The sequence below is a fragment of the Hermetia illucens genome, chromosome 1 (genome assembly GCF_905115235.1).
Source record: "Hermetia illucens chromosome 1, iHerIll2.2.curated.20191125, whole genome shotgun sequence".
NCBI classification, from domain to species: Eukaryota; Metazoa; Arthropoda; class Insecta; order Diptera; family Stratiomyidae; genus Hermetia; species Hermetia illucens.
The window spans coordinates 109,909,857-109,979,105 of record NC_051849.1 but is presented as its reverse complement, the minus strand read 5'-3'; the positions used below and the strand labels follow the sequence as shown (position 1 = coordinate 109,979,105).

The 69,249-nt window shown below is 38.9% G+C and overlaps 3 protein-coding genes across 4 annotated transcripts in view; 1 reads left to right on the top strand and 2 right to left on the bottom strand.

The window, feature by feature from the left end:
• Positions 1 to 8,561: 8,561 nt before the first annotated feature.
• LOC119650312 (syndetin) lies at positions 8,562 to 27,785 on the bottom strand. Of its 2 annotated transcripts, XM_038052970.1 has the most exons (12): positions 27,676 to 27,785; positions 27,411 to 27,617; positions 19,316 to 19,633; positions 19,068 to 19,256; positions 18,930 to 19,016; positions 17,912 to 18,852; positions 17,685 to 17,850; positions 10,059 to 10,073; positions 9,888 to 9,998; positions 9,487 to 9,810; positions 9,296 to 9,408; positions 8,562 to 9,236 (listed from the first exon to the last, which is right to left on the bottom strand). In XM_038052970.1, exons 1-12 carry the CDS (start codon positions 27,718 to 27,720, stop codon positions 8,927 to 8,929), a joined length of 2,826 nt encoding a protein of 941 aa, XP_037908898.1. In that variant the 5' UTR covers positions 27,721 to 27,785; the 3' UTR covers positions 8,562 to 8,926. The 2 variants fall into 2 exon arrangements, with proteins under 2 accessions (XP_037908898.1, XP_037908904.1); XM_038052976.1 differs by lacking the exon at positions 10,059 to 10,073.
• Positions 27,514 to 53,477, top strand: LOC119658724 (broad-complex core protein isoforms 1/2/3/4/5). Its single transcript, XM_038066418.1, is given in 9 exon segments — positions 27,514 to 27,650; positions 27,972 to 28,368; positions 28,370 to 28,615; positions 28,670 to 29,016; positions 42,434 to 42,462; positions 42,625 to 42,701; positions 42,704 to 42,890; positions 43,901 to 43,966; positions 53,108 to 53,477. Coding segments are annotated over 8 exon segments (1,212 nt in total). The 5' UTR covers positions 27,514 to 27,650; positions 27,972 to 28,344; the 3' UTR covers positions 53,344 to 53,477.
• A 14,244-nt stretch (positions 53,478 to 67,721) lies between these two features.
• The window catches only part of LOC119655240 (serine hydroxymethyltransferase, cytosolic), a 9,212-nt gene continuing 7,684 nt past the window's right edge, over positions 67,722 to 69,249 (bottom strand). Inside the window, 4 exon segments of the mRNA XM_038061028.1 lie at positions 67,722 to 68,035; positions 68,037 to 68,072; positions 68,074 to 69,019; positions 69,080 to 69,249. The exon segment at positions 69,080 to 69,249 is cut by the window's right edge and continues 30 nt beyond it. Coding sequence (XP_037916956.1) covers positions 67,814 to 68,035; positions 68,037 to 68,072; positions 68,074 to 69,019; positions 69,080 to 69,249 — 1,374 coding nt within the window. The 3' untranslated portion in view covers positions 67,722 to 67,813.

The window sequence follows — 69,249 nt, the reverse complement described above, 5'->3', positions numbered from 1 at the left end:
ACATTCCTGAATGATTTTTGAAGTGATGATCAAAATATTACTCAACGCCCTCAATTCAGCTTGACTAATTTCTACAGATTGCGTTGCGCCTGCCGTTTAAACACTCATCTAGGTTGCCGTCCTTAGGATCGCACACACTTCAGCCTGAAAGACCGTTGTGTTTTGTCCCAAGGAAAAAGCCCACTTCTCGGTTTTATTTGAGAAGCTACTTCCTACTCCAGAACCATTTTCTGTTTTTAAGTCATCGGTGTAGAAGACGCCAGTATATCCTGAGACGCATTCTTCTGATTCGTCCCCACATAGCATAGGCCCCATAACACCAGCATACATAATACCAGTCCTTATGCGCGGAATTTTGCTCGCACAACTTCCGTCGCGGTTGAAAGGGTGCAAGACTTTTTCGTCTTTATAAAATTTCAAAGAATGTACTGGGAGTTGCATTTCCTATGTATGGTCCTCTTGGTGTAGATAGTGGTATAGTTACAGGTTACATGGAAACCTTCGGTACTACTGCGCGCGTTTCTATCTCTTTGCGTTCTCACGCTTCCATATCTGGATACTGCGGCCAACATTTTAGCTTTTTCTTATTTTTTGTTACTATGGCATTTTCATTCTAAGGATTTCATAAAAAAAAATATATAACACTTTTAAAATGAGCAGTGTCTACGCGTTTAACTACCGGAATAATTCTTAAGTTGCGAATGGCTTGTAGATTAGAGCACTAGGCTGTCGCAATAGAAGTTTGCAGAGCAAATCGCACTAGCGACGGAGAAATATTGGATGCTGACTATATGTTGAATATCAATCAGCTACGAACTATCTGAGGCAAATTAGGATGATTTTCGCGGACGAGTACCTGGTGTACCGATATGGTGTTGAAGAGAAACGCTCCCACAAGATTCGAGCCCAAGATCCGAATTGGATTGTTACGAAATCAACTACAGTAACCGCATACCATTAGGCAGTCGCAAAGTACATAACGACGAGCGCGGTGTCCCATGTGCTTGCGAGCGTTTCGTGCGCACTTCTAAATGGAATGGTTGCGAGTGTTTAACAGTCATGGGGTGTATAAAATGTTCTCAATAAGCTCAATTAATTGCAGTAGAAAGTTGGGATTCCCTGAAATTACAATTACTTCTATGATTTCGTCTCTCTCAGAGCTACGCAGCGCGGAATTTTCATTCAATACTTTTTTCCACTGGCAAGAGGACTGTTAAATTGATATATCAGCAGGCGCGGCTAAACCCAGTTGCTAAACAGAACGGCACGGGCTGCTTCGCGACCGCTTTACAGTAAGCAGCGTGGGTTAAAGCTTTATTATTATTATTCTGTTAAGGGAAAGTCGCACCGCGTCCTTGAAGAACTATTGTGCCCATTTTTACTGGTTATAGTGTACCTATTAATCATAGTATCTCAAGCAGGCCTATAACCGTTAGGAACTTTAGTATGTTCCCTACTTCCAGATGTTTCAGCTTTGCATCTGGTATTAAGTGTTCTCCCAGATGCATCGACCTACTTTGCACAAGTGCCGGACACTGTCCCAGGACGTGTATAGAGGTTTCGTCATCCTCCTCACAAAACCTGCAAACAGTGTCCATAGATATCCCTAGCTTCCCTAGGTGATAGTTCAGCTGACAATGACCAGTGAGAATTCCCACTCTGATTCGGAGGTTCTTTTTGGTGAGGTTTAAGCAATCCTTTGTGCGTATGGGTTCGTATCCCCTAATAAGCACCCTGGACTGCTGCCATCCCTGGTAGACCCGCCCAATATAGTTCCCCCAACCGTTTCTCTTCATTTCGTAGATTCATAGCCATGAAACCGTTTCCGATTCCACAGAAGGATTCTGGCCCGTGTAAAGGCGTCCCTGCTCCCTTCGTGGCTAGTTCGTCCACTGCCTCGTTGCCTTCCAACCCAGCATGGCCTAGAATCCAAAGTATCCAGACCTTGTTGGACCTAAGTGCCTTAATCGCTGTTTGGCTATCGGTAAGAATAGTTATGTTCTGCACATTTGGCACATTTGTCTATGGCGTATATTTCCGCCTAGAATATGCTAGTGTACCTGCCCATTGGCTCAAAGTACATTTTCCTTGGACCAATGACACCGGCACCCACTCTCTCTGCTGTGAGAGATCCGTCAGTGTACCAAGTAATCAGTTGCTGGTTTAAGCCACATGTCGCAGCCACACTCTCCCAGTTTGCCTTGTTACTCCAACGTGTTTCAAACTTTTTATCGAAGTGAAACCTCATTGTCATGTTATCCCTTGGTATTAGTAATTCGGGATACCGCCTACAAAGAATATCAATTTTCCTTGGATTTAGGCAGCTCCCCGCTTCACTCATATTACCGGCCATCCTGAATATTGCCCTCCTTGCCTACATCTGTATGTGCAGATGGAGAGGGGTTGCAGAGACCTCCAGGGATGCCGTTGGGCATGTCCTCATTGCCCCACTGATACACACGCCAACCAGCCTTTGGAGCTTATGTAATTCCCTGGCTTGTGTGCTGAGTTCGGTTCTTTCTGCCCAGATTATCGCTCCATAGGAAATCATTGGTCTTACTATTGCAGTATATATCCAAAGTAGTCTCTTCGGGCTGCAACCCCATTTCTTTCCTGCTATGGATCTGCAAGTCATCAGAGCCCTCGTGGCTTTCCGACATGCGTCTTCCAGAGTAATTTTCGGTCTAGCGTAATTCCCAAATATTTAACCTCTGTTTCTCGTTTCACCTCCATATTATGTAATGTTATGGCTTTTAGGTGATCCGAACTTACGCCTCCTAGTGAATGGTACTATGGTGGTTTTGGTTGGGTTGATCCGCAGTCCCACCTTCCTGCACCAGGCACTAGTAACCCTTAATACAGTTTGGATTCTATCACATAGGGTATCTTCATATTTGCCCCTACTGATTAAAATAATGTCGTCCGCGTAACCCTGGACTTGTATTCCAGTATTTGTTAACACGTCCAGGAGTTTATCCACTACCATACTCCACAACAGCGGCGATAGTATCCCACCCCGTGTACAGCCTTGAGTGGTGTTCATGATAATAGAATTTGTACCTGTCGGTACCTCTATTTGCCCGCTTTCTAGCATTTTGCCCATCTAGAATGCCAGGGTGTTTCCCACTCCTTTGCGGCTCAGGGCATCCTGTATCTCTGTGTGCGATGTGTTGTCGAATGCTCCGTCGATATCCAAAAACGCGCACAGTGCAATTTCTATTGTTTCTATGGCGTCCCGTAGTACCTCTGTCAGTTGATACAGAGCAGTTTCAGTTGACCGTCCTGCCCGGTAAGCGTGCTGACAGTGATGTAGGGGATTACGCTTTAGAACGTTAGTTCTAATATAGTTGTCTATGACCTTCTCCACCGTTTTGAGTACGAAAGATGTTAGGCAAATTGGTCTGAAAGATTTAGGGTGAAAAGGATCCTTTTACCCGCTTTCGGAATAAAGACCACTTTTGCCAGTCCCCATGCCCTTAGTATCCCAGTGCTGGGGTGTCAGGCAAAATGTTGTCGCCTGCCACCGTGGGGTAAGACCCCGGGAAATGAGTTCTGAGAAGCAGGTGTACCGTGTCCTCCTCATTCTCGATAAATGTCCCATCTTCCTTTTTCAAGCAAACAAGCATGTCGAATCTGATTATCCTGTGATCAGACATAGAGGGGTCATCCGACACCCTCGAATTCCTGACCATTTCGTTCATCAGGGTATTTCCTAGAGTTATATATAGTACCTCCTGTCTGATGCTGGTCACAAATGTTGGAGTGTTCCCTACGTTGTATATTTCTAACTTATTGCTAAGAATAAATTCAAGAAGGTACTCACCTCTACGATTGGTGTCGCTGCTTCCTCAGACTTCGTGGTTGGCGTTGGCATCGCAGCCGAGAAGAAATGGTAACGCCCTCTTCTCACAATACTTTGTCAGTTTTGCGACTTGTTCCGGTGGAGCCCGGATTTCGTCTCCTGGGAAGTATCCCGATGCCACAAATGCCTCTCGAGTGCTCCTCCCGGCTTCCAATGAGATTTGGATAGCCACAAGGTCCCCGGTTAAGAACTCTAAAAGACATATGTATTTTAAATTACGTTTAAGAATTATGCAGGCTCTTGGTTTTTCACAAGAGGAGTCCCAAATTACCTACATGCTTCCTCCTTGAAGACCGCGAATCTGCCCCCGGTACACCTAGGGCTCCTGGGCCAGCACTATTCCAATGTTCTCCTTGGAACTTACCCTTGCAATCACTGCAGATGCAGCTCTCGCATGGTGGAGATTTATCTGGATTATCTTAGTGCTAGCTATTGGCTCCGTTATTGTTTCTAGCTTTTCTCCACTGTCGGAGTGTCACCCTCCTCTGACATGGGGTTTTCTGGGTATTGCTGTTCACCCTGAGCATTACGAGTCCTAGGTCTAGGTCGTCCAGCTTTTCTGCTCTTCACTGGGCAGCAGGTCTATTTCCCTGGTTGATCCAGTCCTTTCCGCCTCTATGGCTTTCGAGACTTTTACAGGGACCTCGGTATGTTTTTCACCCGGTGCCTCCTCCGAGCTATCTTTCCTTGGCTTTCCCCTGTGCACACGCACGGGTTGTTGCCAAATCGGTAGTTGATATGGCAACTCCGACGTTTAATTTCCGGAGGAGCGGTCATCTACCCCGATCGTTAGGAGTTTACCCTTGCCCTCAACCTTGCTTCTGAAGACTCTCCATGGTCGGGTATGGAGATCTTCATTCTGAGCGATTAAGAGGCTCATAAGGTCTTCCGTTTCTATTGCCGCGGCTTTTGGCAGAAAAACTGTCACCATGTGGGCTCCTGGTGTATCATCCCCAGCACATGTTGACAGTTCCACCCCTTCCCAGCCTGGCAATCAAGGAACTATGGTTCTAACCCATTCTGCGGTGTCTTCCGTCGCGCAGTCCACCAGTATAAGGCCTGGTCGAAAGCGTATCCCGGTGATCAGCTGCCTGACGACAAGGTCCTCAATGATTTTCTGCTCCTCACGAGTGAGTATTTGCTCGGGAAACATTTTTGGCAGTATGGCCAGTCGAATTCCCTTGGCCGCACTAGCATAGCTAATGCAGGCTTCCTGGGTCCTGCCTTCACTACTGACCTGCCCGGGTTTTTTTTCCTCCTTGGGTTCAGATTTGGATTTTTTTGGGAGTATTCCCTTCATGCGGGCTGATCTCTGCTGCTCCCCGCTTTCTCGGCTCCGGTAAAGATGGCTTAGGTCTGTACTGAGCCTTCTTAAGGTCCTCTTCTGGTTTCAGGCCTTCCTTTAGATAGCGCAGGGACCAGTTAACACCGGCGCCACTGAGACCTGTCTCCTTCCTGACGTCTGTTATACTTATCTCAGACGTGTTTTTGCTGGTCCCTGCTCTTTGAGCAGTGGTGTTCGATGGCTGTTGTCCACGCAGTATACCAATGTTAACCTTGGATCCACTGCTTGACGTCCCAACTTCTCCCTTCTTGGGTGTAATCACCTGGCTCTCAGTAATTCGGAGATGTGCATCCGCCTGATTAACCAGTTTTTGTGCGGTACGGGGCCCCGCTTGTTTGGTTTTCGTTTTCTTTTTTTGTACTCATTTGATTCCCACGAGTATGGGGGTTAAGAGGTCCGCCATGCCATAGCCCCCCGTAGCACGGTAAGGGCTAACTTACTCACTGAGGCGACCAAGTATCAGTGAGGCTCTGTTCGAATACAGGCACGGTCCGCAGTAACACCCTGGATTGGGGGAGGTGTTTTTCGACTTCCCAGTCTAGATCCGCAGCGTTTTGTTAATAGTAGGGTCACCTCGTACAGGGTGTGGCTATCACCACTCACTAACGGTCTTGGTAGACGAGAGGCTTGGCCCCTGAAAAGCTACGCACCGTCCCAGAGGAGAGACAGCTCATCCTCAGAGAGAGATAGATTGGCCCCCGGTTAAAGCTTTACTTTTCGTATAAATTTACTGAACCCTTGGACATCATATTCTCAGTGGCGTGAGTTGAGAACAAAGGGAAGCTGCGTTTTAATTTATAGGGCTAAGCCCCCTTGTTGTCATACTAAAAAAATAAAAAATATATATAAATTAATATTCATATAGTTACCAAATTGTTTACCCCACGCACCCATTACCATCATCTACGAAAGAGCCTACGTCTGCACAAGCATATGCAACAATTCATCAAATGTAAACATAGAACATGATACTACTCTCCATAAACCGTACACGCAGCATCACACCACCGGATGGATATTAAAATCACAAAACATTTAAATTACATACGCAGCATAAACTATCGAACAATTCTGATAACGCATTAGATATTCAAATTCAATTTTTGAGAGTAAAGTTCAGTCTCGTTCCAAAGATTGTTAAAGACGGAGATTTCAAAGAATAACGTTGCTCGTGAGGAGAAAAAATTCCGTTTTATTAAACTTTATTACTATATATATGTAAGAAATAAATATTTCCTTAATAAAGTAAAGCAAAAAAAAATTTACAAAACCAACAAAAAATTTATGTTAAAGAATAATGGTTCAATAGTTCTCTAATAAAAAACAAAAACAAAAAATTCTTCGTTCGCATATTTGCACTCGTGACCAAATAAATGTTACAGAGCAGCTTATACCATGTAATCGTCATTTTTTTGGTTGTTTTTTCTGTGTATGGGCTTCCTTGAGTAATTATTTTTTTCCAAAAATGTATTCGCATTAAATTTATGTTTTTTTCTTTAATTTTTTATTAAAACACTTCTTTTTCAGATTTTGTCTGATGTCGTACATATTTAGACACACTTTATTACAACTTAAAAACAATTAATTTAATAATGAAGTGAACGTAAACAAATATTTCAGGTTGAGGATAAATATAAATATTAACAGTAACATTTATTGCGCCCACCCCCTCCTTTCAATACTGTCTTGATTCTATCTGGCATTAACTCAAACAATTTCCTGTAGTAAGCAAGCGAAACATCATTATTCCAGCTTTTTTTATTGGATTTTGTTTTGAGGGATTTGCCATTCATTCATTCATCCATATTTTTTTTTAAAGCACAGCACAGCAGTTCCCAACTGGATTTAAATCTACACTATTTCTGAGCCAAGTCGGAAGCTGCATTTGTCTCAAATATACCTTTGCCTAGTAAACGATAATCACCACGGTAATCAATCAAAAAAGCAATGTTACCTCCTTTGCCCCATGGTATGGCGCAGGGTCACCTCGAAAAATTGAATCAATCGCAAGAGGAATTAGCCTGCCAATAGATGCCTCCAAATTATTTCTTATTATGCTTATGTAGCCATCTGCATTGAGTAAAACTTCAATCGATGCCACATTACTACAACCATAATATGGAATTCCCCCATGCAACCTTCAGAGAACTTGTTTCTGGAAACCGCTTTGCTTGGATGCAACTCCATCGGGCTGGTAGAGGTTTATTTTTTTATTTGCCTCCAATCTGTCTGAGAACAAAATTGATATTATTTTGCAAATTTTAAGCGAACAGTACGCATTTTAGCGCGTTATCGCAGGCTTTTTTTCGTTGTCGCCATGTTTGAAGACCGTATTTCTTGTAAGTGTCTAAGTACAGTTAGATCTGATATCTATTTGGTGCCATTGCTGAATTTCACTGCTTATTTGTTTCGATGGAAGAAATGGATTTTTAGGCAAATTTCCTTTAAAACACGATCTTCCTGCGCCGCCGATATTCAGTCCGCTTTCCCGCTTCCAGAAACTCTCTCTTAAGATTTACTGTCTTCATATGTGCCTAAAAACCTCAAAAACCGCTTACTACATTCTACTTCCTTCCCAATCGCGGTCAGTGACAGACTCGTTTCTTAGCTTCAAAATCGCAAATTCCTGCTCATTAGTTATCCTCCGCATTTTCACTATTTAACACTCCTGTCCCACTGGCAATCACTTCACGCGCATTTTCTTCCAAATTTTGTTCAATTTCAATAACGGGACTTCTAAACACATCCAGCTCCACAGTAGTGATCTTAAAAATATTGTGAAAAATTCCGATAAATTGAAAATATTCCCCTCTTACTAGCAAATTAACGCAAACCAAATCATCGGTTATATAAAAACGCATACCTTCATCTTCTACCATGTAATTTCTCCACTTCCACTTTGACAACATATTCAAAACTTCTTTCTAGCTTCTAACTACAAACCGCATCCAATCAGGTGTAAATCTACCAACGAGCAAAATTAGTGCTCACTACACAACAAATCACATTCAACCGCTTGAAATTTACACTGAAAAACTGAAGAGATTCATCAGCCCCAAATTATATTGCTCCAGAAATCAATCTAAACACAATTTATGAATTCGCGATGAATGCTCGACAATGAAATGAATTTTTCAATACAGGCATATATTAAAGTGCCTTTTAAGGAAAGTTTATCATGATTGGCAAGGCAATAACGTAATTTATTCATTGTCTGTCCGTTGAATTTCAGATACTTCTCTTCATAAAAAATGTATATAACTCAGTATCAATCCTCGTGCTATTCAGATACGTGACTGTTTTGTTTTCTGACAGAAGACGTTGACTAATTTTTTATAAAAAATTCAAACAACATTTATCAAATAAGGAAAAAACAATAAAATATATTATAAACTTTGTTCATGTTAACAAATTTTGCTTCGCGGAGATCGTTAGTCACAACATAGGGATAGAATATTCGTATTTAAAAAACACAAAAATAATACAATAAATTAGGAATGTTTAAGTAGAGGAGATTCTGTCAAGTCTATTCGTATTCTCCTTAGCTTTGCTTCTGAAAAGTTTACAGAGATTCAATGTTCCCATATCAATATGTAAACGCAAATCAAAAGGAATGGAAATAACAGCATTATAATCTAATAAAATACATCTTTGTCGCGCTATAAAATACAATATTTAAGGGCTTTGCACATTTCTTCTCCATCGCTTGTATTTCTATTTTAACTATTTTCATTAACGTTCCCTAAAAATCCCAATATTTTTTGTTTCATTCGTTTATCACTGGAGCAAACGCAATTTATCAGACTTGATAATTGTTTGCTCGAATATTCATTGCGTTCAGATTGCTCTTGTATCCAGCCCTCCAACAATTCAGATGGGAAATAATATGCTTTAACATATGAATCCACATAATTTCGATACTGTGGAAATTTCATTCCTGACAGTAACTCGAGGATAGACATAAAATGTGTGAAATCCAATTGCATCAGGGCTCGCCCTCCTGGGGAACATTTTTTGGTATTGGAGAAACTGAAAATTGGATATTAATTGATGAAAACTGATAAAACCCTCTACACGATATTATTTACCCTTCCACCAGAAGATGTGTTGTTACATGTGCTAGACTGTTCCACACGCATTCGAATGGTACAGGTACAATTTTAGAGATTTCCTCCATTCTCATTGCAAACGTTTGAACGCTCTGAAAAATTTCAGATAACATAGATCAAACATAGATTGGATTTGTCATACAAATTCAAAGCAGACTTTCACTACTCACTCGATTCATTGTATCAATGTACGGACTGTGCTGAACACTGACGTGGTTCACATCCCACTTAACTTTCCCCATAGTCGAAAGAATGCCGTGGAGATCACAAGCGCGAGAAGTCACACACATGTAGATAGGTTTTGAAACGTCGTAGATATAATCAATATTTTGATAATAGTCGTAGAGAATCTGATGATCGCTTGCCGGAAGTAAATGTTCCAAATATTTATGTAATTGTTGCAGTTGTTTTGCCATACAGATACCACTCTCAATCCCAACTATCCGCTGGGAGAGACCATATAGCGTTTCTGGGTTACTAAGCTCATTGTTTATCTGAAAAATGTGGTTGAGAACAAGAAAAGTTTGAACACCATATTCTTTAAGAGGAAGGAAGAAGGTATAGAACTTACCAAAGATGAAAAATTTAGGGGCCATCCTTTAATTTTCACAATAATTTGATCGGAAATATATTTCAATTTAACAAGCAATCTCTCTGTGTATAAATTTTCCATTGGCACCGGCTATATTAAGGGGAAAAGAAAATTATTATAACCAAACTCATTAATTCTGGATGGAATTACCCTTTTATGGCCATCCTATTCATAGTTAAGTCATGAAAGAAAAAAATTGTATGTATACATGCTTGCTAACAAAATAAAAATAAACATATCAATTTGAAACGAAGACTTAATCCTCTACAGTATGCTCCACAAGATATCCGAAAATTTCCACAGAAACGCTTAGAACAGGTACGTAAAGAAAGGAATGGAACTTTTCTCGTTGATCATTATATCATCATTACATTTCTATGGCTTAACACGCGTAAAGTTGCACGAAATTAATTACTTTGCCCTTTAATAACTTCACTAAGGGGGACATTTACACTAAACTATTATGCGATGTACTGTTGTTTACGTTACCGTAAAATTTGGCCCTGGTAGGATGCACCTATGGTATGTTTTCCGGTTAATTTAGAAAACTTGGTAACATACTAACACTATTCGGGTAGATATCGGAATAGAATGTATTTTGAGGCCTACATTACACACAGATTTTTCGGTTGGGTAGTTTCCAAAATTGCGTCTTGTCTGATTTTAACTTTGTATTTTTTGACTCCTTACTCGCTTATCTTGTAATGCAACTTATGGTTATAAGTTTATGAAAGTACTAATTAAGACCTTTCATTTGATACCCGCCGTGAATACATTAAGAGAAAAAGATGTTACACTCCTGTTGCTCATTAAACGTAATGAAAAATTCGTATCTAGTATTTCCCAAAAAAAATTAAGTAATTAAGTCTATTTTGCTTCCAAATTCAATTAAACGGCATATGCAGGCAAAATTATATACATTCGAAAAAATCGACAAATGTACGACCGATCATTCACCTCAAAAATTGCACGATTGCCGATTGCATTAAATCAGGAAAAAAATTTCTAAGGACAATAACTGTGTGACTGATCATTCATATCAAAATTGCATAATTCTATTTTGCGCTTTTATGTGAATTCCGATCACACCGTGAAGAAGTGGATATCATTACTTTTGTGCATTACGAATTATCTTATCTATTGGCTAACAATTTTGTAGATTGGTTGCAATGAACTGAGAAGCTATCAATTGGTTTGACTGTTAGTCGAAATTAAGTTTTTGTGCAAATTTACAACAGAAAAAGAAATGACTGTACTTATTTCAGACATTAGACAGGCAATGTTTGCGTCAGGCATCAAACAGACAAATGTCCGTCTCAACTAAATTTCGATTTCCGGCAAAGTCTGTGTCTGTCCCAGATAAATGTTTGTATCTGTATCAAACATCAGACAGGCAAATGTCTGTGGCTGTCTAATCACAGAATTAGTGACAGCTATAGACCTGCAAACCTGAACCATGAAAATTAAAAAAAAAAACATACTGAAATTTGCATCATAACAAAGAAATTGATTTTCAATGGACAAAAAGACAATGGATATTTTGATGGATGTTCGAAGTAACCACCCTCCATTGTTAAAAAATAGGCAGGGTTTTTTAGGGAAATTAGGTGTTACTCACTCTGGTCGATATCTTTCCAGCAGGATTGAAAGGTTTTCACCTATTTTATGTCTTGGGTATTTTATGTTCTTTTTTTCAGTGAGTGGGTTTCCATTTAACCGCTTATAACTATCACGAATTGAGTACTTAGTAAAAATGTTGTTTGGCTCATCCAAAATTTTGCTGATCAACCCAATTTTTCTGGAATTTCAACATACATAATGTACAAACTTATTTTGCGCGAAATAAATCTTTCCTTTACTGCGATAAAATTTTGTTAACATAACTTTATCCTAAATACACAATTTGTGGGTGTTATAGTAGATTGCATTTATTCTACTACTACTATTTATCCACTCATTGAAAAAAGCATCAAATATCCGAAAAGACATAAAATAATTAGGATGAAATAAAAAAGCGATTCGTTTTTTGCAAAGTGTACGTTAAAATTCGAGAAAAGTTGGGTTAAACTGCCAAATTTTGGGGGAGAAAAATATCATTTTTTCATTACCTATGCTATGCTATATATGGCTTACTTTACTTTGACATATTATTTCATATGTTTGACGTAAGTCAAATTGCCCTGAAGGCGTAGTAGTCCTCTTTGATCATTTCGAAAATCGTCCAGGAATATAGAAACCGATTTAAGAGGGCTTTCCAATTTGACGCTCGATATTTCAACCGGTTTTTAAATTTGCCTTTTTCTTTTGGCAATAAGAATAAATGTAATTTTTTCAATCTTTTTATATGTTATTATTGGGGTCTTGACATTACAATGCAAAATTGGTGAATGATAATCGTTTGTATTTGTTTTTTTACGGTCAAAATGGGCGCTTCTGAAAATAGACTGGTGGGAACCACATCTCCATTTGTAGTAATGTGAAACCAAAATTTCAAGCGTTTTCTTATTCTCTATACTTGCCTCTACCATCCGAACCGTTATTATGATTTTACCTTGTTAAATATTAAACTGACGGAGATATTACGAAAAATAAATATTAAATAAATAAATAAATAAACGAAATTGTAGTCGAAAATACTTAATCATAGTTGGAACGAGAACTACATATGTGTAAAATAACGTACGAAAATGTTGGCAAGATCGGTTCGACAGAACTTTAGTTGCGCTTCCCACCAGTTGGAAACAGTTTCAAGAAAAACGCGTTCAAAGTTTTCGGTTTGTATGCATACCAACATAGCGTGTGCTCTTCTGTTTGTCGTAACTTGGCAGATATTTTGAATTTCGGTATACAATTTCTTCATTATACTGCAAAAATATTCTGCTTTCAAAATATATTTCCATTTCTGGAAACCTGGTCAATGGGGTGTAGAGGGAAATTAAATCTCGGATGCCTTAGTAAACGCGCGCCCGATTTCTCTCATGCCCGGACCGGAACCAGCAAAATCAGTGTTAGAAACATCTCATAAGGACAATCTAAATGCTCCTAAACACATCAAACTGTTCCTGTCAGATCCAAACAAATAAACTGCATAGTTTACCCCGTCGAAAAGCAGAAAGACTTGCAGAAATATTGTGACCATTCTGTCTGGGGCGTATGTTCAGAATACCAATTATCCAAGAAGATAAGTGTCCATTCTATAGTTAGGAAAGCATCACACCAGATCTTTGGTGTTGATATGCTTCAGTTGCCGACGACAGAGTTGAGTACAATGGACCACTACGGGTTGAGTACTCAGAGGCTATGCCTCTCCCCTACCTCACACACATACATGCGGCGAAATCTTTGATGTTTGTAAAAAAAAATCGACAACGTACACACCCCGGGACTTTGTTTAACCTTATTAAAATCATTGCAACCTTACTAAAACAATTCAACTTCTGCCTGCCTGTCCGCCACACTCAATGTCCAGCTGTTGTCATGGATTTTGATAACAATGTGTGACACTTTTACATGCAGTGAGGGGCGCGATTTTGTGTTGAATTTAAGAGGAGGAGAGTGCTATTTCTTCCACACAATATGGTCATAGTCATAAAATGTAACAAATCTAATCTCAAGAACCTATCTAATTTAAAAAAACCTACATCAAATACAGGTATCAAAACATATCCTATTCTGATATCTATTTATATAAAGATATTTAATTTTAGAATTTTAGAAATTTTACAGTACACCCTAAAAACATTTGGCATGAGTGTAAATGATAATATAAGTACTACTTTGATTGACAAACTTATAGTAAGTGAGTTTTCTACTTGGTACAAATGAACTGCTTCCCGAATACATATACTAAAAGCCCATATATACCATTTTCAAAACAAATTTTGGTTTTTTCAACACAAATTCACGATTTATCAAATTAAGTTAACTTAAACATACCAAATTAACGGTGTATCAAATGGAATTAACTGTGTTCCAGAACAAATTACTCATTTTTCAAGAAAGGCCAACGATCTACTGACTAAATTCTCGGTTTGTCAAATGATTTCCATTTCACTAATAAAATACTAATTCATCATTATATGAATGAGATTGGCATTCCCGTAAATATAAAAAAAGATAATATAAAATGAAAATAACGCTTCTTCCTATCATATTGCTTCTAAGTCCAGGAATGCTTAGCCTTTGTGGTTATCTTTATGCAGTATAATTGCATTGAAGATCATTTTGGAATGAATACACAACATGTCGGGAAATCGGAGCTAGGCGCTCAGGTGTAAGAGGCTTTTGTGTTTCCCTATGTGAGCAACGAAGAGTGCATGACAGTTCCGTGTGTACATAGTTGAAAATTCAATTGAGCTATATTTTTTAAAGAACACGCACACACACACACACACGCAGAAATAATTTGATCTGGAAAGCACTGTATTGATAATAGTCAAATTCATAGGTTTCACAGTAGGAGTTCAGCATTATAAGCAAATGTGAAGAAGTTCGTGTAAAACACATACCAACAAGTCGGGATACTTGAAGCTCGCCGTCTCGGATATAAAGGTTTTCTGTTCATCCTGAAAGGAAATCTATGCAGGTTTTTCCATTCGTACATAGCTAAGAATGCAAAATATTCCTTCATATATTGCAAAACTCCATGCATACATATTGTGCTCATCCTAAATAAATAAACTTTGTCTAGTACTGCATGCTGATGGATACATGTATATATACGGAAATAATATACCACTGGTACTAACACACACACGTGTTTATCCTATTGGATACTACCAGGAGATACTCGCTTTATGTCCTTACGAAATCTGATAGCGTTTTGTATATATTGTCCTTATAAATACTTGGCATCAGTCCCTTCATAATTAAGGGTAATAAATGTCTTCATATCCGAAAGAGGATTATTCAACAATTTTTTTGACGCATTTTTCCCAAAATTACATTTTTCACAGTTGCCGGAATTCTAGCTCAAAAAGCAATAAATCGATCATTATGGAATTTGTAGGTATGATTCTTTATAAAATTACCAAGAAAATGAACCAACATTTGGGATGTAATCATATTTTTAAGGGTGTCTTTTGAACGTAATTCGTGAGAAAAAATGCTGAAACCCAAAATATTTTTGTTTGAACATCTGCAAATTTTTGATTTTGATTATTTTAAACTGCATTGAGGTTCTTATACTTAAAAAATAAATTGGTGATGTAAAATTAAAAGCTTTTGGTTTCAGATAAAATTTGGAGTCTCTACACATCCCGCAGTTGGAGAACTCCCGTTCCCCCCTTCAATGAGCATAGTATTTATGTCTTCAATATGTAACTCTATCTTGAAATTTGGAAATTTTCGAAGAAATATTTTGAATTTTCAGCTGTGAAAAAACAGGAGTCAAAGTTCCTCATATGACAGTGGTACGAATGAAGGGGTAGAGTCTCTTAATCTCGTTGTTCTGGGTTTGAATCCCAGTCGTCATGGATGTCTATGCTTTTACTCCTGAAGAGTTACTAAAGCGATTAGTATATTGATTGTGGATTATAATACAAAAATGTCTTATAGCAAAATCTTGAAAACATACACATACATTACAGGTACCCTTGTAAACCCTCGTAAGGTTTTAGCCACTGTTAAATTACAGCAAATAGAAGAGCACGTGGCATGTTTACGTGCATACAAAACCAAAACTTCAAACGCGTTTTTCTCGAAACCACGTTTGTTCAACTGATGGGAAGCAAAACTAAAATTCTGTTCAAACGATCGAGCTGAATTTTTTACACAATCATCTACACATCTACTCCGAACCACGATTATGTATTTTAATTAATAATTCCTTATTTTTATTTTGGATTTAAAAAAAAAAATTAGCCCGTTTCTTAAAAGAATTTACTTTACAGCTCCGGCATTTTAATAGATAATAAGGTAATTACGCGTGGTTCAGACAATAGAGGCTAGTATACAAAATAAGAATACATTTCAATTTTTTATCCAGATTACTAAAAATGGAGATGTGCTTTTTCTGAGCAGCCCATGTTAACCGTAAAATATAAATACAAACGATTATCAAATTCGTTAATGAAAATGATCATAATTCAAGATTCCAATAATAACATATGAAAAGATTGAAAAAATTACATTTATTTTTATTACCCACAAAAAAATTCTAAAAAAAGGTTGAAATATCGAATGTCACATAGGAAGACCGACCCCTTAACACAGAGAGAATAAGCACTAAGCTTTCTTTTCCTTAACATAAAGTCGATTTGACAGTAAGCACTAAGTTATATTATACTAAATCAGCCAATGATTGTTTCGCACAGGTCCGAACGACTTAGATGTTCGAGTATTAGCGGCAGTTCCAGCTAGTCATCGGTAGTGCTCCAAGTGCAAAGAACATTTATCTTTAAGGAAGTTTGTCTAAACCATAGTAACGCCTAGGAAAAACGGCATCCAACGGAAACAAAGCCAAGGAATAACATCTTTATTTGACAGACTTTCCTTCACTAGATTGCTATTTGCTTGGGTGTCTACAGCATAACATTCTCTAATAAAACATTCTATTCCCTCACAGATATGCATAAGGCCTTCGAGATAAATCTTGTTTTACATTTACCAAAGTTCAGCAGGTCGATGTTAATAATTATGGCTCAAAAATAAAAGCTCCAATGAATAATAACTTCTTATAACAGTTGACTATTTATGAGTAGCTATAATTATCATATAATATCATGGCAAAATGCACAATGTTTTGAGAACATTCAAATATCGCCGAAAGTTGAAATGCATAAACCAACTGGTATGCATAAGTATCTTAATGGGGTTATTCTGTATGATTTTTTTCCCCTCCATTTCCGTTTGTGTATAAACACAACGTGGAAATATTTTTAAAATTAGTTTTCTTGGAGTCTGGAAGAGCAAAATACGCCTGTGGAGGGGCAGTTGCATGAGCCTGCGATAATAGAATGAAGATAAACAACATATAATATGTTTTCGAAAAGAAATAGCGTTTTTAAACTTCAGGCACGTTTTTTCCGAAACCGTGTTTTAGAAATCGCTTAGCAGTAGAACTCAAAGAGTAACTGTAAATTTTCATTTGGTTATCTAGTGAAGTACACACGATTTAAAATCGTGTGATGAAGAATTTTTTTTCAATAAAAAATGTAAGTCAATCTTCTCCTCAAAGCCATTCTACGAAAAAAAATATATTGTAATTGTGTGTACTTCACTGGCTAAACGCATGCAGTTCACCAAATAAAACATTTTTATGTTGCCAGATAGGTAATCCAAGGGAATTCTAGCGCTTGACGCTATTTTGCAACAAATTGTCAAAAATTATTTTTTTTTCTTACTTCTGAAAAAGTTCTCAATCGATTGGTACATCGGTTGTGGATTATAATTTGAATACTCACAGGAAAAGCTTGAAAAAAACCTTTTTTGAGAGGCTCCGAACAGATATAGTTACTTAAAATCCGAGCCTGGAATGATTGTTTGTTTTTTCGAGGAGAATCATTTGGTCAAGGGGTGAACACCATCCAATGACATGGGTAAAACAAAACAAATGCAGCATATTTCTCGACAATATTTCAATGATGGTAACTTTTTTAATAGAGTTTATGGTCGAACGCTCAATGCTTAAATACAAATGAATAACACCCGCACAAAAATCGAAATTGACGAATAATCTTGTGTCACAAAAAAATTATCAGTAAAAAGCAAGCAAAAACGCCACATATATATGAGAACATGATATTTCAATATGAATGTTGTAAACGCTATACTTACAGAGTCCTTCCCAAACAATTCATGTACAGCGAACATATAAAAATCTATCAGTTCGAAAATAGAACATATGATTTGCGGGGATATTGAGTGAAGTAGTTTGCACATTTGCAAATATCTTCCAATGCACCGAAGGACATTAAGCGATGTATTATTAGCGAATAATTGTCTACGATAGAATATCTACTATTGTTACCGTTGGCATAAATATATTCCAAAATTTTACTTACACATTACTATCGCTATCATCATCGCTTTTCGACAAAAAGCTATTCTTCACATCGTCATCTTCACTCTCTTCAGAAAAGTAACATGATGCTTCATCTACAATCCCTGACAAGATGTCTTCTTCTAACATTGCGGCATCTAATCCACCGTCAAATGGAGAACTTTTCTCAGAAAAACGTAAAAAATATCCACAGGACTCATATATCGAGCTTCCATCTTGAGAATGTACTGAAACAAGTTCATCGCTGTTGTGGTTTTTCCCATTCACCGCTCCATTATCGTCAGTTGTAAGCACAGCAACTTTTTGGTCTATAGTTGGCGATTTCCGGCGTTGTAATGAATGTCGAACTGAACGGAACTCTTGTAATTGCAAAATGTTTGTAAATGAATCCACCGGGACCCAGGCTTCGTGATCAAGAAATAGACAAATCTCTTCCAAGCAGGATACGTGATAGCGGTAGAAAAATTCTGTGCTTTGGAGACGCATCGTTTCCAGAAGTTTGTTGGAAGTTTCACCGCAAAATTCAACTCCAACTTTCTTTAGTCGTTGTATAATAGAGAGTACTTGAATAAATTGCTCGTATTTCAAGGTGCGTAGCTTTTGACTTGATAAATAAGTACATAATTTTGATTGGATATCATTCCATACTCGCGATTGACCTTTTTTCAACTTCTCCTGTATGTAGGAATCTTGACATTCGGCAGAATCCGATGGAAATAGTTTATAGTTCTGGTGCCATAGGACAATTTGGTAATATGAAACTAGAATTGTCCAAAATGATTTGCACAAATTTATCAGACATTGAATGTATTTATCAGCAGCAACCCCTTCGCATAATTGTTCGAAGAGTTGTTTCTGTTTGTCGTCCGAACTTGGTTCGTTATATGAACGTAGCACAACATTGACGGTGGAGTGTATGGCAGAAATGAAATTTATGTGAAGCTGATTGGAAAAAGGAAAATTATATATTTATCTGGTGTCAAATAACATAATATAATCTACATAAGTGTCTTATTTACCTGATCCATTGCGATTAGTGACTTATTCAATAGTTTGTATGCTTCCTGTAACTTTCCATATTTCTTGGCATCGAAATTCTGAGTCATCTGATAAGGAAATGGTTAGTCCACGCTTAAGTTCTGGACGAAAACACTTACTTCATTTAGGACGTTATCCAGCTGGAATTCCGTTAGCATCAGCGTTTCCTGGAGTTTCTGATTTAGAGATTCGACACATTTGTACTGGGTGTATTCTGAAGCTGTTGCTTTGCATTCTAACAATAGAGATATCGCCCCCGAATAATTGCTGTCGTGGAGAAGCTTTTGCAATTCGGTATCAGTTGTTTTCTAACAGAAATATATTTTCATTGAGTGACCATTTGATATTTTCTAGATATAATCATTACCAAAATTTTGATTGCGTTCAAAGATTTTAGTAAATCCAATAGGATTTCTCTTTTTCTATAGGTCGCTAGTATTTCGAGGCTCGTAGTGGTTAAATGTTTCTTTGCATAACTTAAATAAGAGCGAGCTTTTCGGCAAACCCAAAGTGCTTCTTCAAGTTCTTTTTCGGCATCACCAATTCTCTGGAACTCCTCATTGCAAGAACTGCGTTGCTCTAAAATATGTTGGAGTACCTTTTTCGAAATTACTTTTTGTTGCTGCTTCAGAACTATCATTGATTCCTGAACTTTTTCACATGTTAGTTCGTTTTGTTCAAATTTCTGGAACCCAAATAGATAGATAAATGGTTAATGTTAACAGATAAATGGTTAAAAAATCAACTTCTTATACTTCCACACATACAAAGCCTGCGCAACATTACACATTCTTCAAAATTTCTTATTCCTGAACCTTTAAACACAAACATTTCAAAATTTTGGTTTAATGTTGAAATATTACCGCCTGTGCGGTTGAGAGTAATACTATTTCTTTTTTACAATGTTATTAAAGTACCAAGAAATCCTTACTTAAGGAAAAATTGTAGACGGAGATCGACGACGAACTGTGCCAATTGGCTCTCCAGGTTTGGGTTTGTAAGTGAGGAACCCATGTCCGAGTTGCCAATTTGAAGCATGTTCTGCTGTCCGAATTCTTGCGACGTGCGAAGCTGGTACTGGGACCGTATCACGTAAGTAAAAATAAAATAAACGGACTAAATATATTCGCTATCCCTTCACTGCCGTATGCATTCAGGCAAAAACCGATCTAGAAAACGTCCCACGACCGATACGGAATATTATATCTAAATTCCGAATGCATCATCCAAATTCTGTGAATGGAGTGGATGACACCGCCAGCACAACAGCACTGTCAAGTCGGCTCAACACGCCCTCATTTTTATAGCAAGGTGCAAGCGGCTGTTTGCAAGGAAAATTTCGGGCTGACTCTACTTAATTTGAAGGAACGATATTTCAATCTTCTGAGCGGGTGAAGTCAGACCAAGAGCGGATCGATTAATTGTTTTAGCATCTCATTTCTGACTTCATTGGTATGTTGTCGGTGTAATACATGGGCTGGTGTCATGAGAGGGTAGCTGTAGTTCCCATAATACAACCAGTTACAAGTATTGTGATGTACTGGGACTCTCACACAGTTTGGTTCAAATCATGCAGAAATACCCTATTCTGCACGGAGTTTGTAACGGAATCTCCCACTGTCCACCCGAACCCCTTTATATTGTAAGTAGATAAGATCGTCTGAGCTCAAATGCTTGGCACTTAGTGCTAGTATTGAGTAAAAATAATATACAAGTCGGAATGTGGTTTCATAGAAAGTTATTGCTTTGTAAGGCGTGTATGACGTCATCACCACATACAGTGAACACATATAAACGGGGGGTTCCATGAGGAGATTTTAGTTTCTCTTTCTTAGCTTTTTTTAGTTATTTGTATATCAGTATCAATTGGGAGACATACATGTGTATATATATGTGCCAATGAAGTTTGCGGGTGGGGTGCACAATAAGATAGACATGTGTGTACGTAAGTACAAGCCGAATTTAATTTGCACACATATTTGTATGCTTTTGAACACGGGATAAAGTGTGGATATATGTTAGATCAGTTTAGATGCGTACATATATATGAATGCATCAGTATACGGTAATAGGCAATGCTTGTTTGTTTAGATCAGCACAATAATTACGTCTTTAATATGTATGAATATATTTATATCTTGGAGTTCCATAATATATTTGCATATTAAATAAAATTTAATAATTTTTGTGCTAATCTTGAATAAAGGAACATTGCCTATTACCGCATACTGGCCCAAATTTATCGAACACATCTGAATATCTCCGCTTTACTCGATGTACAAAAGCATACATACACATGTGTATCTCTATGCAAATTGAATACCGCCGATACTTACATAGATACATATCCATCTTAATTAGATACAAAATTCATAAACATATACATGCATATATATACAAATGACTGTCTCGGGTAGTTAATGTTACAAATAATTAAAAGAGAGCTAAAAGAGGAGAACTAAAACACTTGGCGACCGTAAAGACAATTGTCGGAGGTTAGTGGATTTCTTTGTCCGAGCACATCATAAGGTAATGTATAGATGTACTATTGTGTTTTTCAAAGTTTTGGATTGGATAAGTTATGAGAACGAGACCTGTTACTTTTTCAGGCCCAAATTTAAAAAAACTCACCCTAGCCAGACCCAAGACCTGCAAATGGAGGAAAGGTGGAGTGCTTGATTTCATTCTTACTCACTGAAGAACATCTGGAAGTTAAATATAAAATGAACATCCATTAAATAAGAAGAAGGACCTTGAGATCCAGTGAGGAACATTTGACTTGATGGTTGGGTCGGGTGTTTATAATTGACAGTACGGGGTCGAAACCCTTAAATAAATCATCATTAAAGCTCACAAATAATAGATGCCGATATGTGGTTGCCGTTTACTTCTGGCGCGCAGCCACCTCTATGCGCTATCGCTCGCGGTTACTTGCTGGGCCTTAGCTCCGCTATGACTTCCAGAGACGCCCGCTCTCCTCCACCGTTCTACGCCAAGTGTCCAAGGGACGACCCACTCGTCGGTCATCTTGGGAGAGTGGATTCTACTCTATGACGTAACCATCAGTGCATATGGGTGTCGGGCCTGGGCGTTGACCCAAATCTTCGTTTGTAATTCTGTCAGGCCAGCGTATTCCGATGAACATCCCAGAAACATGTTGCCGAAGGCTTGGAGCGTTTGAATGAGCTCCATTTAAAAGAGATACCGATGCTTCGAAATAATCTATGATGACAGAAAATTCACGTAGGCAGACAGGGGAAAAACCTTTTTATCATCCGCTTCTGCTATAAAATCACAACGAGGAATTAGATACAACCTCATGTCGTAGCTCGTTGCACTAAAAATTCGCCAAAAAATTTCCCGCAGGGCTCACACGTACACAGCGAGATCAATACCGCTTTATCACCCGATGCAATACAATCCCTAAAGCAGAAGCGGTAGTACAAAAGGCTATTGGAGCCGAAGTGGCGGCATCAACAACGCCGTACGACGTTTAGTTGCTATATTGTTTAAGGCAAGACTTTTGGTAGCGTCGCCTGCATATCGAAAACTACGTAGTCAAGTTTTTGTGGACAGTTATGGAACCAACGCATACCACTTTGTCAGTGCTTTCATCTGAGGATAACAACACCTTAGATCCATTTGTATACAGAAAGGCATTTTCTAATTTTTTTGAGTCTCATCTGGTTTTGTATGGCACTAAACTTTTTTCATGCCTACTGAATGTAAATCGAGGGCACGGTTACGCACCTAGTTATGGTCTACGTATCGCAGAATTTCCGTTACCCGATGTGACGCTACCCAGTGCAAATGGAGTCTGGAAGTCTGATGCGTCCACAGTCGTGGTACTTATTTAAGAAATGTTCTGTGGATTCCGCTTCGTCATTACATTCTGAACATATGCTGAGGCACTGAATTATGACCAGTCAGAATGCCCATAATACTTCTGCACATCTTCCTGCTTTTCCACAGGATAAATTTTGCAGTATGTTTGTTTGGTTCTAACAGGAAAAAATTGGTATGTCTTGCAGCACTTATGCTCTGCCACTTGTCCTTATTCACTGCAAGCTATAGCTGGTTTTCGATAGCAGCATTAGCTAACACACTCCAATTGTTGGTTCCGATCCCTGCATTAGGTTAAGCGATTTCTGTATTTCTGGATGATTTTTAGGTGCTCAAAAAATGCTCAATGCTTAATCCTTCAACCGCTTGTCAATCATCCTGATCGATGCTCTTGGAAACGCATACATTTCAGCCTGAAAGAACGGCGCATATTGTCCCAAAAAAGGCTCACTTCTCCTTTTTATCCAGGAAATAGGTTTTGAGCCATCGAAGACCTCAGTATATTCCGCCATGTATTTTTCTGATTGGTCACATTTTTTTTCTACGTTTGAGGATAACTTCATATCAACGTACATAACGCCTCGACACGAACGATTCAACACCGCTCGCTTCGACGCGAAACATTCCGTCACGAACACTTTTCGACGCCACTATTTTTTTTTTCAAACTGTATCTGTTATGTGAGTCCTTATCGTTTTGATGATGCGCAGTTTATCATCAGCATAGTGGTGGGGGTGTATTTTAACGTGTATAAGCACTAGTGGAATCCGGCGTGCTCCACTACGCACGAATACTAATATTAGATCAAATACATTAGGTTTTTTAGTCCAATTCAATACATTAGTGTATACAACATTTTTTGTTTGATTTTGTGATGCATGAATAATAGTATAATAGCAGTATAATTCCCCATGAGAAAAGCATGGTTCATACGAATTCACACCACACACTTGAAGTGTTTATCCTTGAACTTTATTAACGGCTATCGAAAAGGATGAACGCCGTGAAAATCGAAGACGTTTGAATTGAAATGCCATCTCTGTTGGTATTAACGGGATGCAGGGTGTCAAAATAACTTGCACTTTTGCTTTGTCGGTGAGAATTGTTGCTTCAATCAAATTTGGCATTAATTTTTTTTCACCGAAAGTCTGATTCCATTGCAAAGTTTTGGTGAATTGAGATTTCGAAGAAGTATGACCGATTAACCAACTTTCAAATTCAAATCATGTGCTGGCACACCGGGTGGTTCGAAAATTCAAGGATAATTGACTGCGTCTTCTTCATTGGTAAAAGTGTCAATGGATTTGGATGACAAAAAGTCAACTGGCAATTTTTGCTGAATTAAAAAATTTAGTTCATCAACATTTCATTTTTTAGTGCTTAAATTGCGCTTTCTCTTAACCAATTATGATTTTGGTATTTTTAAACAGTGTTTGGAAAAACTTGATCAATTAGTTCTTTTTTAAGGTTTTGTGTAAAAGGCTGAAAACTGGTAATTTCTTTTAAAAATGTTTTGTTTTACACAAAACTTTAAACTAGTCGGGAAACCCGAAGCTAGACGCTTCAGGTATGAGAGGTTTTTGTGTATTTCTTTTATAAAGAGATTTGGTGTGCATTTGTTCCGTACGTAGCACATAATATATACATATATTGATATATCCACTTTCAAGAGATATTGACATTCAAAGTCTTGAATTTGCGTAGAAGTGACAGCTTTGACCTATTACAGCTTTGTTAGTAATTGTACGATTTTCACCAAAATTTGGTAGGGTCATGCTCTATGCTGTAACTTATATTGCCGCAATTTTGTGATTCTAGAATGAACCTAAATTTTCCTAGCAATTACTAAAAATTATAGTAATGTACTATTAATAACTTAATTTGAACAAATATCGGTATGTAGGGCATTTCGGAGCCTAGGCACCATATAGTGGCAGACTCTTGATTTTTCAGATTTTTCGGTTGGGTAGTTTCTGAGAATGGGTCAGTTAAATAAATGATCACTTTCAACCCCCGCACTCCCCACCTTTCCAATGTCAAAACTAAGACGGGCTTCGAAAAGTAAAAAGAAGACGCAGTCAATTATCTTTAAATTCTTTGGAACCAGCGGTAGCGCATTGTTTGAATTTAAAAGTTGGTTAATCGGCCACATTTCTTCTAAACCTCAATTCACTAAAACTTTGCAATGGAATCAGACTTTCGATGATTTTTTGATCGAAGCAATAGTTCTCACCGCCAAACAAAAGGGCAAGTTGTACTGATATTCCGAATTTGGAGGAATTGCAATTATATAAGCATCTTCCAGAGTGGGAACATCAAAAAAGTTATTTATTCATGCATCATAAAATCAAACAAAAAATGTTGTACACACTAATGTATTAAATTGAACTAAAAACTTATTAAATATTTACTCTTTTCCGTATATTCCTTGACCTTTTTTAAGGTTTTGTGTAAAATAAAGCCTCATTAAATATCAATGTCCTTGATTGAATGGATTTACTTACCGCATTCACATATACGTAACATTAGAATACCGCGAGCAATTTTATATTGAAGAGGCACGGACAAGATAATAGTCCTTATACTTCTAGATAACTGCAGGCCTGACTCACGGGGGTGGAAAGGGGGTGATTCCCCACGGACCAGCAGTTTTCTCGGGAGCCCAGAATAGAAATTTCAATTCAGATCCCTTACTTCTTGCATTGACGAATGACACAGAGAATCATAGGGAGGGTACAAGAGGCAACTATGGGGCTTTTCCTTTTACCACTAACCCACTATTGTAAGATGACAGCAGCTAAGTCCTGGGAACGGAATCGTCTCAGCACTGTTGCTTCTAACAAATTTGGAGCCAGGACACAAACTTTCGGTGTTGAGGATCTCTCATCATAGAAGATCCTAGTCCCCTTTACTGGCATAATAACAGATGTGAAGGCAATTCCGCAAGCTTTGTTGCCGGTAGAAAGGAAGAGAGCTTTGGCAAGTTGCAAGTTAATTTGACTAAACTCCTGTTTTTAGGCGTAAGTGTAGTCTAATATGTGCTGGAAAGCCGTCGCTGACTGAAAACTCTTCTACGTCTCGTGTGATATTTTCATAGGGGATATCAACTTGTCCCCACCCCCCGCGGAAAGTGTCCTTTCTTTGCGCCCGATTTCTCTGGATATTGCCACATCTGGTGATGCAGCAACACCCGTGTCCTCATTCTCAAGAATTTTCGTTTTCCACTGCCGTCAGTTGGCAGCCTTCCCGGGTTCAGGATGTTCGGCCCGTATGGATCCGTTCCCACATACCAGTGTTTGACTAATTGGACTTACATTATCAGTTTTCCCTTCTTCCGTCTGTTCTGGTGGGGAAACGAAGGCAAGATTTAGCGTGTAGTCCCTTCTCCTTTGCGGCTGAAGTTTTCTTCTGTCGAACCTTGCTGCTAATTGATCGACACAGTCAAGAAAGGGGAATATCAAATTGAAGGCATCCCCAAAGGTCATCACGAATCACAGTCCAGAGATAATATTAGTGACTGCCAAGCTATGATCGCGCCAGCGAGTCCATGCACGAAATATTTACATTTCGAAGCAATTTGGGTCAAGAAAAAATCTTGAAAATATTGCAAAGTATTAGGAAATGTGAATTTACAATGATTTTCGTTTGAATGCCGAAAAAAACGGAAACGTATAAGTTAAATTAGAAAAGACCTTTTCGAAGACTATTTTTTTTAACATTCGCACTACACTACACTTTATGATTTAATTAAGTTATCCCTAATTTTAGATCTTAAAATATATTGAATATATAAATTATAGATATATTAAAATTATTTAACGATTTCAGATTACAATATGTAGTAAGCCATTCTCCATCGTTGTCGATACAGAAAATATGGAGCAAGGGTTTCTTTCTCCACAAAACCCGCCATTCACGTTCAGTCCGGCCCTGTCAGTTACTGAAAGCACCACCCACATACCAGCAAGCCAAGCGGCATCATCAGTCCAACTCTGGACGTGGAAGGGGTTGAGATGCAAATTTAAGATATTGAGAAAATGCTTACTAGCGATGAAGATGACCATAAAATTCTCGTTTGCAGCCTAAGGAAGCATACCTGAACAGTCAAAACTGGCATACTAACTGGATCCTACCCACCTTATGGCTGCCGGTCAACTGCGGACACTTCAGGCGTAACTGGCAGGTCGAACTGAACGTAGATGGCGGTCTTAGCGGTAGGAAAGGAATCTCCCTTTGAACTTCTAAGGCTGAATAGAGGGTGCCGCGTTGACTTTAGTCGGTTCCTTCAAATCGATCATAACAATTGCAATACTTTGAGCAATTTCAGCCGTTGAACATGTCGTGTTTTTACAGAACAAAAGGTTATCAAACACTGTGTTGATGTTACCCCGCAAAAATTGTAATTCTTCCAAGCCTAGGTGAGCAAAGTGAGCCTACCGACCGCCAGCAACTTTGTGCAGGGAAATCCATGTGGCCTAAATCATGGTTTGGTGATAAATGCATGTCACTCGCTTACAGACAACAACCTGTGCTAAGTTTTCAATGTTTACATAGGCGTGTAAACAGTCGCCTGTCGCGAAAGCACCGTAATGACCGTGACACATCGAACAGCGCATTACCTTTAGCTCGTAGGTGGCCAAGTCGGCATTTTCCTCGAAATATATTCGTTCGATTCCCTCGAGGATCTCCTGGTCAGACATCTTATTGTCCTCCGTGCTTTGTAGGCTCTTTGGCTTCCGATCCTTTGGTGTTGCGTCGGGGGTGCTCGAGACGTTCTGGATGAAATAATCCGAAAATCCCATTGCTGGAATCTTAACATGGCGATTCTGTGTGGAATTGGAGAGATCGTAGAGCTTGCAGTAAGCTGTCTATTTAATACACTACCTGTTTATGGATTAGATCTAAGAATTTCGTCTTTATCTCATCCATCCTCGAAAGTCCAGCTGTTTGACATTTGAGCGATGGATTTCGTTTGTCTAGACGTCAGTTTGACTTTCACTTCTGTGATGCCATAAGGCAAGGACAAATAATTAGGAGTTCTCTCGATCGTATTAGCTTTAATGTAGCGTTAGAAAGCAAGTTTTAATTGAATTTTATTCTTAAAATACCAATTCAAGAAACTAAATCATAGAAATAGGCTATTATTGATATATTGTTTTAAATTTCAAATATTTTAGTAGATTCTGATGAAATATCTCTTATAAATAAGTTCGGCGTGAAAGAGAAAAATATAATGATGATTTTGCGCACCACCACGGCAACACTGTGCACAACCATTTTAGAATGAACTCGCTAAAGTGACACTTCTAGATTTGTTCATAAATATACCAACTTTTCGCGCTTTAATCTCGAACAAATGGCAATTTCGGATTTTTAAAATTTCCGCCGAGAAGCCTGGACGAAAATTCATTATAATCAGTCCGTATTTGCCGCGGGAGACCGGTCAAATTTAGGAGTTGTGACTTCCCCGCGTCGTGCAGGAACAGTGTTTATGCTGAGTTGAATTTGGCTTTAAATTAGCTGGACGGCGGGAAACTGACTCGGAACGGCAGAATGGCTACTTCACAGCAATTTTCCTCTGCGCTGGAACAACTACCAGAGTCATATAACGTACGCCTTCGACAACCTGCGCTCCCAGGATGACTTCGTTGATGTGACGCTTTGCTGTGATGGACGCAAAATAAAGGCGCACAAATTGCTCCTGTCAGCTTGCAGTGGCTACTTTAAGGAGATATTTAAGGAGAATCCGTGCCCTCACCCAGTTATCATATTTAAGTTTATCAAATACGAGGATTTGCAGGCGATAATTGAGTTCATGTATCAGGTATGAATGACTATTTCGGTTGTTTGTCGGTTTAATAGTAGATCCCACCCTTAGGGAGAGGTTAACGTGCAACAAGAAGCTCTCCAGTCTTTTTTGCAAACTGCCGAGTTGTTGTCTGTGCAGGGCCTGACTTCCGAAGAAAAAGACAAGCCGAAATCGACAAAGTCGCCCCTCGAGCAACGATTGATTGAGGAGCAATTGGTTAAGACACTTCCTGCCACCGTGCGTACAGTGACCACAGAAAGCAATGCCCAGACACAGACACAGACCATAGAACTGCAGGCGAACATAATACAGAATTCCGGTGCGGAAAAGAAAGCTAACTTTTACAGAGGACGACGATTCGGTGTATACAGAGACGGTGGAGTTTGTCAAGGAGGAGGAACCCACGATAGTGAAAAGTGAGTAGCTTCCTCGATTTTGGTTAAGTTTGTTTCTCACAGTCGTAGCAGTGACTAACTTTTCTGCCATGTGACAAACCCTTATTACTATATGTGCGCTAAACTTTGTTAAGCAATGTATCGGCCAAATTCAGAGTGGTAGTGCGTTCCCATGTTTTGTAAGAACGCTCCGCATTCCTTCGATATATCTGTGTCTACAGATATAAACATCGCTTGCAAATTTTTCCTATAAATTCTCCTTTAAATTCATATACTGCAAATTCCATCCAATATGGAACGGAGTTACTGAACTCCCGAGACGTTTTTCTCCTCGTAATTAATGCTTTTTCGAGGGCGATAAGGTTCATTGTTCGAAAACGTTGAAAAGTTTTAAGGAAAGTTGTTTTTTTTTTTTCAAATTTTAGCGATTAAACAAAACATCGGGTAGATGATTTGCAGTCGAACTCAAAAATATGAGGTTTTTTTGGTGAATTCTAGTGTCCGGAGGGTACGCCTATCCTGCCAAGTAAGCCTGGAGTCGGTTTTCGCTATATATGATAGTTCGACCACTTTCATATTTTTTTAAGAACATAGGCGACAATTCCTCGACTTGCTGGAAGTCGAATTTTAATTACAATTCTATCTGAAACTGTCAAAACAATGCACCGACAGAATTTTGATAAAAATAATAATAATAAAAATCGTTGGCGCAATTTTTGCAATTGGATCAGGGCCTTGAAGTGTGTTAGAGGCCTTCATTCAAGACTAACGGTCAGCATTGCGCTCACCCGAGACTGTTACCCTGAATTTGACGCAGGCACTTATTCACAGCTGAGTTGCCACGATACAAATTCCACTGCCACCAGTAAGATTTGAACCGCGACCTTCCTTTCTGGCATGTTAGAGATTACTTGTCGAAAGAATTGCTCATCATTCGAGCTGATCCAGAAGTCGCTTTAATTTTTGATGTCATCAAAATAAAGGTGTGGCCTCCAGCTAGGTTAGTTTACAAGAATGGAAACAGGAGATATCTTAAAGAGCAAAAAAAGAAAAGAATCTGGGTGGGATTATATATTCAAATAAAATGTTTTTGGATATTTTTTGGAGGTAGAACGTGACTTATTTGTAATCTGACCGTTTCGAATTAAGGTGCAACACAACTGTAAACGCTTTAAAATCAAGCGATTTTTTGTGAGTGTTTTTTTTCTGTGGAGAGAAAATTGGGAAAATATATAGTTGCCATAGACTCCTATGTGGGGGCGCGTCAAAAACATCTACGCCCCATCGCTATCGCTTCTTAGCAATCTGCATCATCTTCACCTACGGTTTTCCAGCCCTTTGCCTTCACTGTTGTACAGCACATACTTCTATAAGAACCCACCCACTCGTTGGTCATCCTATGATAATGGGTTCCATTACATGGCATGGTCCACAATAGACCTGCCGTTAATATGTGGCCTAGTCACTGTCACCTCTGCTTCCTGATCAACACGTCCATCATTAGTTATCGTCTTAAACCGGAATATCCTCATGTTACGCACCACGCAAGAATTAATGAAAGCATTACGAACATTTAAGTTACAGTGATAAGTTATTTGTAGAAAACACTGGCGCGAAACAGACTCAACTTTGAGTTAGTGTTGAAATAGTTTAATTTTCAAAACACCGAAGGCGACCTTGATGTTCTGTAAAATGAGGGGACTTTTCATCGCCAGCTTTTTTGCATTTTTTTTATTCACTAATTCAATAGAATATAGTCTTAGAAAACATCCCTCAAAGTTTAAGTCGAAACTCGCAACAACTTCTTTTTGAAAATTTCTTTGGTGAAAGCAAGCCAGGAAATTTCATACAAGTCACTAACTAACAAGAAGACACAAAAGAGCACACTTTTTATATGAATTGCATTGACATCACGTTTTTCCGAATTGCTCGACCATTTATTATTCGAATTTCTTGATTTTTTTTTTGTTATATTTTCTTGACTTGTCTTTAAAAAACTTCACTGTAAACTTAACAAGGTGTCACATTACGAATGGTCGCAAACATCTTCCGAAACTTTGATTGCATTTATCCGGGAAACACGTTTTACAAACCTTTCTCCTCATTTTGCTCAGGAACTCCTGGACCGAACTAGTATTTCCGAGATTCATTGACATTAGATCCCTTTTTCGATGTTTAGCTTAGTTAAGAGAAGTTGGGACACCGCAAGCTGGGCGCTTCGGGTATAACGGTTTTGTGTCCATCTTTTTTCAGTTTTCCATTCGTAGATAGCTAACAAAGCAAAATATTAATTAATTGTTAAACTGCAGATATATATATTATATATATATATATTAAAGACATAAATATTGTACTAATCCTAAATAAACAAACGTTGCCCATTCAAATTGATTTAAAGCATCTTCACGCATTTTCACTTTATTCCGTGCACAAACCACTTAAGGTAAATACCACTGGTATTAACATACACACATGTCTATCATATTGGACATCATCCGAAAACTTAATTAGCGCATACATGTACATGTACATGTCTATCTCGATTAATTCATATCGATATACAAATAATTAAAAAGGAAAAATGTCTCCATGGAAACCGACGCTCATATAAGTTCGCTTTATATGATGATGACGTCATACACTTCTTAGAGGGCAATTCACGTCAAATGCAAAACTTTGATCTTATACAATTTAAAGTTAAATTTCATTCAAATTTCCTAGTTATGAATTATATTATTCCTTATGTCATTGCCAAATCTTGTCCTTCTAAGATGAAACTAAGGAAAGTTTCAAAGGCAATATAATTTTTCAAATTCAATTTTTCAACCGATCCCGTTAGTTCTAGTTCGGACCACAACTATATGTGTTCTCTATAAAACTGCATTTACACTTTCTTCTTCGGTTTGGTCAAACACGTAGGAGAAATTCGAACAAATCTCAAAGCCTGGAAACCATTAGCTGGACGCTTCAGGTATGAAATGAAATGATATGCACAAAATTCTTTTATAGAAACATCTGTGTGGACATTGGGACCATTAGTACCTAGCACGTAATGTATATGGATATATTAGGTCGGAATATTCACCTATTTCAGTTTTGGAATTTGTACTGAAGCGTCAACTTTGACCTATTATAACTTTGTTAGTATCTGTCTTCTGAATCACCCTCATTAAAGCAATAAGAATGAAGGCTGGTAAAACTTCTGGAACTTACAGTGTTAGAGCGTACTGTGAGGAACTGGAAGGCGAAAGACAGATTTCAATAGGATGTGTCGACCAAGTTTGATTCTCTTAGAAAACCCGATGGTACATTCATGAGCTCCAGACTAGCATCCGTATAGACCCTCTTGGAAGTACACCATCCAGAAGAACTGGTGAGAGAAGGAGAATGGGGAGAGTTGACGGTTCCTGCAACTCCCTCAACACGTAAGTTTTGCTAAGTGAACTGGAACATTGCGAAAGCGGTTGTTACCAATGAAAAGGTGAGAGCTGCCATATTGTCCGTTGAACATTGCAAACCACCTGGCAATGATAAAGGAAGGTATAGACCACTTAGAACGGCTGTTAAGACATTTTTTTTAGCATGTTCAACTTTGGACTACGTGCCTACCTATTGAAAGAAGTGATAGCCAGGCGCGTTGAATAGTCATTTGATCATTTCCAAAACCGTTCAGGGATGCAAAAACCGTTTAAATTCTATCTCTAGATTCAATACGATGGAACTACTCTGGGTACCTGGTAATTGTGGTGTAGTGGAAATGAAATCTTGTATGCCTTAGCAGAGCAGGTTCAATCTCCCCCATGCCGGGACTGGAACCAGCAATTGGAGTAGCACGTGGTTAATGACATAATGACAGGTGGCAGAGCCTAAATTCTGCTAGACACACCAAAATTTTCCTATCAGAACCTAACATGCATACCGCAAAATTTATCCTCTTGAAAAGCAGGGGTTGCAGTTAATTACTAAAAATTATATAATAGTAATATAAATAATATATTATAACCTATATTGCCTATATTGGGCTCAGTTTTCACATTAATTTCTTCCCCCCAGGCCCCTTAAGTTCATTTTAGAATCATGAACTACCGTAAAACATGATCCTTCCAATTTTCTTGGAAATCGCACTATTACTAATAAAGTTATAATAGTTCAAAGTTGCCGCTTCTGTGCAAATTCTGACACTTTGAATGTCAGTAGGACGCAAAAGTGGATATTCTGAAATAATATATGTACATATAAACATTACGTGCTAGGTGCTAATGGGGCAAATGAGCTATCAAATGATTTTATAACAAGTCGGAATACCGGAAGCTCGCGCTTCGGGTATAAAGGTTTTGTGTTCATCTTATGTGAGAAACTTCAACGCACATTTTTCTGTCCGTATATAGCTACAAATCTAACATAATTCTTCATATTTTTCCAAACTACAAGACATACGTACATATTACAGCCATAGATATCACGCTCACCCTAAACAAACAAACTGTCTATTACCGAATACTGTACCCATATATGCACGTATATAAATTGATCGTACCCATATTTCCGATTTACTTCTTATATCTATTTGAATTAGGCACTAACCGCAAAGTTCATTAGCACGCATATATTATATACCTACATACACACATGTCTGGTTGTTGTAATTAATATTCAGATACAAATGACTAAAAAACTGGCTGACAAACAACTAAAAAAATAATTCTCTGCGACCCAATTCATAAGAACTCATTTCGTTGTGGTATTGACGATTTGATATGTGATGATGACGTCATGCAGGTTGTAGAGTGCATGAAATTCACAAAAAATTGTAAAGTTTCACCCCCTATAACTTTGTTAATAATAGTTGGATTTTCTTCAAACTTGACCAAACTGTGCATTGTGTTCTTCATTACACGCATGCCAAATTTTGTACTTCTGGGATGAACATAAGGGGGGTGCCGGGTAAATATCTAAAATGTGGAAATATACTATTATTAACTTTATTTGTGCAGATATCGGAACCGGATATATTTTGAGGCCTAGATTTCGTAGAGATGCACCACTGTGATTTTTTTCAGATTTTTCGGTTGGATAGGTTCTGAGAACGAGACCTGTTACACTTTTTGTGGGTCACATTTTGAACCCTCACTCCCCTATGTTTCATCTAATATCAAATATTAAACCAGATTCGAAAAGTACTAATTGAGACCTTTCATTTGATACCCCACATGGCTACATTCTGTTAAAAAAAAATTTGCACCCTCCATTCACATGTATGGGGAGCCCCCCCTTAAACTTAACACAAGATGGCGCCACTTACTGCATGTAAAGGGATCACCAGATTACATACTCTCACCAATTTTCGTGACAATCGGTCTAGTCGTTTCCGAATAAATCGGGTGTGACAGACAGACAGACAGACAGACAGACAGACAGACGGACAGACGGACAGACAGACACCGTCTCGATTCTAATAAGGTTTTGTTTCACACAAAACCTTAAAAAATACCCAAAACTTTTCATACTTGGAAACTTCCAACTTCCGGTTTCCCGAATTCTTTGTATGTGTTGTAGGTTATTCTACAAAATTGCTAATAATATTTTACTACTAGTGTGACGCGCATCAAGTTGAAGTTCCAGATCAAATTTATTTATGTAAATTGCTTCATAAAAAATATAGGCCAGTTGCATTTTTAACTATGTACACGCGGAACTGTCATGCTTTCAACGTTCCTCACATAGGAAACAGCAAAACCTTTAATATCCAGATACAATGCCATTAGTTCAAGATCCAAGGTTCCATCCACCCCGTTGAGTACATCGATGGAAAAGATGAAAAAGTTTATTGTATTTGGAGGAGTTCTTATCCCCCTGTTACGGTAGCTTGTCAAACCAAGAATGCTCCTTCCATCTCTTTCGACTATCGAAAATATACGGCCAATTGTAAACCCTCTTATGAAGTATTATCAATGGTGATACCATTGCTATTTGCTGCCGCTTCTGCTTCACTCAGCAGCGCAATGGTAGATTTCTTTTTCTCACAACATGTGTATGATCAATTTATACATATGCATGGATAAGTGTAGTATTCGGTAATAGGCAATGTTTGTTTATTTAGGGTGAACATCTTCTTCTTCTTCTTTTTCTTCAGCCTTTGTCCCGTTCACAAGCGGGGTCGGCTCATCGTGATCGGCTTCGCCATTTGGCTCTATCGAATGCCTCTGGGGGAATCTCTGGGAATCTGGGTGCAATCTCGAGGCTTTCAAATCCCCATCCAGCGTATCAAGCCACCGTTGCTTAGGTCTGCCTTTTGGTCGTTTACCATCGACTTCGATGTTCAGACCAATCTTTGCAAGTGAATTCTCGTTTGCACGAATTGCGTGACCATACCATCGAAGACGCCTCTCACGCAACTTTTCCACGATCGGTGCAACCCCATAACGGTCGCGGATATCCTCATTTCGGATGTGATCTAAACGTGTGACGCCACTAGTCCAACGTAGCATCTTCGTCTCCATTACCGCGAGACGCCGTTCATTGTCTTTTATGGTCGGCCAACACTCAGAACCATAGAGAGCGACTGGACGGACAACATTGCGGTAAATTTTAGATTTGAGACGTTCGTTGATACGTCGATCACAAAGGACACCAGTTGTGGAACGCCACTTCATCCAGGTTGCGTTAATGCGTGAAGCAATTTCATAACGCAGCTCTCCATTGGCTGATAGCGTTGACCCGAGGTATTTAAATCGCTCAGATCTGGGCAGATCACTGCCGCTGACAGTGATTGTGCCTGTTTCATGGGGATCGGTCGTCAAAAATTCAGTTTTGTTTAAATTCAATCTGAGACCGTGTTGCATGAGGCGATCATTCCATTTTTGAACAAGTTGCTCGAGATCATTTTTGCTATCAGATGCTAGGAAAACATCATCTGCATAAAGCAGTGTGTAGGGCGCTGGACGTTGGATATCCCATGTGACGGTGTCCATAACAAGGACAAAGAGGAGTGGTGAGAGGGCACTTCCTTGATGAACTCCAACAGAGACACGAAGCGGTTTTGATACACCCGCCATACTTCGAACTTTACTTTTCGGATCGTGGTAGAGCAATTGAACCCAGCGCACGAGTTGTTCTGGCACGAAGTGTTGTCGTAAAGCATACCAGATGAGTTCGTGTGGTACACGGTCAAACGCTTTCTCTAGATCCAGAAAGGCAATGTAAAGAGGGCGATGCTTCTCACGGTGTTTCTCCATGAGTAACCGCGCAGCGTGTATTGCGTCAGTAGTTCCGCAGTTCTTGACAAATCCGGCTTGATTCACGGTTATTTCAACGATTTCGCGAATACGGTTGTCAAGAATGCGTTCAAAAATCTTCATGGTATGGGAAAGTAACCGGATCGGACGGTAATTTGAACATTCTGCTGGACTACCTTTCTTTTTCCATATTGGAACAGTGGTACTTTCTTGCCAGTCAGATGGTGTTCTTCCTTCCTGAATAACCCGGTTAAAGAATTCACTCAGCCACGGTGTTGGGTCCCAGCTCTTTGCTTTCCAGAGCTCAGATGCGATGTCGTCAGGTCCTGTTGCTTTCCCCGATTTCATTTGTTTTATTGCCTCCTCGACTTCAGTTGCGCTGACTGGTGGAACTGCTCCAAATGTCGGCAATGATTGTGGAAGTGGAGGATGAGCAAATTCTTCAGTTGAAATCTGCTCGAAGTATTCTCGCCATCTATCCGTCGCGGCTCGACGATCAGTAAGCAAAGTACCGTTCTTGTCATTAATACAACAGAAGTGTTCGATATCCTGTGTGCGTTCATCACGGCTTTTAGCAAGTCGGTACAGATCTCTCTTGCCATCCCGAGTGTCCAGTTTATCGTAAAGATTTTTGAAATGGTTCGCTCGGGTGACAGCGACCGCTTTCTTTGCTTCCCGGTTGGCATTCTTATAAATTTGCCAATTAGCAGGCGTTTTATCGTCGAGAAATTTGTGGTAGAGGCGTTTCTTTTCACGGACCTTCATTTCAACATCATCATTCCAAAGCCAAGTATCTCGGTTGATGTACCGCTTACCCGGCTTGGTGACCCCGAGGGTTGCAGAGGCCGCTTTGTGGATCGTGTCTTTCATTTGGTTCCATGATTCTTCCACATTCGTAATGGTTGGCAATCGTATGAGTGAGACCGTTTCGTGAACATAATATCAATGTTTTGTAATATGTACGTATATATTGTTTATATATAGAGTTTATTGCCAATAATTCATATGTACAATTTCAATAACAATAATAAAAAGAATTTAAGAGTCCAGCCAGTTAAGGTTTTGTGTAAAACAAAACCTTATTGAAATCGGTTTACTGTCTGGCCGGTTGTCTGTCCGTCACACGCATTTTTCTCATTGACGGTTGATCTTATTTTGACATTTGTTGGAAAGGTGGGGAGTACGGGGGGTTGAAAGTGATTATTTCTTTAACGGACCCATTCTCAGAAACTACCCAACCCAAAATTCTGAAAAAAATCAAGAGGATGCCACTATAATGTGCCTAGGCTCGATATCTGTTGAAATAAAGTAAATAATAGTATATTACTATATTTTTTAGTAATTGGCTGCAAAACCCCCTTAAGTTCATGCAAGTACGACGAAACAGCAACGTAGGCTATAATATAGAGCATAATCCTATCAAATTTGGTGGAAATCGCACTATTATTAACGAGGTAATAATCGGTGAAATTTGTCGCTTCTTTTTGCAAATTCAAAACTTTGAATGTCAATATCATTTGAAAGTGGATATTTTCACATAATATATGTATGCACATATAACGTGCTGGGTTCTAATGGGACAAATGCAGACTTAAATATCTTTATAAAAAAAATGCACAAAGTCTTTCATACCTGAAGCGTCCAGCTTCGAGTTTTCCGACTTATTGAATATACATCTTAATTATAGACTTAGCCTGCTGCCATCATTTTGGTGATTTCTAAATATATAAACAGATATTATTAGCTATTAATAGGCAAATAAAAAACTCTTAAATTTTCTCAAGTTTAGATCTTATCCTACCTTAACCTACTACATAATTATCAACTAATTATTAAAGAAACTTCATCCTTCAAGAATGCTATTACAGAATTTTCAATAATCAAGTTTCTCTCACAAATTTTTTAATGTTTCATATAGAATGTATCCATGTGGGGTATTAAATGAAAGGACTCAATTAGTACTCTTCGGACCTGGTCCCAAATTTTACATCGGGTGAAATGTAGGATAGTGGGGGCTCAAAATATGTTCTCAGAACATATCCAAGCGAAAATTCTGAAAAAAAAATCACAGTGGTGTATCTAAACGAAATCTAGGGTTCAAAATACATTCGGTTGCGATAGCCGCACAAATAAAGTTAATAATAAGTATATTAGCATATTTTTGAAATTCAGCCGGAAACCGACCTTCAGTTCATGCTAGAACTTCAAAATTTGGAACTTGCATAAAGGATAATGCATGACTTTGGGAATAAAGGTACAGAAAGTTTATATTTTATGTGAATTTCATTCATTCTGAAACGTGAATGACGTCTTCATAACATACCAACTCGTCAATACTACAACAAATTGAGCTCTCGTGAATGGGAGGTCGCAGGGAAACACTTTGTTTTAGTTTTTTTAATCATTTGTATATCAATTACTCCAGCCAGACATATGTATTTATATAGATATGTAATTGAAGCTTTGGGCTGAAATTCTGAAAGAAATACCTATTAAGGTCGCAGTTTAGGGCGTTTAATCGAACATTTTTCAAATTATCAGCTGTGATTAGTGCCTCGCGTTGCAGCTCAGTGAACGTAATTGGTGGTAACTTTATTTTTCTGGGCGCTTGTTCCCGATATCAAATTATTCTTGATATTTAAATTAAATAATTTAAAAAATTCAAAATTCACACTCACTACCAGTTGTTTGTAGTTTGAAAAAAAAATATGAGGGAATATTTTGGGTTTTTAGCCATATGGAAAAATGTGCGTAGAAAGGTTCTCACATAAGATAAACACAAAACCTTTATACTCGAAGCGCCAGCTTCCGGTACTCCGACTTGTATAAATCCTTCGTCTGTAATATTCTTGAATACGCTGTGGTCCTCTTTTTTAAGGTTTTTTGTAAACACAAAACTTTAATAAAATCGGTTTACTGTCTGTCTGTCCGTCACACGCATTTTTTTCGGAATGATTATAGCGATTGAAACCAAATTTGGTAGAAAGCTGTGGAGCGGTGAACGCTCATGCATACAGCGAGTAACATCCTTTTACGACGAATTCAAGGGGGGTCCCCATACATGCAGAATTTTTTTGTCATAAAATATAGTCATGTGGGGTATCAAATTAAAGGTCTCGGTCAGTACTTTCCGAAGCCGGTCCTAGTATTGACATTTGTTGGAAAAGTGGAGAGTGCGGGGGGTTGACAGTGATCATTCCTTGAAGGGGGCCATTCTTAGAAAGTGCTCAACCGAAAAATCTGAAATCAAGAGGCTGGCACTTTATGATGCCTGGGCTCCGAAATACCTTCCATATTGATATCTGTACAAATAAAGTTAATAATAGCATATTACTATAATTTTTAGTAAACCCCTTTATTTAAAATTTAGAACCCCCTTAAGTTCATGCTAGCACAAACAATATAGGGTATAACATAGAGTATGATCTCACCAAGTTTGGTGGAAATCGCGCTATTATTAACAAAGTTATAATACGTCAAAGTTGTCGCTTCTTTGCAAATTCAATACTATGAATGTCAATATCATCCAAAAGTGAATATTCTCACATAATACATGCATATGTTACATGCTACGTACTAAGAAATACACAAAAATGTTCGTACCTGAAGCGTCCAGCTTCCGGTTCCCCGTACCTACCCAGTAGGTAGAGAAATGGAAATTAGTCGTCAGCAGCTGCTTCAATTGTCATCAAAAATTCGGTTTTATTCAGATTCAATTTGAGGCGGTGTTGCATGAGGCGAGCATTCCATTTTTGGACAAGTTGCTGATTTGCTATTAGACGCATCACCTGCATAAAGCAGTGTATAGGGCGCCGGGTGTCCCGTGTGACGGTGTTCAAAACAATAACAAAGAGTAGTGGTGAGAGGGCGCTTCTTTCATGAACACCAGCAGAGACACAAAGCGATTTTGATACAGCCGTTCGTGGTAGAGCGGTAATTTGAACATTCTGCTGGACTACCTTTCTTTGTCCATATTGGATCAGTGGTACTTTCATGCCAGTCAGATGGTGTTCTTCCTTCCTGAATAACTCGATTAAAGAATCCACTGAGCCACAGTGTTGAGTCCCAGCTCTTCGCTTTCCAGAGCCTCAATGCGATGTCGTCAGGTTATGTTGCTTTCTCCGATTTCATTCGATTTATTGCTTCCTCGACTTCAATTGCGCTGACAGGCGGGACTGCTTCAAATGTCGGCAATGATTGTGGAAGTGGAGGATGAGCAAATTCTTCAGTTGAAATCTGCTCGAAATATTCGCACCATCTATCCGTCGTGGCTCAATGGTTGGTAAGCAAAGTACCGTTCCTGTCATTAATGCAGCAGAAACGTTCGACATCCTGTGTTCGTTCGTTTCGGCTTTTAGCAAGTCGATACAGATCTCTATCGCCATCCCAAGTGTCTAAGTTTATGGTAAAGATTTTTGCAATGGGCCGCTCAGATGACAGCGATGGTTTTCTTTGCTTCCCGATTGGCATTCTTATAAATTTTCCAATTGACCAGCGTTTTATCGTCGAGAAACTTGTGGTAGAGGCGTTTCTTTTCAAGGACCTTCCTTTCACCATCGTCATTCCAAAGCCAAGTATCGATTGATGTACCGCTTACCTGGTTTGGTGACCCCGGGGTTTACAGATTCCGCTTTGTGGATCATGTCTTTCATTTGATTCCACGGTTCTTCCATATTCGTAATGGCTGGTAATCGCGTAAGTGAGATTATTTCTTCTTTCTTCTCACGGAATCGCCACCATTTCATGCGCGGCGAGCCAGTGCGTTCCTCACGCTGTTGTATCGGTGGCTTAATTCGCAGGACGGCAATCATCGGCCGATGTTGAGGTGTGATGGTCTCATAGGCTTTTCAAGCAATGACGGTGGTAAAATGTCAGCGACTTATGAGAATATAGTCGATTTGCGTTTTACTTTTCCCACTATAAAATGTAGGAAGATGAGACAATCTTTTGATGAACCATGTATTCATAGGTACAAATTCATGGGTGTGTGCACAATCGATTATACGCTCGCCATTCTCATCTCCCCTTTCGCCCATGGCACCTGTTACTGTCTACCTTTTCACCCACATGACCATTAAAGTCGCCGGCAATGATGACATAGTGATGACCATATTAAGCACGTCATAAGTCTTTTCATCGAGAAGTTGCCAGAAGGCATTTTTCTTGGCATCAGATCGACCGGCCTGTGGTGCGTATGCGGTGAAGATGTAATAGTGAAATCAGCTGATATAATGGTGAGCTACATCAGCCGATTATCAAATCGTTCGGCTTCTTTAATGGTATCACGGAAACCCTCTGAGATGGCAATGCCAACGCCGTATTCAGTGTTTAGGCTACCAAAATAGAGAAGTTTATAGTCATTTTGATATAAATCACTATATGCACGATCGTTCATCCACCTACCTGTCCGCCAAATGTGATGTCAATTGCTAGAACCGTTTCCGAGGAAAATACGTGTGACAGATAGATAGACGGGCACACAGTAAACCGATTTTATTGTAAAACAAAACCTACCTACCTACCTACATATGCATAAATATATGCATGTGCTGAACAGGACAAAGAGAAAATATTAGGATGTCCTTTGAGCAATTGCATCCATATATGCATTATGTTTGTATAGAATGAGCTCAATATATGCCTTTACTATGTAAATATTACTTGGAAGTTAAAAATATATGGAGAAATGTTTTGAATCCTTAGCTATATACGAAGTGAGAAACGTGCATAGAGAGTACCCCACAAAACGAACGACTTGTATTTCGGTTTTGTGTTTGCATTTGCATATGGTTGCGAGCCATGCAAAGTGGATCACTTTCAATTCATAGAAGCGCACGCCATTTATGTTTAAAAATGTTTGCCATTGCCAAAAACGATCTAATACCAGCATACTTAATGGACCATCGAGTAATATTCTATCGCCTTTTTGTTATTTGGTATATGAAACCAAAATCTTTCTTCGAACAGTTTTTCGTTCTTGTTATGGCTCGCTTCACGCCGCGGTTTAACAGCTCATCTATTTGCAGCGACTTTCACTCATTTTTAGCAAAGCTTTCGGACGTAAATGTGTAATACCTCAATAATAATAATTTTCTACGCAATGCAGAAAGTTAATAAGTAGATTCGGGCTAGAAACTCAGCATAATTATGGTCCAGTAGTAAAAATCCTTCACAATTTTCCCGTCTACGTCTATTTTTCGCAGTAGTAGGAGTTGGAAATTTACACTAATGCGTAAGTTTTCAGTGGAGCTATGCCTTACTCAGATGTAGAAATCAATGAAACTTCCTAGAACGTCAGAATACAAGAATCTAGCAAAATATTGAAAATACATTAAAATTGCCATTGCCATCGACACGCATTTAATTAGTTTTTTATATATATATATATTCACAGCAACAGAAGTTCAGTTCATCCCAGCCACCATGAAAATGGATATGCCTGATTATATACAAGTACCAGAAAGTAGTCAGTTGACGACAGAAGTCACATACGCAACAAGCTTCAACAAACGTCGCAAGATACTACAACTCAAACGACAGGGCAATTCGCTTCGAGTTATGAGATTTTAACAGATCAAGCGACGTACGAATCGGAAATGGAGAATAAATTTTCAGGGAATGATGAGACGGAAACCGGCGAAATGACATCAGTGGAAATGGGTAAGATATTGAGACAAAAATAAGAAAAAGAAGGAGAGATTATTTCGAAAACTTAAAATTATCTTCGATAGCCTGGGCTAAGTGGATCACAATCCGATTCGAAGTATCGAACAATCAAAACTATTAAATCAACTTCTAAATATACTTCCGGTGGAAGTTTCAAATTGCAATATGACACATAAATTTGTTCCCGTATTTCCAATTGAAACGTATATATTGTTCCGTGTTTGTACTTTGTATTGCTTGTTTAGATAGATTTTTCAGAAATCTCTCTAAGAATGCTATAAAAACGTCTGCCTTTTTCTACACTATGTTATTGGATATACAAAGCTACTGGGTATCTTCAGGGCAAAATATAGAACAGCATATTGACATCAACTGTCATAAGTTCAAATATTGAAATTTCCTGCCAGCAACTTGAAATTTGTGGAGGTTTTGTGTCAAATCCAAGCATTTTAATGGAATAAATGTCGCTCACCTTCAAATAATTTTTCTCAGCTCGGCAATGATAGGGAAAAATAACGTTATTTTGTAAGGCTGATCATGGAGTAAACAAGATGGTGTGCTCGCTCTTGAAACCTTACGATGCTTCCAAAGCTTATATAATCTGCAATAGCCTTCATTCTGCGGCCTTTCACTTATGTTGTAATTGTGAATAGTTTTCAATTTTCCAATCTCCAGGCAACTGAAAACTAATTTATACAACGCTCAAAATACTTGAATTTTACTTAGAAGGAAAAACCATCACTATACTTTTTTGTTCCTTTCAATCAACATTGTAGAGATTTGTTTTTCATAATTGGGGGTAATTGTTTCGCAGTTTTCCATCTTCAATTTCATTTTTATACCCTGTGATTCGTTTCCTCATGGACTTATTTTTGGAAAAAATGCATAATATCGCATAAACTTGAGTCAACTCATCACCGAACCAAAGTAAATGAAGTTCAGGCTATTGAGGATATGCAGTATTCGTTTGTAATTTGCACCTAATGTGTGTTTCATTTTCGCAGGAAGAATTTTCAATTCAAATTCAGGCGAGGGGAACGCAGGAGATAAAGCGAATAATTCCTCACAAGGTATGGTCGACATAATCTTTTCTCATATCTGCTTCTTCTAATTATGAATAATGACCTTCCTTAATGAGCAAACGAACCAAAATTGAAATGTGGACTTTTTTTTTAAAAATTCCTTTATCCTGGGCTGGTAGTGTGGATTTTCTTTTGATAAGGATAGGAATAGAATTACAATCGCCTCATCCGCTTGTCCAAAGTTGATAAGATAAAGAGCTTGAATCGACATAGAAAAAAATTAATGCAATTTTGGAGAATTGATATTTAATATTGATTTGTTTTTAAAGACTTTAATAAGGCTATTGTTGCAGTTTAAATGTAATTTCGAATATCAAAGTACTAGCAGTACAGTCAGTTATAAACGGCAAAGGAAACAAATGAAACTATGAAAGAACACATGGAATTAATTAGGCTAGTTCTAGAATCTCAATACTCTTGTCAAGTGGAATTTGATGTCGTTTATTTCGAAGAACTGTTGCTTCGTTAATGACGGAAATGATGATAATTCGATATTTTTCTGTAATCTTCGATATAATGTTGTTTCATTGGACTTTCGTGGTTTGCGTAGAACTAGTGTTACTAGTAGTTAGTATTTGATTAATATTGCAAAAGCTGTGATATTAATAGGTAATGATGCAGGTCGTTCGATTTGTCTTAACATTCATTCTATTTTAGTCCATTTGGTGCTATTGTTCCATGGCCGAGCTGTAGATTCGTTGTTGCCCATGTGGACGGATGGTCAGAAATTGTCTGTTTATGAACTATGAAGTCCCACGCATGCAGTGAATGATATAATTTAGGTAAAGTTTAAAGAGGGGCTCCCCATGCACTCAAAGGGGGATTGTAACAATTTTTTTCATCGAACATAATCATGTGGGGTATAAACTGAAAGGCCTCGATTAGTAGAACTAATATTAATTTGAACGTGCAAAGGCGTAAGTAAGGAGTCCAAATTGCTACACTTAAAGTGAGACAGAACTTATTTTCAAAAACTATCCAACTCAAAAGTTCGAAAAAAATCGAGAAGATGCGCTTATATGAAATCTAGGCCTCAAAATAGTTTTCTGATATCTGGTCAAATAAACTTACTAATAGTATATTACCAACTTTTTGTAATTGACTGAAAAACGCGCCTTAAGCTCATCCTAGGTGATCCAAATTGCCGCATTTGCCGCAATTGTTTAAGTTTTGTGGAAATCCGGCCATTAGTGTCAAAGTTATAGCAGTTCAAACTTATCAATTTCACGGGAATTCAATGCATCTTAAGCCAGGCAAATAAGATGCTGACGTCATAAATAACCAAAGCTGACATCAGTTCTGATATTTGATGCAAAGCGGGTGAGTGTGTGGCCGGGAAATGATCGTTTCTTGTACAGCCCCATTCTCGGAAACTGTTCATCTCTAAATTCTAAAGTTTATAATAATATACACTATATTGTTTATATATTGAATGAAAATCTCTAAGTTCATTCTAATATCATCATCATGATCCACGGCGCAACAACCGGTATTCGGTCTAGGCCTGTGCCGAAGTCCACTAATTCGATATCCCTAAAAGCTATCTGGCGTCCTGACCTACGCCATCGCTCTATCTCAGCCAGGGTCTGCCTCTTCTTCTTCTTTTTCTTTTACAGTAGAGTTTTACCCTGGCTATGGTATCATAGGCGGCTTTAAAGTCGATGAATGAGTGAGAGGCAACTCTAGAAGCTCCCGCCTCTGCTGCTGTTGGCTACAAATATATAAATTAAGGCAAGCCAAGGACTAAACCGACGATGTTTGCTTCGATATAATTTATACCCACGTTGGGGTTTTCCGTTTATATATTCAGAGCCAGCACACCTGTAACCGCAGAAACTGCATTGAAAATGATAAATGTCCTTTTTCGAGGGGTATGCTACGCTGCATTTGTCGGACTTTATATTGAAAGTGGAGTTCTAGTGAGTCGCGCTCATTCCTCAGTGTTCATCAATACTTTCCGGTTGGTTGTTTAAAATTCTTTTCATTCGCACAACAAGGAAGCTTTGCCACTGCTGAACGACAGTTGGAACGCAAAAGTGGCTCGTCCTAAAGTAGGAGTCAGAGATATCCATCCCTATGATATCCTCCTAAATGGTAGATGCTCGTTTTTGGCCAGTCGAAACCAAACTTACCTTATGGCACGCCTTAAGCTCCACAAGCCTTCCGCATGCTGTCACCTTCAGAATGCGTCTCGTGGACATGTAGTTTCTTATAGAAAGAATCGTCTTGAGTATGCAAGATGATATATATTTCCTCCTTTGACGAGCTAAAAAAATTACAAGATGTAATTTTTCAGCAAAAAAACTTGGAGGTTTTTAGGCAGCAAGACAAATTAAGAAAAGTTCAATAATATAATAAACTGCAGAGGCCTATTGAAGGAATTGCAGTTTCGCTGATTTTTCAGAATGTCAATTCTTAATTGCTACCTGAAACAGGAGTCACTATTTTATTAATCTTCTTTTTCTTCAGCGTTTGTCCCGTTCACAAGCGGGGTCGGCTCGCGATGATCGGTTTCGCCATTTGGTTCTATCGAATGCCTGATGTGGGTGCAATCTCGAGGCTTTTAAATCCCCATCCAGCGTATCAAGCCGTTGTTTATCAAGGCGTTGTTTAGGCCTGCCTTTTGGTCGTTTACCATCGATTTCGATGATCAGGCCAATCTTGGCAAGTGAATTCTCGTTAGCACGAATTGCGTGACCATACCATCGAAGACGCCTGTCTCACAATTTTTCCACGATCGGTGCAACCCCATAACGATCGCGAATATCCTCATTTCGGATGTGATCAAAACATGGCACGCCACTAGTCCAACGCAACATCTTCGTGTCCATTACCGCCAGACGCCGTTCATTGTCTTTTATAGTTGGCCAACACTCAGAAGCATAGAGAGTGACAAGACGGATAACATTGCGGTAAATTAATGGTAACTATTACCCCAACCCTGTATCTGTTCCCTGAAATGTCTACGTGTTAAATGGCCACTTAGACTATCGTGATTCTCCCCTCCTTTTTTAAACGAATTTGGAACCTTTTCGACGGTCGTATGAATATTTGATGGAAACAACAATTGGCATCAGGTTTTTCTTTCGCATGGCATACAGATTGCTACTCAATAAAATCGAAATAATTAATGTAAATCATCACTTCCTTTCGTTATACTGTAGGGAATTGTGACTTTATGGTAAAGAAGTTTAGTTAAACGTATGTTTCTATGGTTCTATTTTGCTTAGCAGTTTTCTATGCAGTGTGTGATATTTTCCATTTTTTCATGGTTATCTAAACATTTCTGAAAATCCACCATGGAATTTAAATTCGACAGTGTTTTTCGTGTGTTCTTAATACATTTTTCGTCAGTGCACAGTGAAAAAATAAAATAAAACTAAACCTGTCTAAACTAGGTATGTACACTTTTATAATTCGTTTTTTTTTTATTTTTATGGTTGCTATTGCATACATACAGTCGTAAATGTTCCTTATAAGTAAATTAAATATTATTGGTTGCATGATTTTATTCGAATTTGATTTGGCTCAAGTAGAAAAGTTTTATTTTATTTGATCTACTGCTTTTCTCTAATCAGAATAGGACTTCTCATTTCCTTTTTATTTTCTGGTGAAATTTCTCTGAAATGTATTTTCTTGAATTCTATCTTTTAGACTCTGCAGAAGTCGGATTCCGTTGCAGTATTTGTTTGAAAGGTTTCAGACATCCGACATCATTAACATTACACAAAGATTCTCATAGTGGTAAAACTGAATGCCCTGTGTGTCGCCGGCATTTTTCGAGGAGTTATGATATGAAAGCTCACCTGACTAGAATACATAAAATAACTTTAAGTTTGGACGCCAAGTTTAACGTGCGGAAAGTTGATTGATGAGGAGACGGCTGGGATAATCGTGCTTTTATGTAAAAAGTTATTTATGTTAATAAAGTGAATAAAATAGGTTAAATATATCAGTCAATTCAATATCTGGTTATTTCATTTAAATTTATAAAAAACCTGGTTGTGCAAACTGATGAGGCTTTCGAAAATACAGTTTTCTCAAAGAAAGCAGGGCAAGGCCTTAGCGTTCCTAATAGAAAAGATGCAAAAAGTATAAAGCGGTAAAAAGTCGTATAATTTGCATAACCAATTCCTCAAGACTGCATATCGGTTACGTATGTGAAAAAAAAACATTGAATATGTCTCCAAATATTTTGAAAATAAAAAGATATTTTCTATAAATTGCTAAAAGCAAAACGTTTTCAATATCTAAACCAATTGTGCTTCTGAAAATACATCTCAAGAAAAACTAATCAATAAACTTTTACCTTTCATTTATTTTATTTTTTAGATTTGCCAAATGGTAAATGGACTGAATGTCAGTTTTGCAAAATGGTTATTACAACCGTAAATCTTTGGAGACATATTCGCACCCAGCACACGCCACAGCCACCGCGAAAATGTGACCTCTGCAAAAAGAACTTCAAGAACAAGTACAGTCTAAGAGAACACATTAGAATATCGCACGAACAAAAACAAACGAAACCGCAACAGTAATCGTAACTACATGATATAATAATTTCCGTTTCTCTTTTAAGATTTAATTTATGTAGACAATTAGTTTAATTGTAATTGTAATCGTGTCAGAGAAAGAGAAATGAACATGAAAAATCTAATATAGGAAAACCTATCAAACAATTGGGTATGTACGAGTATTCATTCTATTATTTTTACGATATTTGTAAATAAAATGGATTCCTTTTTCTTTCTCGCTATTTTTATATAGTAAATTTCAATATTATGCACACTGTAAGTTACTTATTGTATTTTTTAGTTTGTTTGTAGCTTAGATTGTGTTTTAAGTAGTTTTTCATGTAAGTGGAATTTATATGGAAAACATGTTTTCTATGCCCTCTGTAGAACTGTACAAATTCGAATCAAAATAATAAATAAGTCTTTCTTATGACATGTGTTTTTTACTGATTGAGGAAACTGGAAGTGGTGGGAAAAACTTCATGAAATCACTGTCTAAGTGTAATGGTAAATCGGTTTTAGCATTTGACTCTTGGAAGCTTATCACTAAGTCTAAATCACTCGCTCATCAGCATGAGGGATAGGCTAATGTGAAAAAGTTATCGTCTCATAAACTAAAACCCAAATATACTTTGGCGTGTCTGAACAAGTGAAGATGGAAACAAAGGATAAACGCATTATTACAATTTAGACATAAATAAGAGCATGCGCATTGCATAAAAGGGAAATCCGCAAAAATGATGCATATTTACTCATTGTTGCTGTTGGCTTCCTTTCAATTAGTCCTTTCTTACTGTTATTTTTTTCAATGAGAATATCCTTCAGTTTCACAACAATGGATTCTATGTAGATGTTTTTGCTCCGCAAAATGAAGCGATCTGCATATCAACCATATTGGAGAACTGCCAAAATCGAAGGATAAAACTGCTTTGCTTAGTTAATTTTATTACTATGGTTTTCAGAGCCAATCATGCCCTCGTCTAGCTTATGCTGCCACTTTACCTATTTTTAGTAGCTTAGAAAAGAATGGAAAATTGTACGACCAACATTCATTTTCAATAAATTCAAATTTTTTTTCTTAAGTGAGGATTCCTTGAAAGATATGCAACTAAATTTCATGTTGTGTTTTTTTAACTGTTTCCTGCCTTTCATTTAATATTATCGCAGCAGAGTGGCATAAACTAAGCCACTCAAATTCGTTATCATAGGCCTGATATTGGTGGAATCGAGAGGCTTTCAAATCGGTATCCATCGTATCGAACTAACGTTGTTTCGGTCGTTTCCCATCGATACTCAAATCAATCTTAACAAGTGACCATCAAAAGCACCTCTCGCAATTTTTTCGCGATTGGTGCAAGCCCATATCGATTGCAGGGGTCCTCATTTCAGATGTGAACATGGAAACATGGCATGTTACGTCACGCGTACAGGAGACTGGATTTTGGATTTGAGGCTTTTCCTTTTTTAAGATAATATACTTTGAATTTTTTTTTTCTTTGAATTAAATTAGATTATAGTAGGACTGCACTATGTTGGAAATAGAAAAGAGCACAATAATCAAAATACGTGTCGATGTAAATACGTAATTAACAAAGTTAATGGCTTGAGAGTAGCGACTGAAATATCCTTGTATCGAAATATCTGTCGTCGAAACTTGTACTGTTGTTCTGTATTGTGATAGGCTCAGAAGTAGTGATGATGACAACAGCGGCAAAGTGCGTACTCGTGATCTGGGACCCGTTTTTGACAGGATCTAGACTGCGAGGTGTCGGTCGCATTACATTATGTTTTGAGGAACAAGTACAGTGTTACCAACAGAGAGTTCTAATACAGAGAATGAACAAGTAGGAGTACCAGAAGCTGGACGCTCCGGGTATAAAAGCTTTGTATTCATCTTAGTGGGAGAAATTTTCTTTGCATTTTCCCAACAGCATCAAAAATAGGACCAGTTTCGAGAAATACTAATCGAAACCTTTCATTTGATGGCATGGCTATATTCGATGAAAAAAATGTTGAACTATTCTTTTACGGTTATGAGGACCCGCTTATGGAGGTCGTCTAGTGTGGAGGCCGTTTTTTGGGGAACTTTTTTAGCAATATTTATGGAAAGTTTGGGAAGTTATTATATAGAACATAAACGGAGCTATACCGTTCATTCGTGTTATCTGAAATAAAAAACCCAAAAGCCATTACAATCGTAAGGCTTGAGGTTCTTCATTTGCCTAAAATAAAGTCACAGTTTGAAAATATAATTCTTTGTACGCTTTCGAAAAAACATCATAATCAACGGCGCATCAATCAGTATCCGGTCTAGGCCTACTTAAATAGTTTTTGGTTTTGCGCCGAGGTCTACCAATTCGATACCCCTCAAAGTTGTCTGTCGTCCTGACCTACTCCATCGCTCCATCTTAGGCAGGGTCTGCCTCGTCTTCCTTTTCTACCATAGATATTGCCCTTATAGACTTTCCGGGCTGGATTATCCTCACCTATACAGATTAGGTGACCTGCCCACCGCAACCTGCTGAGCCGGATTTTATCCACAACTAGACGGTCGTGGTATCACTTATAGATTTCGTCGCTATGCAGGCTGCGGAATCGTCCATCCTCATGTAGGGGGCCAAAAATTCATCGGAGGATTCTTATCTCGAACACGGCCAAGAGTTCGCAGTTTTTTTTTGCTAAGAACCCAGGTCTCCGAGGAATACACTGAGGACGGACAAGATCATTGTCTTGTACAGTAAGAGCTTTGACCCTATAATGAGACGTTTCGAGAGAAACAGTTTTTGTAAGCTGAAACCAACAACAACCGTGAGTAGATTTCATCTTCCTAGCTGTTGTGGGTTCGAAAAAACTAATGAAACAATATTAATTATTTTAATTCAACTAGTCATAAAGATGCATGTATAAATTTAAAGTGCGCCCCGTACACTTTCTCTGGTCTACGGTCGTAACTTTTCGACGGCTAGGAATTTCAAAAAAATCCTTTTAATTACATCTTCTATATATATTTTAATGTGATGTATTGGAAATACAAATCAATCGATTTTTTTATTATCTAACACACTAGACGACTCTCTTAAGTTCAACGTAGAGGAGTGTAATTCATCGCATAGGTTGGGTGTTATCGTTTCTGAGAAAAGTGAATGGGACAGACAGACAGGCACTGAACCGATTTTAATACGGTTTTGATTTCAAAAAACCATAAAGAATCAAAATTGAACAAAAATTAAAACGTGAATATAAGATTTAAAGTGTTAAAAGAAAAAAAGAAAATTTCGTTCAAAATAACTAATATGCAAGGTATCCGTGATGGTGGGCATTTTAACGGTGGATAGCACCACTTGTTTGAGGAAAATTGGACAACCGTTATAGAGTTATAGCGTTTGTCGTGAATACAGTCAAAAAGCTTGATCTACCCAACAAAATCACAATTTTCCACTCTCTCAACCCCAAATTTGACACCATTTTTGGAGACTACATAAAATTTCTTAGAAATGGATATTTTTTCAATTACAAATCACTTCGAAGATATAACTGTTAAAATTTTAGAGAAATTTCAAAATCAATTTTTAATTTAAACTTCAAAACACAATTTCGTAACGGTCCTTTAAACTTACAAACCTGCAAAATTGGTAGAGTTGCCTCATTATGTTAGCTTGCAATTGACATGTAAAAATGATTGGTTTAATTGTGGAAAATTTACGAATATTACGGATTACGTGGGGAAAAAGTGGTCTTGATGGAGCAAATTCACTTGAATTTAATACGTAGCATTCCTAATTTTCTCATAATCATCAATCAATCATAATGAAGCAACTTTTATCATTTTTTTTTTGTTTAGGGATTGAGAAGTCCTAAGTCCGCATCCACTTGATGTCAGACTGAACCAAATGGAGAACAACTAGCTCCTACTCAAATACCGCGTAACTACACTAAGATAACACCCAAAGTTCAAAAATCAAAATAGAAACGAAGACGGCTACGGTTTCGTACTAGCGCAGAGGCAACTCATCAGGTGCTGCCTCACCTCTGTCCTGGGAGCAGCCTGGCAGTTGTTATACGCTGTCTTACGAATCATAATAGGGAGCGTATAACACCTGCGAGCCACATCGGTCAGGCTGTCTTTGTTCCTATTCTCATCTAACTTTTATCAACTTTAAAAGTACCGTTACGATAATGCAAATTGAAATGTAGATGAAAAATTAATTTTGACATTTCTCTAAATTTTGAACAGTTATATCTTCGAAGTGATGATGACCTTTGCAATTGAAAAAATATCCATCTATAAGAAATTTTATGTAGTCACGAAAAATGGTGTCAAATCTCGGATTAAGTGATTGAGAGAGTGCAAAATTGTGATTTTGTTGGGAAGATCAAGGTTTTTGACTCTATTCATGACAAACGCCATTATTCTGTAACGGTAAACGATAGAGCGCCCTTTCAATGGACCAGTTTTTATTAAAAAAAGGCGGTACTATCCACCATTGAAATTTGTACTATCATAAACGGGACACCCTGTGTAAAATCTAGGCCTTCAATTACTAACAATCTCAACATCAGTTCATATCAACTTCAAAATATTACTTGCATTAACAAGTGTCGTTTTTATTTTCAGAAAACGTTGGACCCGGCGAGTACTTGCAATGTTCGGTTTGCAACCGCCATCTACAGTCCGCAGCGGCTCTCAAACGCCACGTTCTCTCAAAACATGGATCCTTGAATGGAAAGCATGACTGTGAAACTTGCAAAAAGAGTTTTAAAACGAAATGGTCGCTGTCTACACATAACTCTAGGTTTCACAGATCAGATCGAATACAAAAGGAAACAATCGATTTAACATTTAGCTTCTAGTTAGATTATCGAAGTACTTAGTTTTAATTCTGAAGGCACCAATATGACTAATGTTAAGATTATAATTTAAGAAACATAATGTAATGCGAAAATGATGTACATACGTGGTGACATGTTAGATCGCAAGAGATGAAAATAGCAAATACTTTTGCAATAAAAATAATTTTCATGTTGAAATTTTATAGTAGTTTCATTAAGGGGAGAGCCTGCTTTACGAGGTAGAAAAAATCGATTTTTTCTTAATATAATGGAGAATATACACACAAAGTTACAGAGTCTCATACTCATTGTTTGCGTAGATACAAAGGAAAAAGCATACGAGTGTCAGTTGGAATTGCTAGACGATAGCACGCTCGCCCCTTTTTAAGAGTTCAGCCGGAATTCTTCCCTTGAAAAGGTAAGCGACGTTCAACACAGTAGGTAAAGTTCGTGCTAGGGTTGTATAGCGTCATAAAACTACATATTGAAATAATACCCGATATAATACCTATCCATAGGAGAGGAAACATTGGAGTTTCTAGATTCAACGGCCAGTTTTATCTGGGTTAGCTTGGTAATTAGGAGGACTATGAATTATATGCAAAAGATGAAAAATGGCATCATTGGATCATTATTGCTCCACAAATGGATCTCATCCACATGAAAATTGTCCAGCAGGAGCCGATAGCTGGGGCGAATGGCGTCACACTGAACCCGTTAATGGGTTGCAATTTTTCAGGCATTCTATTCGATTAACGATGAAGAAGGCAAGAAACTCATGCATCCAATCTATGTAGTCCTATCCCCTCTTCTTTCGAAATTGTATTTTGACACAAAATTCAAATGAGTGATTCAACTCGACAATATGGCGCATAACTCGAAAACATCCGTGCTCAGGTAGAAAAATAATCGAAATCGTCGCTTACATGGTTGCAGGACTGTTCAATAAAGGATATTCAGTAATTTGTAGCACCATTCAATGGTTGGATTTGAAAATTGGCTAGTAATGCAAAATTTTCGCCCATCAGATGGGCGCGCATCGAATAGGAAGAGCAAGGTCCAGCAAGGTAGCTCGTTCTGCCCGTAGATTAGACCAGGCTAATAAACTTCGAAGAAAATAATGGATTAGGAATAGCTGATTAGCGGATAGCTACTAAAGTTTTCGAAAAATATTACTCTTTCTTATTGAAAGCTTTGAGGCTCGTTTTCAAGACCTTTGATTTTTCAGATTGGTGGGCGTAATTGATGAAAAACTAATAAACCTTCTGGAATGAATTATAGCTTGTTGGCTTCAGTTCTAAATTATCTTCTACTTGAACTAAAAAAATTCCTGAAAAAAATATCTACGACTTTTTTCGAAGTGGTTATTTTTTCTAGCATTCAAAAAGTAAAAAAAAAATTTGGATTTGTACCGGTTTTTTTACTTAATCCAGAAGAAAAAATTCTAGTAATAAAAACTACTCGATTTTTTTGTTTCACAGGAGAATTGTGAGCTGCATCTTTCACGTCATTGGGAAACTCCAGCTGGGCGGCGTTCTGCAAAGTTACATGCCAATAAAATATTATGAGATATTTTAACTGAAAACAAACTTTTTGAACATTTCGAATATACAGGGTGCGGCAGCATAACTTCCTTTTTTCAAAACTCAATAAAAACTATTGTATGCATCGGAAAATATTTATTTATTTTTTATAATGTAGGTACATGTCTAAAGTTTTTATTTACATTGTTTTCAAGATCAAATCTGTTAGGTGATGTCCCCCATTCTCCATACATTGCGTAAACCGATTTCTGGCGTTTGTCATGACTCTTGTTAGCATAGCAGGTGTTATGTTGGCAATTTCTTCTTGGATGTTGGTCTTCAAATCTTGTAGGGTTCTTGGACGGTTCACATAAACACGGGATTTCAAAAAACCCCATAGAAAAAAATCACAAGGGGACAGATCGGGAGAGCGTGCCGGCCATTCCAAATCGCCTCTAATTGAGAAAAGGCGCTCTGGAAAGTGTTCTCTCAAAACAGCCGTCGATGCTCTTGAAGTGTGTGCTGTTGCACCGTCCTGTTGGAACCAAGTGTCCCCCAAATTCGAATTTTCTAGCCGGGGGAAAAAAAAGTTCTGCAGCATGTTTACATACCGGTCCGAATTCACTGTCACTGTAACCTCATTTTCCTTGAAAAACCAGGGACCAATAATTCCAGCTGAGGAAATTGCACACCACACTGTGACTTTAGGTGAATGCAAAGGCTTTTGATGCAATTCTCGAGGGTTGGTGTCAGCCTAGTAGCGCATGTTTTGTTTGTTAACCGACCCACACAAATGAAAATGGGCTTCATCGCTAAAAAAAACAATAGCACCCTCGGGAACGACATTAAGAAGAAGCTCACACGCGTTCATCCGAGAATTGAAGTCACGTTCTGAAAGTTCCTGCACTATCGCCATCTTGTTGGGTTGAAAATTAAGATCATCACGAAGAATTCTTCTCACAGAACGATCGGATAGTCCAAGGGCAGATGCGTGTTTGCGCGCAGAACGCCGTGCCGATCGCAACATTGACGCTCTCACTGCTTCAATGTTCTCAGGTGATCTAACGGACCGAGGGTCTTCAGTTCTTCCTTTTGTCGCACTTGCAGTTTGTCTGAATGTAGTGACCCATGTAATAATTGATTTGCGGTCTGGGACGGGAGCCAACGGGGCTAAATTAAAGCGATTCCGAAATGCACGCTGTGTTGCAATAACCGAACATCCGCTTGAAAAGTAAACCTCAACGGCAAAGACACGCTCCTCACTATTCCAACGCATGATGGCGACTGAACCGTGTCGGAACAAAACTTTACAGTATCCCCTCTTGAAGGAGACCACTAGCGCTCCGCTATGACATCAACTAACTGAGTGGCGCGCATTTTAAAAAAGGAAGTTATGCTGCCACACCCTGTATATCAAAATACAAAAAAAAATTGCCAAGTTCAACTCATTCTCCCTCTCAAAAAAAAAAATCGAGAAAAAATGCCTTCTTGAGACCTCCCCCTTAAATCATTTAATATATGGGGCCAAGCTTTGAGTATCCGCCTCAAATGTGTAGCGCGGCAGGATTTGCGGCATTCGAAATTTACCAATTTTGTATTAGTTTACTTTACATCATTAATTAATTTGTAAATTATTTTTTTAAGTAAAATATTTTCTGTTAAAATCAAATTGAATTCAATATCTCAAGCAACAACTTTTTCACGTCTCAAAAATGTAAGCTGAGTCGAAGTCGAAGTCCTTTTTCTTTTTTAGGTTCTGTCAGTTGAAGTAGAAGTAGAGTTAGTGAAGTATAATAGAATTTCGAATGCCGCGAACCCTCCCGCGCCACAAATGCAATGCCTTTAGAGTTATATGAGTTAAGAGCAGATCTGACTAAAAAGTAGTTGCATTTACAATAACACAACCACATTCTGGCGTGTTTTCTAGTATAGTGGTGTACTACTCCAACTGGACCGATTCAAATTTTCCCCTTGGGACTGCCGATGTTGCACTTGCTGAAGTTAGCATATGATAAGTAGACGACACAGAACTCCCATCGTCCTCTTAAATACTAATTATTATGAATTATCTTCAAATAGAGGTGAAATCATATTGGTCATTACTATACTCGTACAGAGCAAAGGCCGCCGAGTTTCTAGCTTTTCATGGAACTGTTCTTTTGCATTGCCTGCAATCTCTAGAGAGCTGGTACTTTTAGTTATTCAAAAGTCCTGGAAATCTCAAGCTTTTTCCAATGAATAGAATAGAAAAATAGCAGCTAAAATTCTTCTACACTGACCATATCAACACCTTGTGGATCATCCTGGAGCAAAGTTCGGAGTTTTCAGTTCCACTTGCTATTCGTCAACTTCGAGAAATCTACCGGCAGCGTCAAGAAGTACAAAAATATGTCTATATTATTCTAGATATTAGGCATAATCCGTGGAAACTCCCCGTTAACTCTCGTTCAAAGGCAACATTTGTCAAGATTTCATTAAGATGTGATATTTTCATGAATAGCTTAAAGGTAATCTCACGTTATTTTTTCATTAGCACTGGTTAAAGAATGTTCTCTTCGTTTTTCTGCATCAACCAACCATCAAATATCAAAGAAATGTTTTCATTGATTCCTAAAATAGAACTCAGTGCAAATTTACTTAAATACAGTAAATACAGTTTGTTGTTATGCAATACTAATTGAATATATGAGAATTACAAATGTACATATTCCAATTTCTGTTTAGATTCTGATAATTTAAAAGTAATATAGACATATGCCATTAGTATTTGAAAAAATATATGGGGACTAGTAAAGGTCAAATGATAACCCAAGTTTTGATCTTCTAAAGTAATTAATTTCATTCATTCGGTTCGCGATTATAGGTCAGAATTGACTAACATAAGTTTCAGCGTTGCTTCAATTTTTCAATTTAAATTTCACTAAGTTTAAGATTTTGAGTTCAAAAATTTAGCAAGTTTTCCGCCCATCATTGCAAGCTAAACTTGCACCGGTTTTTGCGGCAATTTAGTTACTTTGCAGAAAGAATACAAAAGAAGTGAACAAGGTTGCACAAACGATTCTAACTTCAATCAAGAACGAAAAAAAAACATTAATTGTTTTATAGGCAGAGTTGTATTTAACACTAAAATACTTTTTGCAACTCAGATACATGATACTTTGGAATTTTCCTCTTCTTTGTTATGTTTTCTAGAATGTAAACTGCAAAATACAGAATGCTAATGGCTATAGCTTTTATGTAAGGAAGGATTGTCATTCCATCCAATCTAAACTACATCAGCGCAACAACCGGTATCCGGTCTAGGCCCTGCCTTAATTAGGAACTCCAGACATCCCGGTTTTGCGCCGAGGTCCACCAGTTCGATATCCCTAAAAGCTGTTTGGCGTCCTACGCCATCGGTCCATCTTAGACTAGGGTCTGCCTCGTCCTCTTTTTCAACCATAGATATTGCCCTTATAGACTTTCCGGGTGGGATCATCCTCAATCCATATAGGATTAAGTGACCCGCCCACCGTAACCTATTGAGCCGATTTTATCCACAACCGGAATGGTCATGGTATCGCTCATAGATTTCGTCGTTATCTAGGACTACGGAATCGCCCTATCGTCATGTAGGGGGCCAAAAATTATTCGGAGGATTCTTCTCTCGAACGCGGCCAAGAGTTCGCAATTCTTCTTGCTAAGAACCCAAGTCTCCGAGGAATACATAAGGACAGGTAACATCATTGTCTTGTACAGTAAGAGCTTTGACCCTTTGGTGGGACATTTCGAGCAGAACAGTTTTTGTAAACTGAAATAGGCTCTGTTGGCTGACAACAACCGTGCGCGGATTTCATCATCGTAGTTGTTATCGGTTATGATTTTCGACCCTAGATAGGAAAAATTATCAACAGTCTCAAAGTGGTATTATCCTATCTTTATTCTTCCTGTTTGACCAGTGCGGCTTGATGTTGTTGGTTGGTTGGTTTTCGATGCTGACGTTGCCACCATATATTTTGTCTTGCCTTCATTGATGTGCAGCCCAAGATCTCGCGCCGCCTGCTCGATCTGGATGAAGGCAGTTTGTACGTCTCGGGTGGTTCTTCCCATGATGTCGATATCGTCAGCATAGGCCAGTAATTAGGTGGAATTAAAGAGGATCGTACCTTTTGCATTTACCTCAGCATCAGGGATCACTTTCTCGAGAGCCAGGTTAAAGAGGACGCATGACATGGCATCCCTTGTCGTAGACCGTTGTTGATGTCGAATGGTCTTGAGAGTGATCCTGCTACTTTTATCTGGCCTCGCACATTGGTCAGGGTCAGCCTAGTTAGTCTTATCAATTTCGTTGGGATACCGAATTCTCTCATGGCCGTGTACAGTTTTACCCTGACTATGATATCATAGGCGGTTTTAAAGTCGATGAAAGGATTGTTCAACTGATGTCCATATTCCAACAGTTTTTCCATCGTTTGCCGCACAGAGAAAATCTGATCTATTGCTGATTTGCCTGGAGTGGAGCCTCTTTGGTATGGGCCAATGATGTTCTGGGCATATGGGGCTTTCCGGCCTAGCAAGATAGTGCAGAATATCTTATAGATGGTATTCAGCAACGTGATACCTCTATAATTGCTGCATTGTGTGATATCTCCCTTTTTATGTATGAGACAGATAATGCCTCGTTGCCAATTGTCAGGCATTGATTCGCTGTCCCATACCTTGAGCACAAGTTGATGAACCACTTGGTGTAACTGGTCGCCTCCATATTTAACTAATTCGGCTGTTATTTCATCGGCTCCTGGCGACTTATGATTTTTAATCCTATGAAGTATTTGTCCGTCGTCTTCAGTTGGCAGGACCTCCAACTCGCCGATGTTCTGGTTGTTCAGTAGCTCATCAAAGTGCTCAATGCATCGCTCCAATATGCCCATGAAACCGCCACAAAACTTGCGCGCCTGGCGCGGTTGCTTCCTGTACTTTTCTAGTTCATAGACCTGTTGTTTTTCCCAGGTTTCCTTTTTCCGTCTGTGAAGTCGCTTCTTCACTCGACGGAGTTCGTGATAAGTCTCGCGTTCTTTGAGAATGTAACATTACTCGGTATGCAGCATTCCTCCGTTCCGTTGCTAGCTTACATTCATCGTCAAACCAGCCGTTCCGACTTTTTTTGCAGCTGGGGCCAAGTATCTTTGTGGCCGTATCAATGATAACGTGCTTCAGGTGGTTGTGAAGATCATTTGTCGATGCTTCACCTCCAAGACCTCTGCTGGCTGCGGTTATTGCGGACTCCATCCCTACTTGACTGTTGAAATCTCCAAGTATGATTTTGATATCATTATTTCTAAATTTCTAAATTTGTCTCGCAAGCGCAGAGTGCATAGCCGTTCGCTTATATTTTCAAAGCCGATAACAACAAGTTTCATATTTTGGATTACTAAGAAACCTACTCCGAGCACATGGTTTACTGGATGGCCGCTATAATATATGTTGTAGCGGCTCTTCTCCAGGAAACCAGTCCCTGTTCATCGCATCTCTTGCAATGCTGTTACATCAGCCTTATACTGGGACAGGGAACAGGGTATCGGCTAGCTGCTCAGCAGCATTCGGTCTGTACAGGGAGCGCACGTTCCATGAGAAAATGCGCAGATCGTTAATCCGTTGTCGTTGCCGGGTTCGTCGTTGTAAAATCCATCCTGTCCGAGGCTCCTTTCGTGGCTTCGCAACATCGGTTTTCCGTGTAGGGTTGTCAGCCTTACCCAACCCCCAACCTGGAGAACCAGTTGGTACATTTTGTTCCGTTTTTAGGCGCGGCAGTCTCGCCTTCACCCTTATCCGTCTGCAGTTTTTTTATAAAGAAAAAACTCCCAGTGATCACCACGTGGAGGTGGAGATAGGGTTTGGTAGTAGAGCTGATGTTGGTTCAGCAGGCGTTTCCCAGGTGTTATGCTCCATCGTAGGTACCGATAAGTTTAAAAAATTGCAATTAGTAACTGTATTTTAGCAGACGACGGATTTTTTTCAGGTGGAGGCGTTCTGAGAACGGGACCTGCTTCACTTTTTAGGATGCTCGTCTTGAGATTTCACTTCCCTATGTTTCACATAATATCAAAAAAGATCAGTTTTTAAAAATAATAAGCGAGTCCTTTCATTTGATACCGCGGTTGACCATAAACCGTGAAAAAAAAATGTACACTCCACTTTCGCATGTATAAGAACTATAGCACAGGCTGCAGAAATAACCGCTTTTTGCATCTCCATGCATAGCCTTAGAATAAGTGTTCTCAGCATTTTACGTAAATTTATTAATCCTGTCGCGGAAATTACGACGCGGAATTTACTTCGATTTTTTATAGTCTCTAAGTCTGCTTCATATCGTCCGCCAAAGGGCCGTAGTTCCGGATTTTTACTTGCTGTTTTTCAATAGTGTTCCGATACCAACGGTACGGCTACATCGATTATGAAGCACGCTCATTCATCCTTGAGGAGCAGAACTAGATCAGGTGTATTGTGATTAACACTGTGTTCGGTGACAATAGTGTAACTCTACAGGTTCTCTGCGGAGTATACTCATACTCACTGGTCGACAAATTCGTAAACATGTATTTCGGTATGTAATAACAACATAATTGGTCAGTCCACGTGAAGATGAAAGCGAAAACAGAAGAAGTTCAAGTTGAAGCTTCTTTTAAAACACTGAGACCCACAATACGGAGACGCTTGTGAGACGATTTGCCAAACCAAATTAATTACAATTGAGAAAACAAAAGCTGCGCTTATGAAAGTATAAGAGCAAGGCGGAAAATTTTAAAATTAGTTCGTGTACTTAATCTAGAATAAAATTGCCATTTATCACCTCATTTGTCCGGCTGGTTTCGAAATTTTCGTAATTTTAGATGCTATTGATACAAAAAGTAAAAAAAGATTTTTTGTATTCGTAATTCGCAAAAAAATTTTCGAAGCGAAGCAGATCTTACTATTTAAAAAAACTTTAAGAGCGAAAAAAAGCTATGTTTTTTTCCATCAGAACACTAAAACTGATCGTTTTATACATGAAACTTTTGATTGCTATTTTCAACGTAATAAGGATGGACTTAGTGGCAACCTAAGTTATACTTCAACGCAAGGTTTTGATGGAGAATCTTGCAGACGGAGTCATGATGGCTAGTGTAGTCGATACTGCTCAACATCCTGCACACAGGTGTTATGTGCTAGATGGTCTCCTCTTTACCATTGCATAACCTACAATGGAAGTTGGTGATTGAGGAGTCATGAAGGATGTACCGTTTGCAGTTTTCTGTTGCGACTGAAGCATCCTGAATTGAGTGAGCAATGCTTCGGTCTCATAAAATAATGCACCGTCAATTAACCATTTGTTGGAGGTTGTCAATGCCAGGCAACAACAAATTCTTTATATAATCTCCGTGAATGGGTGTCTCTTTCCACATGTCGATCTTCTGTTGGGCTTCCGTTGGGAGCAGGCCGTCTGTTTTATCAGAATGTTAGGGGTTTAAGAATCAAGCTGGGGGGCATTAAATTTATCCGCGCTGCCCAGCAACACCATACCATCTATACCTCCGAAAGCTAGCTGGACGATGCCATATTAAACTTCGAGCTCCTCGAAGGGTACTCTACTTTCCGTTGGGACAGGGACCGGGATGCATTTTGTAAGTTCACCGGCGGTGGGGTCCTAATTGCAATAAAAGATATACTCCCCGCCGAACTCGTCTTCGCCTCTGGGTTTCCTTTTGACTGGCCTTCTCACCTGTATGAATAATTGTTTGACAGTTTGTCTGAACTCCTTATTGTTAAAATTCAGTATCTGCCTTTCTTCCTTTGCGAAGATGTTAACGTCTCCATGGTGGAGCTCCCTCGTTCAAACTTCAAAACCGAGCATAAATCTACTAAGTCCAACTTCCGCAAAGCCAGTTTTGACATCCTGAACTCAACTTTAGCGTCTTTTAACTGGGTACATATATTAAGCAAGTCAACGTGTGATCAAGCTCTAAACACCGTTTACAATATACTGTCCGATCTCCTCTTCTGTTATGTCCCTTCTTCCCCTGCTTGCCTACATCCGTACCCAACTTGGTTTACAACGAAAATTCTTAATAACATTTGCGGAAGAAGTTTCGGATTTCTAAGAATGATGCAGACCTTGCCCACTTTAAGGCCATGCGCTCTACTGTGAAGTCAATGATTAAAAAGTGTTAACTTGACACACCCTTTAGTCTCGCACTCGCAATTCCCGTATTCCCACTCAATCTCTCCATTCTTCTACCAGTTTTGTTGACTCCACTGCCAACTCCCCACAACAATTCTGCTACCTTCTCTGCACCTACTTCTCTTCCGTGTTTTCTCCCTCAACCACTCCAGCCTCTACGCCTGTTCTAACTGCAGACAGCTCCGAATCTCCTTACGCCTTTCTTGGTTGGGTTTCTCATTCGTAATCTTGACCCCAATGTCGGGCCTAGCCTCGATGGGTTTTCTAACCTGTTCTTTCTTAACTGTGGAAAAGACATTTCCCTCCCCCTAAGTATAATCTACAAAAAGAGTCTAGAAAAATGCTACTTTCCCTACTCTGGAAAGAGGCCTTAATCATCCCTATCCTCAAGAGCGGGGACCCTGTAAAGGTATGTCAACTATTGAAATGTTAGATATTGCCTTCTGTTTGTAGTTAAGTCAAAAATTGATAGACCAGTAGCTTACTTCAAACTACAATTTTATTTTATTATATATTTCGGGAGCAACTTACTCCCTTCATCAGTACAAAGCTACATTTGTCAACTACGGGTTGACCGCACTCCGGTCACCTCATTGTCAAAGAGCGGCATGGTTTCGTGAAACATAGATCTATGGCTTCAAACCGTCTGATCTTTGCAGACTTCATTTCTAAATGCTTTAATTCACGACAGGAGGTACATGCTATTTACACTGATTTCTCCAAAGCTTTTGATACCGTTGACCATAATATTCTCCTCTCTAAACTTTCATTACTCAACTTCCCTCCCACAGTCATCAAGTGGTTTGCTCCTATCTCTCATACCGTTCCTGTAAAGTTCGTTTTCATGGTTACTCATCTCATTCCTTCCCTCCTTCCTCTGGCGTTCCCAAAGGCTCTATACTTGGCCCCCTACTATTCCTGTATTTTGTCAAGGACCTCGCTTTCGGGGGTCCTTTGGCTATTTCCTCTAGTTTTAAGCGTAAGGTAAACCTAAATGGCTTGCTACTCCCTCTGAGGACAATATGTAATAAGGAATTTGTTTTCTGTGTATTGTCTTTATTAAATAAATAAATAAATAAATATATTCGACATGGTGTCCTATTCTCTGCTTTTCAAGTTCAATGGATACAATTTATTATCTGCCATGACGGTAACCTGATGTAATTCTTTCCGCGCAGAAGACGTGGGATAGTGATCTTCAATTTTTCGGCAGTTCTATTGTGCATGTTGTTGTTTTCAACAACCCCTCGTCAATTGTCCTTAGGAGTCTATTGACAGATTGTAAATCCGTATAACACTGAAAGTATATTGAAAGACGGGAATGGCGAAGGTGTTAATTGCCATGATTTTATTTTTCCCGAACAGCTCCGTTTTTAGGACAAGATCCAAGCGACCATATATAGTGTCGAAAAAAATTATTGCCACAGAAGACGTTATCGCTTGCAATATGTCGAGGTATTTATAGACGTCATCCGAATCTATACCCTCAATTCGGATATTATTTGGGATGTATCTTTCATTGTCGGTGTGTTTTCCCCGAACAATGGTTTTCATGCGTCATTTCTCCAAACGGGAGCCTTTTGCTGCTCAGCTATCATATATTTATGAATATTAAGATGTTTTGAGATGTTCGCGCAGAGAATGGAAGTAAGAAGTTTGAAGATGGTAGGAAGACAAGTAATTGGTCGACATTTTGAAAGGCAAGAGACACCGTTTTTTGGAGCTTGGCAATCTTCTGATTAAAATGATAGCCAGCGACATTACTGTTACAGAGGTTCACAGCCTGATCTACGTTGCAGCTGCCACGGTTATTCATCTCCATAATCAACATCTTGGAGCGAACAACAGAGGTATGCGTAGGAGGGTTTTACCGTTCTGGGTATTTCGGCTCAATAAAAAAGTCGAAAAGTTGAGAAAGGAGATTAGCAAGAAAAATTGCGAACTCTTGGCCGCGTTCGAGAGAAGAATCCTCCGAAGAATTTATGGCCCCCTACATGAGGATGGACGATTCCGTAGCCTACACAATGACGAAATCTATGAGCGATACCATGGCCGTCCGGTTGTGGATAAAATCCGGCTCAATAGGTTACGGTGGGCGGGTCACTTAATCCGTATGGATGAGGATGATCCCACCCGGAAAGTCTATAAGGGCAATATCTATGGTAGAAAAAGAAGACGAGGCAGACCCTGCCTAAGACGGAGCGATGGCGTGGGTCAGGACGCCAGACAGCTTTTAGGGATATCGAATTGGTGGACCTCGGCGCAAAACCGGGATGTCTGGAGTTCCTCATTAAGGCAGGCCTAGACCGGATACCGGTTGTTGCGCCGTTGATGATGATGATGACGTTCAAGGACACATCTAACACTCTGCATTGAATGCCTTAGTCTTTCTGAAGCCACAGTAGAAGGATCCCTCTTGTTAGCGTTTAAAATTTGCGATTAGGTTTCCCGTCGTTGACTCAGTTAAATGTTATGAACGGAATAGCTTACATGTGGAATCTTTCATGAATTTTCTGATGAAATGTCCACCAACAGTTAGTTTTTCTTTGTTAAATCTGCAATTCACCTAATTTCTTTCCTCAGAATATTTCAACTACCAATAAGCGAATTGCTTTGCATTAGATCAATCTATATGAGTCATGTATTGCTTGAGTTGTTCTATTTGCACTTCAGTGAGGATTTTTCTAGTTCCCCTAGATTTTAGGAAGATTCCAATTCATTCTTTTTTTGCAGAACAATTTTTTTTTAAATAACAATATCAAGGGTTTACGTTGCGTTCTGAAGAATTATTGTCAACCTTGGATATTTATACTGTGTGTACTATAACTATGGTACATCTATCAATCCTGTAACCGACAAAAATTTTAGGATGCCCCATTGTTCTGGGTTTATTAGCCACGCACATGGTATTAGTGATTCTCGCAGGTGTGTTTTCCTACTTTGCACAAGTGCCAAAATATGTGTGGAGGTTTCATTGTTCTATCCACAAAATCTGCAGACATGTCCTCAGATATCTTAGCTTCCCAAGGTAATTGTTTGGCGTGCAATGACCTGTAAGTATTCCCACTATGACCTAAGGGTTCTTCTGGGTAACTTTAAACATTCCTGCGAGCGCTTTAGATCATATGTTCCCATAGGCACCCTGAAATCTTCCTTTCTTAGTAACCTAGTCCAGTATGGTCCCCCAATCGTTCCATTTTGTCGTGACATCGAAATCCTTATTGATTTCACAGAAGGGTTCTCGTCCATTGAGCTACCGCTTCGGTTCCTTTCCTAGTTAGTTCAATACCTTCTATTCCAATATGGCCTGGAACTTATGAGTATCTTTTTTTTTTTTTGAGGTGGAAATCTTCAAAAGACACTGGTCTGGACACACCAGCGTGTGGGATTTTTACCCACTAAAACCACCCCCGACTCCCTCCCTGCCCCGCGGAACCACCATAATGTATTACATCACGGGGCGGAGTCAGCTCACTCTAGCTTTGTCACCTTTCTTCCACACGCGGCGCACGTGACCGCGCTTTTCTCCTTTCCTCTGCCTTTCGCAAATTTATCTTGAATAGATGCGATCATGGAATTGACCGCATCCCAATTCTCTTAATGTGCTAGCATTCGGCACCAGATTTTCTGGTACCAGCACCTCTCCTAGAGTCCCCTCTAGATTCCTCCTTTCTTCCACAAATCTCGGGCAGTGGAAGAATACATGCTCTGAGCCCTCTGGGACTCCACACAATTTGGACAGTCGGGTGAGGTCTCCAATTTAAACCTGTGAAGAGATTGGAGATATCCTCCATGTCCCGTGAGAAACTGGGTGAGATTATAATTACTCTCACCGTGTCGTCTCTCCAACCACTCCTTGATGGCAGGAATGAGCCTGTGAGTCCACCGACCCTTTCCCGAGCGTTCCCACCGCTCTTGCCATCTATGTGGATCTCTCCCTCTCCGTGTTCTTCGTCTGCAATAAGGGAGAGGTTGGCTTCGCATTGTATATATTCGCCATCTCATCTGCCAAGATGTGAATCGGCATCATTCCAGAGATGACGAATGCTGCATCATCTGAGACAGTCCTGAAGGCAGAGCATACCCTCAAGGCTGTCCTCCTGTATACTGCAGTCAGTTTGTTAGTGTTAACTGACATCTGCAGTGCCTCCCTCCAAACTGGGGTCGCATAGAGCATGATTGAGGTCACCACCCTGGCTATAAGCAACCTAGAGGTATGCCGTGGCCCTCCCACGTTCGGCATCATTTTCCCCAGGGCCATAACTTATGAGTATCTAGACCTTATTATACGAGCCAAACCAAGAGTGCAGCATTTCACAGGGATGCAAGGCATAACTCAGGCCAACACAAATGTAACTGGAAAAGTTGTAGACTCCTATTTCAATCTGTATTCAAATTTAATAATTTTTTAGAGAAGAATAAGATAGCCTCCAAAATCCTGAATGATCTATGCAGACTAATCCGGACACACCTACTCACCTAAGTAAAATTTCGGAGGGAATCTGAAGTCCTCCAGGGCTGAATTTCAATACTCCTTCTCGTTATTAATTGTAAACTAATTGAAACTTGCAATTTGTGTATCAATATTTCTGAAGTTCGATTACTTGATTCCAAAATTTTTAAAAAATATTTCTTCCACAGAACTGTAATAAACGCTTAACAGTAATCATTTGATAAGCTCCAACAAAACGTTGACTTTTATTCATACATTTTTATTCAGTTTTATATAAAAAGCAAATCAAGTTTTACTTAAAGTAAAATGAACCCAGAATCAATGAGTTGGATATCCAGGCAAGGGGAAATTTTCACTGAAAGCCTCTACTTCTTGGCGTAGTGATTTGATTTTTGCGATAACGTCTGCATTCGTTGAAATCACATTTTTGAAGTCAGGCAGTTTTGGCCCTGATATGGCACTGATTTCCTTTGACAATTTCAATCCGCGATCAATGAAATCAACAACTCTATCGATGTCTTTCTCTACCAAACCTCGCGTTAGTGAGCGCCGGTGTACCAAATCGGATACCCGATGGGATTTAAAGCTGATTTGTCGCCAGGTACAGTATTTTTGTTGCAAGCGATTGAAATTTCCTCAAGGATGTACTCTCCGCGGGCCCCACTTACTCCTGTTGATGTCAAATCCACAAGTACTAAATGAATATCAGTACCGCCCGTTGCAACTTTATATCCCTTAGAGATTAAACCCTCGCAAAGTCGTTGTGCGTTTTTAACGACTTGTTTCTGATACTCAATAAACTCAGGCTGTTGAGCTTGCAGCATGGCTGTTGCGATACCTGCTATTGTGTTGTTGTGGGGTCCGCCCTGCAAGCCAGGAAAAACTGCTTGGTTAATTCGAGATTCTAGATCGTACATAATCTTTTCTCCATTTGGTTTCACTGACCGAACACCTTTTCGGAAAAATATCACGCCGGCCCGTGGTCCTCGGAGTGTTTTATGAGTAGTTGTACTGACAATGTCGGCGTATTCGAATGGGCTGGGTACGATACCAGCTGCAACTAACCCAGCGATATGTGCCATATCAGCAAATAGATAGGATCCGTTGGCATCAGCAATTTTTCTAAATCGCGCATAGTCCAAACAGCGGGAATAACATGAGACTCCGGCAATGATTACGCGAGGCTTAAAGAGTTTTGCATTTGCTTCGAGCTGATCATAATCAATTAATCCACTTGTTGGGTCAACCTTATATGGCATACTCTCGAAAAATATTGATGTTGCTGAGATTTTCTTTGTAGCTGTAAAGAAACCGTGAGTCAAATGGCCGCCATCTGGCAAATCGAGGCCCATAATTCGTCCATGTGGTTCACATATGGCAGTGTAGACAGCAAAATTTGCTGGTGACCCAGAATATGGCTGCACATTCACACCCCATTCCTCAGGATTTAATTTAAAGGTTTCCAGTGCCCGTTTTCGGGCCAAATTCTCAACTTCATCGATGAATTGATTGCCACCGTAGTACCTTGAAAAATTTATGTCCACATTTATTTACGAAAAAAGTCCTGAATTAAAAGAATTTTACCTCTGGCCAGGATATCCTTCCGAATATTTGTTATGGAGACAGGAACTAAGACATTCTAATACAGAAAGCGATGTGAAGTTTTCGCTAGCAATCATTTCTAAACCATGAACTTGCCGAGATTTTTCCTTTCGAATTAGTTCTAGAAGAACCGGATCGCTTTCCGCCAAGGG

Bases quoted from the DNA above. Each gene is read 5' to 3' on its own strand.
- LOC119650312 (XM_038052970.1), bottom strand. From the start codon at position 27,720: ATGGATGAGATAAAGACGAAATTCTTAGATCTAATCCATAAACAG. The intron at 19,257-19,315 runs GTAATGATTATA...TATTTCTGTTAG, and splicing joins TGAACGCAATCAAAATTTTG to AAAACAACTGATACCGAATT. The intron at 9,811-9,887 runs GTAAGTTCTATA...CACATTTTTCAG, and splicing joins CCCTAAATTTTTCATCTTTG to ATAAACAATGAGCTTAGTAA.